This window comes from Sminthopsis crassicaudata, chromosome 5 (assembly GCF_048593235.1).
Source record: "Sminthopsis crassicaudata isolate SCR6 chromosome 5, ASM4859323v1, whole genome shotgun sequence".
Taxonomy (NCBI): Eukaryota; Metazoa; Chordata; class Mammalia; order Dasyuromorphia; family Dasyuridae; genus Sminthopsis; species Sminthopsis crassicaudata.
In genome coordinates this window covers 218,603,549-218,675,637 of record NC_133621.1, presented here as the reverse complement: position 1 = coordinate 218,675,637, position 72,089 = coordinate 218,603,549, and the positions used below count along the sequence as shown (strand labels likewise).

General features: G+C 35.6%; 1 protein-coding gene and 1 pseudogene across 17 annotated transcripts; one reads left to right on the top strand and one right to left on the bottom strand.

Annotated features, from left to right (window-relative positions):
- Positions 1 to 11,922: 11,922 nt before the first annotated feature.
- Positions 11,923 to 66,305, top strand: LOC141544140 (17-beta-hydroxysteroid dehydrogenase type 6-like). 17 transcript variants are annotated; one of them, XM_074269949.1, is made up of 8 exons: positions 18,684 to 18,819; positions 19,297 to 19,346; positions 23,822 to 23,843; positions 24,230 to 24,322; positions 24,967 to 25,298; positions 29,264 to 29,522; positions 37,240 to 37,403; positions 44,347 to 46,020. In XM_074269949.1, exons 5-8 carry the CDS (start codon positions 24,986 to 24,988, stop codon positions 44,562 to 44,564), a joined length of 954 nt encoding a protein of 317 aa, XP_074126050.1. In that variant the 5' UTR covers positions 18,684 to 18,819; positions 19,297 to 19,346; positions 23,822 to 23,843; positions 24,230 to 24,322; positions 24,967 to 24,985; the 3' UTR covers positions 44,565 to 46,020. The 17 variants fall into 17 exon arrangements, with proteins under 17 accessions (XP_074126049.1, XP_074126048.1, XP_074126058.1 ...); XM_074269948.1 differs by lacking the exons at positions 18,684 to 18,819; positions 24,230 to 24,322 and adding an exon at positions 11,923 to 12,196; XM_074269947.1 differs by lacking the exons at positions 18,684 to 18,819; positions 24,230 to 24,322 and adding an exon at positions 11,923 to 12,196 and having other exon boundaries at positions 23,822 to 23,933.
- LOC141544142 (6-pyruvoyl tetrahydrobiopterin synthase pseudogene) lies at positions 55,764 to 57,115 on the bottom strand (annotated as a pseudogene).
- Positions 66,306 to 72,089: the final 5,784 nt, after the last annotated feature.

Here is a 72,089-nt window from a genome sequence, read left to right as displayed (position 1 = left end):
TAAGGGACAAGAAACATTGGTTGTAAAAGCAATTGATAAGATTAAAAAGCAATTAGAATTTATATTTGGTGTGGAAATATGTTTAATATATGTTGGATTTCTTGCTGCCTAGAGGAGGGGGTAGGGAGAAGGAAGGGAGAAACATTTAGAACACAAGGTTTAGCAAGGGTGAATGCTAAAAAATTATGCATATATTTTGAAAATAAAAAGCTATTATTAAAATAAAAGGAAGTGTGTAATGGTACTCACAATAGTCATGTTTGTGGGGCTGTGCTGGTGAAAAACCTCAAGAAGAAAAGGCCTGCATTCTTGAGGTGGAAATGGATACTTGACCTTTTTGTTAATTAAGTTATTTGGGGTTATCATCATAATATGGAAACTTAAAATTAATACACAATAACTCTAAGAGTAGAAAAGGCTTTGCAGTCCCTTCCTTTCATTTATAAACTTGCCAAATTTGGAGAATTAGTTCTAAATAAATTTCTGAAAGTTCTTGATTAGGATTTTTGGTATTTAAGGATTGAAAGCTTTTATTTTAGATCTGTTGTCTAGGGAAGGTGAGCATGGTCCAACTTTCCTCCACTAAGTGCAATTGCTCATGTTTACATGGGGTTATTAGTTGAATATTTGTTTTTACTTCTCCAGTCTGTGATTGTTTTAAGGCAATGTCTTTGGTGGTGCAGTATCAAAGGTTCTATTGCTTAGCAATGCAAGAAGTTTGTTAGAACTGCAAGTTCTTTGAAAATGATTATTTCTACCAAGGTCTCCATCTGTCTTCAGCAAAATTATTTCATATTTATTTAAGGGCATCATGGTCTTCTTTGTTTAATTAATATGATAGCAAATATGATAAAATATGATAAAAGCTTTCTTGAAGTACTTGGAGCAGAATTTTAACCTGATATTCCTGCACTTAGTTTTGACTGTGCCCTACAGGCATGTGTTTTACATAGATCCGAAGCCTCTGATTAGTGAAATTTGCTATTGAATTTGGGAACGAGTGCCTGATGAATTATTAAGTCAGTAACTCATCATTTGAGAAAAATCAATAAGCTACTCAGAGGAATGTGATTCTGAATTATTACAGGTGGAAATCTGTATCTGCTCAAGAGTTGGGAGGACAGCTTTGGCCTCCTTTAAGGTGAGATCCTTCTGACTTAGTTTCCCAGTTGTATTTCTTTGAATAAGAACCCATCATAAAAATATTTATGAGTTCTGCTATAAGGTGGAATTATTACTGCATAATTGGTTTTCAAGGTGAATTAAGGATGCTTTATCCTGTCATGTGTGTGTTCCCCGGCTGAAGCTTGAAGGACTAGTTTTGATAGTATTATAATCATGTTCCCACTTTTTCCTCTTACAGCAAATTTCTATAAACAGAGAAAATGGTCAATAAACATAAGCACAATTCAAGTTGTAAAGGGCAGAAACTCTAGTTTAGTATGATTGATTTAATCCTACACCAAGGTATTAACTCAGTGGAATTGATGAAACAATGGTTATCTAGTTTACATATATTTAGTACTTAGCCTAGTGATGTAATAGTTCTACAGTTGATGTAATTGTAATAGGATATATAAACTGAGGACAAAGTCAGCCACAGACATTTCATCTCCTACCATTCTGGTGGCTCTCCTGCCTCCTGCATTCCTCCACTGAAACCAAGGCCCATCTGAAGATCCCCCAGAAAGATAGCCTGGCCCCAGGCGAAGAAGACATACTCTGAAGGAGACAATAAAGACTTTGGACTTTATTCCTGACTATTCACCTGGTGATTATTCTGCTGAAACCAAGGCCCATTTGGAGGATTTCCAGAAAGCTAGCCAGAACATTACACAAGTAAATACTATTTTGCTATTTTCAATTTGAAAGTATATTGCCATTATATCTTAAGTGATTAGGTAAATGAATATTTGACCTAGTTATCTATCTGTTGCTAGAGGTATGTGTCTGTATGAAATAAGATCCTTAAAAGGTTTCAAAACAATGTAAGAACAATAGATACAACTACTTGTGGGACCTAATTGTTATTGTATTGAAACTAAAGCTGAAACATTCTTCATTGTAAAGGGCTGAAACTGAGTTGATGTCCTGAGGTTGGATAACCGAGCACTTAAGGGTAATTACCAATTGGGCAATACTAGCATATGCTGGAGAATGGCGCTGCCCACTATTCCGTGCTAGCTAAATCTGTTGGTGTATACAGAGAATTGTAAGAGGCATTTAGAGGGTGGAGTAAGACATGGGAAAGTTATTTTTTGGAGGTGGAGAGAGAAAAAGAAGGTGTGGAGATTCCTATGTCCATTCGCCTGACTGCTACTCCAAAAGACCAAGAATAAAGATCAAGGACTTTTGCTTATCCTGACTACAGCTGATTCTAAGGTATCCAGGGTGCTAATGCGGTTATCACACTTCATATGGTTTAGAGAAGAGGATTTTAGTGTATTCAAGTTTTCTTAGAAAGATGTAACATGGAATATTTTTTTACATCAATAGGAAAGTCAATTTTATGTTAGTTTGTTAAAACGTGGGAATAGCATGTTTGTCTGGTGTGTGTCCTGTGGCACAAACATATTTTCTTTTGAATAACTTATTTGATATGAAAAGCTGCTGGTCAATCTAGAAATCTGATTGATGAATAAACCCCAAACTCCCTAATGTTTGAGTGGGTTCCCTGTAAGGAGTTCATCAATCCTTTGAGGGGAGGAAGTTATATAGTATTAATGCTACTCCCCTGCTGCAATAGTATTTGGGATTTAGAATAGGAACATTGAGTTAAGATTTGCATTAATATTACTGAGAAATATATCCCACAAACAGTTTGATTTAATGCTTATCAAATTATAGAATTATAGAGGCTTAAATAAATATTTGTGCCCTGATAGAGAAAGGATTTTATGTAACTGCTTGTCCAATTCAGAATAATGTTTGGTTTGCTACAATGACTAGACATTTTAAAATTTTTTTAATAGTTTTTATTTACCAGATATATGCATGGGTAATTTTACAACATTGACAATTGCCAAACCTTTTGTTCTAATTTTTCCCCTCCTTCCTCCCCTCCCCCCAGATGGCAGGTTGACCAATACATGTTCAATATGTTAAATATAAATTAAATACAATATATGTATACAGGACCAAACAGTTGTTTTGCTGAATGATTAGACATTTTGAAAATGCAGATCAAAGTTGCAAATAGATATAATAGCTATAGATTTTTTAGGAAGATTTGGAATCAAGTCAAGTACTTAAAGCAAGGAATAGACACCAGTGCCTGAGTACAATTGGTAAAATACTCTGCAAAGAGTCTGAATGAAAAGCAATGTCTTTGTTATAGGTTACCCCATGTTCAGATGATACCATTCCCTATAGATAAGAAAAAACATAAAAGTGAATTCAAGTGTGGGATCCTTCAGTTTCCCAAAATAACACTCCTGGAGAAAAATGCAATACTTTGTTCTATCTTTCTTTTCTGTGAGAGAATAAACCAGAATATACTAATCCCTTAATTCTGTAAAACAATCAGTTTGCCTCTAAAGGCAGGATGAAAGATTCTAAAATTTAGGGATTCTAATGGTGTGGACCTGAGTTTGGCAGCTCTGGCAATTTCTCAGAGATAAGCATATGCCAACTTTGGGTGGTATTGTGGAGGTAGCACTCTCAAACCTTCTTTGCCTGGGAACTGAGTAGGCACCTGTGCATTGATCTAATTGGCTATTCTTTTTACCCTGACATTTGAAGAAGAAAGTCAAGGATAGTAACTGATGAATTCAAGGCCAGAAATCTAATGAGTTCAAAATTTGAGTCATTTCTATTCTGGTGGGTAAATATTATTGGGTAAGTTACAATAGTAAGGGAATAGCAGAGTAGTTAGATATCACTAACAGAATGACATGGGAAAATAGAATGACTCTGGACAGGTTATTGGCAGGGAAAGGAGGACACTCCTAGTACAGCCTTGTCAGAAGAATTAGCAGAGAATTCAGGGATTAATTATCCATTCTGCATTAGAAGATTTGTGTAGAAGGTAATAGACTTTTATGAAGTGTAATGTAAAAAGTATTAGCCAAATTTGAGATGTTAGAAAAGGAAATGGAAACCAAATTATTAAAAAAGAAAAGACAGAGGGATTGTGAGAAATTGATGGGCATTTGTTTGTTTGCCACAATGATGAAGGCTAAATTGGAGAAATGAGACTTGAATTGGAGGGTTGAAATCCACAGGAATATTGAAGAGTGTGGGAGTAGAGATTTTCTCCCTCAAAACAAGGTAAGAATCCTTAGGGCAGAAACTGGATTTTGGGATGGGGGGGGTGGTGGCCTGAGATTTGAAAAGAATGTTTTATTCTTTGTCCCTAGATTTGCACTGTTGAACCACTCTCAGGGCATCTTATTCTTGGACCACATGTCCTCTTGTTATTCGAGATAGGGGAAGGACAAGACTATAAGTCTCCCTCTGTGATGAGCAAACATCTTTATTTCATGCTCTTTTGTTGCTGGGCCAAGTTCTTTCATAAACTCTGAAAAGCTAGGGGGGTGGATGAGAACTCAGCTTTAAGGTCTATGTAAAATTCCTGAGAACTGCTTACTTTTGCACTTCCTTCCTGATGCCATTTTGGTTGACCCTGTATGTGTCCTTTTTCACCAGAAAAATAATAAATTTCTTTTAGCTGTCCTAAGACAAGTCTCTGATTGATAACACAATCTCAGAGTTGTCTTAATTTGCATTTCTCTGATTAATAGTGATTTGGAGCACCTTTTCATGTGATTACAAATAGTTTCAATTTCTTCATCTGAAAATTGTCTGTGCCTTTGACCATTTATCAACTGGAGAATGGCTTGAACTATTATAAATTTGAGTCAATTCTCTCTATATTTTAGAAATAAAGCCTTTTTCAGATCCTTTGGATGTAAAAATGTATTCCCAGTTTAGTGCTTCCCTTCTAATTTTGTCTGCATTACTTTTGTTTGTACAAAAACCTTTTAACTTAATATAATCAAAATTATCTATTTTCCCAAAAAGTTATCAAACTGTGCATACCCTTTGATCCAGCATTGCTGCTACTGGGCTTATATCCCAAAGAAATACTAAAGAGCGGAAAGGGACCTGTATGTGCCAAAATGTTTGTGGCAGCTCTTTTTGTAGTAGCTAGAAACTGGAAGATGAATGGATGTCCATCAATTGGAGAATGGTTGGGTAAATGATGGTATATGAAGGTTATGGAATATTATTTCTCTGTAAGAAATGACCAGCAGGAGGAATACAGAGAGGCTTGGAGAGACTTACATCAACTGATGCTGAGTGAAATGAATAGAACCAGAAGATCGCTGTACACTTCAATGTTGTATGAAGATGTATTCTGATGGAAGTGGATATCTTCAACATAAAGAAGATCCAACTCACTTCCAGTTGATCAATGATGGACAGAAATAACTACACCCAGAGAAGGAAAATAACTACACCCAGAGAAGGAACACTGGGAAGTGAATGTAAATTGTTAGCACTACTGCCTATCTACCCAGGTTACTTATACCTTCAGAATCTAATACTTAATGTGCAACAAGAAAATGTATTTACACACATATATTATATCTAGATTATATTGTAACATATGTAAAATGTATGGGATTGCTTGTCATCAAGGGAAGGAAGTAGAGGGAGGGAGGGGATAATTTGGAAAAATGAATACAAGGGATAATATTATAAAAAAAATTACTCATGCATATATATTGTGAAAAAAATTATAAATAAAAAAAGTTGAAAAAAATATCTATTTTGTGATCAATAATGAACTCGATTTCTTCTTTAGTCATAGATTCCTTCCTCCTCCACAAATCTGAGAGGTAAACTATCCTGTTCTTTTAATTTGTTTATAATATCACTCTTTATGTCTAGATCTTGAACCCATTTCGACCTTATCTTGGTATATAGTGTTAGGTTTATGCCTACTTTCTGCCATACCAGTTTTCAATTTTCCCAGTAGTTTTTGTCAAATAGTGAATTCTTATCCTAAAAGTTGGGGCCTTTAGGTTTGTCAAATATTAGATTGCTATAGTCATTGACTATTTTGTTCTGTGAACCTAACCTATTCCACTGATTAACTTCTCTATTTCTTAGCCAAACCAAATGGTTTTGATGACTGCTGCTTTATAATATAGTTTTAGATCTGGTACAGATAGGCCACCTTGATTTGCTGATTTCTTCATTAATTCCCTTGAAATTCTTGACCTTTTGTTCTTCCAGATGAATTTTGTTGTTATTTTTTCTAGTTCAGCAAAATAGTTTCTTGGGAGTTTGATTAGTCTAGCATTAAATACATAGATTAGTTTAGGGAGTATTGTCATCTTTATTATAATTGCTTGACCTATCCAATAATACTTTTTCCAATAATAATTTTTCCAATTGCTTAGATCTGATTTTACTTGTGTGGAAAGTATTTTGTAGTTTTGTTCATATAGTTCTTGACTTTCTCTTTGCAGATAGATTCTCAAATATTTTATACTATCAACAGTTATTTTAAATGTATTTCTCTTTGTATCTCTTGCTGTTGGATTTTGTTAGTGATATATAAGAATGCTAATGATTTATGTGGATTTATTTTGTATCCTGCAACCTTGCTAAAGTTGTGGATTATCTTAATAGTTTTTTAATTGATTCTCTAGGGTTCTCCAGGTATACCATCATATAATCTGCAAAGAGTGATAATTTGGTTTCTTCCTTAACTACTCTAATTCCTTTAATTTCTTTTTCTTCTCTTATTGCCAAAGCTAGCATTTCTAATACAATATTGAATAATAATGGTGATAGTGGGCAACCTTGTTTCACCCCTGATCTTACTGGGAATGGTTTCACTTAATCCCCATTACATATGATGCTTGCTGATGGTTTTAAATAGATGCTACTGACTGTTTTAAGGAAAAGTCCATTTATTCCTATACTTTCTAGTGTTTTTATTAGGAATGGAAGTTGGATTTTATCAAATACTTTTTCTGCATCTATTGAGATAATCATATGGTTTTTGTTATTGATATAGTCAATTATGCTAATAGTTTTCCTAATATTGAACCAGCTCTGCATTCCATAATCCTACTTGGTCATATTATATTATCCTGGGGATGACTTTCTGTAATCTCTTTGCTAATATTTTATTTAAGATTTTTGTATCAATATTTATTAGGGAGATTGGTCTATAATTTTCTTTCTCTGTTTTTGTCCTACCTGGTTTAGGTATTAGTACCATGTCTGGGTCATAAAAGGAATTTGGTAGGAGTCCTTCATTCCCCATTTTTTCAAATAGTTTATATAATATTGGAGTTAATTGTTCTTTAAATGTTTGGTAAAATTCACATGTAAATCCACTTGTTCCTGGGGATTTTTTTCTTAGGGAATTGATTAATAGCTTGTTCCATTTCTTTTCCTAAAATGGGACTATTTAAGTAATTTACTTCCTTCTCTGTTAATCTGGGCAATCTATATTTTTGTAGGTATTCCTCCATTTCACTTAGGTTGTCAAATTTATTGGCATAAAGTTAGACAAAGTAACTCCTAATTATTGATCTAATTTCCTCTTCATTGGTGGCTAGTTCTCCCTTTTCATTTTTGAGACTAACAATTTGATTTTCCTCTTTCCTTTTTCTAAGCAAATTAACTAAAGGTTTATCTATTTTGTTGGTTTTTTCATAAAACCAAGTCTTAGTTTTGTTTATTAATTCAATAATTTTTTATTTCAATTTTATCAAATTCTTTTATTTTTAGAATTTCAAGTTTAATATTTGATTAGGGATTTTTAATTTGTCCTTTTTATTAGCTTTTTTAGTTGTAAGCCCAATTCATTGATCTTGTCTTCCTCTATTTTATGCAAGTAAGTATCTAGAGATATAAAATTTCCCCTTATTACCGCTTTGACTGCATCCCACAAATTTTGGCATATTGTCTCATTATTGTCATTCTCTTGGATGAAGTTATTGATCGTGTCTATGATTTGCTGTTTCATCCATTCATTCTTTAGGATGAGATTATTTAATTTCCAATGACTTTTTGGTCCATTTTCCTCTGACATTTTATTGAATGTAATTTTTATTACACCATGATCTGAAAAAAATGCATTTACTATTTTGGCCTTTTTGCATTTTATTTTGAGGTCTTTATATCCTACTATATGGTCAATTTTTGTATAGATTCCATGAACTGCCAAGGAGAAAGTGTACTCCTTTCTGTCTCCATTCAATTTTCTCCAAAAATCTATCATATCTAGTTTTTCTAGTATTCTATTTATCTCTTCAATTTCTTTCTTATTTATTTTGTGGTTTGATTTATCTAATTCTGAGAGAGTAAGGTTGAGATCTGCCACTATTATAATTTTGCTATCTTATTTCTTCTTGCAATTCTCTTAACTTCTTTAGGAATTTAGATGCTGCACCATTTGGGGCATATATGTTTAATATTGTTATCGTTTCATTATCTATGGTACCCATTAGCAAGATATAGTTTCCTTCCTTATCTCTTTTAATTAGATCAATTTTTGCTTTTGCTTGATCTGAGATTAGGATGGCTAACCCTCCTTTTTTTTTTTTTTTTTTTTTACTGCACCTGAAACATAATAGATTCTTGTCCAACTTTAAATGTGTTTCTTATAACAACATATTGTAGGATTCTGGCTTTTAATCCAGCTTGCTATACGCTTACATTTTGTGGGAGAGTTCACCCCATTCACATTTAAAGTTAAAACTATTAACTCTGTATTTCCTGCCATCATATTAACCCCAAATTATACCTTTCTCTTTCCTTTTCTCCTTTCCCTCCTCCCCAGTATTTTACTTATGAGCACTATTTGCCTTAAGCAGTCCTAATCCTTTAGAGAGCCTCTCCCTTTTTTATACTTTTCTCCTATTATTTCTGTTTTCCCTTCTATTTAGCCTACTTCTTCCCTATTCCCCTTTCCCCTCCCACTTTTCTATAAGGTGAGAGAAGTTTCTCATCAATCTGATGAGAGTAAGATTCACACAATATTCGTCACCTCCCTTCTTTCCTTCAATTGTAATAGGTTTTCTTTGCTTCATCCTTCATTTTACCTCCACTGTCCTCTTTTTTCTGTTACAATCCTTTTTCCACCTCTAGTTTCTTCTGGGACTTGTTTTCTTTTTCCATTTTATCAAATCTTTCTTTTAATGAGTTATATGCCTTTTCCAAATCCTTTTGCAAAGTTTTCATTTCCTTTCCCCATTTTTATTCTAGCTCTTTTTAAAGCCATGTGTGAGGACCAGGTTATATCACCTTTTGGTGTTTCATCTGGAGACCATCTGCCTTTACTCTCCTCACAGTTTGAAGTTTGTTCTTTTTTTTACAACATTATCCCTTGTACTCCCTTCTGTTCCAAATTTTGCCCCTCCTTCCCTCCACCCCCTCCCCTAGATGGCAGGCATTCTCATACATATTAAATATTATATAGTATATCCTAGATACAATATATATGTGCAGAACCAAATTTTGTTGTTTTTGCAAAGGAAGAATTGTATTCGGAAGGTAAAAATAATCTGGGAAGAAAAACAAAAAACAATGCTCACAGTTTACACTCATTTCCCAGTGTTCCTTTTCTGGGTGTAGCTGATTCTGTCCATCATTGATCAATTGGAATTGGATTAGTTCTTCTCTATGTTGAAGATATCCGCTTCCATCAGAATACATCCTCATACAGTATCATTGTTGAAGTGTATAATGATCTCCTAGTTCTGCTCGTTTCACTCAGTATCAGTTGTCTGTCTCTCCAAGCCTCTCTGTATTCCTCCTGTTGGTCATTTCTTACAGAACAATAATATTCCATAACATTCATATACCATAATTTACCTAACCATTCTCCAATTGATGGACATCCATTCATTTTCCAGTTTCTAGCCACTACAAAAAGGGCTGCCACAAACATTTTGGCACATACAGTTCCCTTTCCCTTCTTTAGTATTTCCTTGGAATATAAGCCCAGTAGTAGCACTGCTGGATCAAAGGGTATGCACAGTTTGATATGTGTTGTATGTTTTCTAACTTCTCTGCTGATCTACTGGTTTGCAACCAGGGCAGAGTGGCCACCACTGCTGTAGATTCCTCTCTGTAGATTCTCTGCCACATGGAGTCTGCACTGCTCCATGGAATCCACACCATCCTGGAACTCTGTGCTGTCTGAGCTGGCATTTGTGCTCAGCTGTTTACACTTAGCTGCCTTCTTTCCATTTCCAATTGAAACAGACTTTTCTGGTGATCTTTGAAATTATCTTCTGCTGGTAATTTGTTGCACTCCCAATATTTCTGGGTCCCAGATATAATTCAGAGGTTGAATTTCTTAATTAGCATGAGGTTAGTAGGAGAGGGTCAGAGAGAAATGTGTGTCATCTCCACCATCTTGGTTCCACCCCAAAAGTCCAGGCCTGGCTGCTCTCCCTCTCCCTCTCCCTCTCCCTCTCCCTCTCCCTCTCCCTCTCCCTCTCCCTCTCTCTCTCTTTCTCTTTATCTATTTATTTATTTATTCATTATTTAGTTTTTGATCATCTCTCTTTTTAAAAATTGTATTTTATTTTTCCAATTACACATAAAGATAGCTTTCAACATACATTTTAGTAAAATTTTGTGTTCTAAATGTTTTTCTCCCTCCCTTATCTATCCTAACCCCAAAATTGCAAGCAATCTTACATAGCTTAAATATGTGCACTCATTTTAAACATTTCTATACATTTTTTTTCTTGTCAAATTCTATGGAATTTTATTTTTTAAAATTAATTTTATAATTAGAACTTTTTTTGACAGTATATATGCATGGGTAATTTTTTACAACATTATTCCTTGCACTCACTTCTGTTCTGACTTTTCCCTTCCCTCCTTCCACCCTCTCCCCTAGATGGCAAGCAGTTTTATACATGTTAAATATGTTATAATATATCCTAGATACAATATATGTGTGCAGAACCGACTTTTCTTGTTGCACAGGAAGAATTGGATTCAGAAGGTAAAAATAACCTGGGAAGAAAAACAAAAAAATGCAAACAGTTTACACTCATTTCCCAGTGTTTCTTCTCTGGGTGTAGCTGATTATGTTCATCATTGATCAATTGGATCTGAATTAGATCTTCTCTTTGTTGAAGATATCCACTTCCATCAGAATACATCCTCATACAGTATTGTTGTTGAAATGTATAATGATCTCCTGGTTATATTTCTGTATTTTTTAATGTGCGAGAAAAATCAGGCTAAAAGAAAAAAAAAACACAAGAAAGAAACAAACAAAAAAGTAAAAATATTATGTTTCAATCCATATTCAATCTCCATAGTTCATTCTTTGATGTGACTGTCATTTTCCAGCCCAAGAATATTGAAATTGCCTTGAATCACTGCATTGTTAAGAAGAGCCAAGTTCATCACAGTTGATCATCACATTATCTTGTTGTAACTATGTATTGTGTTCTCCTGGTTCTGCTCACTTTACTCAGCATCAGTTCATGTAGGTCTTTCTCATAATTTCTTATAGAACAATAAGATTAAATTACATTCATTTACAGCTTATTCAGTCATTCTCCAACTGATTGACATTCACTCAATTTTCAGTTCCTTGCTGCTACAAAATAAGCTGTTACAAACATTTTTGCACATATAGGTTCTTTTCCATTTTTTATGATTTCTTTGGGATACAGACACATGTTAGGTTCTTACTAAGTGCTAATGAGATAATGAGATATTAGGTTCTTACTGTGCTAAATCCGTACTTGGCAATTCTCTAGTTCCAGCCTTTATTGGGAGCTTTACTTGTGAATTCCTGGGGGAGAGCTTGCATGCTTAGGAGGAGCAAGTTCATTGGTTGAAGTAATTTTTCCCAGAAGCCCTTGCATTATCCCACCCCCATTCTCTGGGAGGATAAAAGAGGGCAGCTCTGGAGGAAAAGAGAGTTTTGTCTGGCCGAGACTTTAGGCTGCTCTCTGCAGGAAGGGAAGTCGGCTCTCTACAGGAAGAAGAATCTGTCCGAGAGATTTGAGTTGACACAGCAGATCTCCTCCCAGAGAGCCATTGGCAGCTTCTGGAGACAACTGCACGTTACAAATTGGCGTCCACAACGCGGGGCAAGGACTTTTGCTTATCCTGACAAGGACTTATTCTGAGCCTTTCAGAGGAGCTAGACCGGACCATCACAGACACAGTAGTAATATTACTGGGTCAAAGGGTATGCACAGTTTGATAGCCCTTTGGGCATAGTAAGAACTATTATCTCTTTAAGTGGTATTATTTTAAGTTTTCTTTGTAGTATATATATGGCACTATATCAAAAGCTGGGCTGCTATTCATATTTGTGCGATTTAAAAAATTTGAATATGAGTGATGAGATTGATAAAGAAAGAATATGAATCTGAAAGAGAAGCATATTTAAATTTTTAAGGTTTTATAAATCCCATTGAGATTTTCAATCTCCTGTACATTTGGCTTTTTAAAATGCTGGAATAGGCTCTTAAAAACCCATGACTACTGGAGGTTAATGCCCTACCTTATAGAAGCCATGTCCATGACTGATCCTCCACTAATAAGGGTTTTTCCTTTATTCCAAGGACTTTTCCTTATCTCATTTCTAGAATAATGTTAATTATTGCAACTACCATAGAGGACACTGTTCTATCATAGTATTCATCTGTCTCTTCACTTTTACCTCTACCAGATTTCCATCTCCTTGTTTACATTTAGGAAAAAAAAATGTCACTTACTGGTCTTTCTGTTGTCATTATTGCTATTGCCATCCTTGCCTGCTGCATTCATTCACTCTTGCGTTTTTATTGTTTGGAATGTTTGAGAAGATTTTTCTTCAGTTCTGGTTTTCTTTCTGATAATATTTCAAATGCTTCTTTATTATTAAATATCCATGTTTTATATAGTATGCTTTGGTTCAGATTTTTAAGATTGATCACTGTGGGCTGCATTCTGAACTCTAGTGATCTTCAGAACATGTTATTCCTTTCCCTCCCCCTTTTCCCAGTGGTTGTATAATAGTCATAAATGTTCTTTTCTTTGTATTTAAAGGTCTTTCTCCTGATGGCTTGCAGAACATATTGTTTCTGACTTGAACTGTGAAATTTAACTACTAGTATCTTGGTGTTTGCTGTCTTGGGGTTTTTCTTTTAGAGGTGATCTGTGAATTCTTTTAATTGGAATTTCATTTTCTATCTTAGAAGTTCTGGATAATTCCATTATATCATTTCCTTCATTATGGTGTCAAAGTTTTTTTCTCCTATCATGTTCTTCTGGGAGACCTATGCTTCTCAGGTTGCTTCTAGATATCCTGTCTTTGAAATCAGGATCTTTTTCCTGCATAGTGAGCATATTTTCTTTTCACTTAATAGTATTTTGTTTTTTCCAATTACATGTAAAAATAGTTTTCAACATTCATTTTTGTAAAATTTTGAGTTCCAAATTTCCCTTCCTCCCTTCTTGTTCCTTCCCTTCTCTAAATTAACAAGCAATCTGATATAGGTTATACAAGAACAGTCATGTTAAACATATTTCCATATTAATCATGTTGTGCAGGAAAAATCAGAACAAAGAGGAAAAATCATGAGAAAGGAAAAACAACAAAAAAGTGGAAATAATATGCTTTGATCTATATTCAACTCCTATAGTTCTTTCTCTGGATATGGGTAGCATCATGAATCTTTTGAAATTGTCTTGTAACACTATATTGCTGAGATGATCTAAATCTATCATTGATCATCACACAAAATTGTATACAATGCGTTATGGGCCAGAACTTGAAACAAGGTGCTAAGTCACTGGAATTGATAGAGTTCACACCTTTAAGAGAGTGTACATATAAGGAGGAGCTCCCACAAGCCCAGAGAGACCCACAAGCCCACTCTCTCGGAGGTGGAGTCAGATTCATTCAAACTTCCACCTTTGTGCTGGCTGGGGACTTTGGGAGATTCAGAGCCAGGATTCAGATGAGGAGATTCACAACTTGGGCTGAACTGAAAGGAAGGCTGCTCCCAGAAGCCCTCCAAGAAACTTGCTCCCAGAGAACATTTATAGTTTACAGAAGAATATTACAACAATGTTCTCTTGGTTTTGCTCACTTCATTCATCATAGATTCATATAAGTCTTTCCAGGTTTTTTTGAAATCTGCCTGCTCATTATTACTTATAGAATAATAACATATACCACAGACTATTCAGCCATTCTACAGTTGTTGGGTATCCCTAGTCAAAGAATTGGTAAATTCTTTGTCACTACAAAAAGAGTTGCTATTGTTGGAATACACGGGAACAACCTGTGGCTGCTAGAGAATCGATCCAGAATGGATCTCCTCTTGTGAGAGGATGATACAAGGGGATTGAGTGGCAGTTGTTGTTCTCTGACCTCTCTAACTGAGAGGACATTGCATTGTCTGACCTCTCTTCTCTTCCCTCTCCCTCTAATTTATCTCATTCCCAGTCCACAACACCTGTGACAGCAAGGGCTGCCCTGCAACTCCTTCATATGCTATGATTCACAGCTGTGGAGGCTCTTGGAGAATTGTCCTATCCCTTAACAGCTATGAACATTTTTGTACATATGAGTTCTTACCCCCTTTAGAATGATTTCTTTGAGATAGAGATCCAACAATAGTATTGCTGGATCAAAGGGTATACATAGTTTTATAGCCCTTTGGGCATAATCCCAAATTGCTCTTCAGAGTTGTTGAATCAGTTCACAACTATAATAATAGTGCATTAGTGTCCCAGTTTTCCCACATTCCCTCCAACATTTATCTTTTTTTCCCTATCATCTTAAATTATCTGATAGGTTTGAGGAAATATCCCAGAATTGTTTTAATTTGTATTTCTCTAATCAATAATAATTTAAAGCACTTTATATGACTATAGATAGCTTTAATTTCTTCATCTGAAAATTAACTGTTCATATTTTTTGACCAGTTATCAATTATGTGGTGACTTTTATGGTTTTTTTTTTCCCCTGTGGCTATTGGGGTTAAGTGACTTGCCTAGGATCACACAGCTTGGAAGTATTATGTGTCTGAGGGCAGATTTGAACTCAGTTCCTCCTGACTTCAAGGCTGGTGCTGCACCACCTAGCTGCCCTGTGACTTCTACTTTTATAAGTTCTTTAGAACTTAGTTATTATTTAGAAATGAGGCCTTTATCAGAAACACTGATTGTTAAAATTGTTTCCCAGCCTATTGCTTCTTTTCTAATTTTGGTTACATTGGTTTTGTTTGTTCAAAACCTTTTAAATTTAATATAATAAAAATGATTCATTTTGCATTTCATGTTCTCTATTTCTTGTTTGGTCATAAATTCCTCCCTTCTCTAAACATCTGACTGCTAAACTATCCCTTGCTCTCCTAATTTTTTTTTTTAATAGTATCACCTTTTATGTATAGATCATGAACCCATTTCCATCTTATTTTGGCATAGGGAGTAAGATATTTGCCTATGCCTAGTTTTTGCCATACTATTTTTCATTTTCTCAGCAGTTTTTGTCAAATAGTGAGATCAATTTGAGTCAAATCCCAGAAGCTGGAGTTTTAAAATTTATCAAACAGTAGATTAGTATTGTCACTGAACTGGGTCTTCGTATCTAACTCATTCCATTGATCTGCCACTCTTTCTTAGCCCAAATGATGAATACCACTTTAGGTCTGGTCTTACTAGGTCATCTTCCTTTGCATTCCTTTCCCCCATTTATTCCCTTGATATTGTTGACAATGCTACCTGATGGATTATATCTATAAAATGATGGAGTTAGACTAGATAAAAATTGAAATTTCTTCTACCTTTAAGACTATGATCCTAATTTTCTTGGGAGAGACCACACTTTTAGCTCTTGCTTCTGGGTTAGTATTTACAACTCAGAGAAAGTCCTGCTAGAAAAGAAAGAGATGATTAGAAAGGGAAAGAAAGGTCTGTCTCAAAAAGGCAAGTCTTCAACTCAGTTTAAGGCTTTATTCTAGTGTGTTGTGAAAATTGGCAGGGCTGCCAGAATAGTCAGGCTATTGTTGGTCTGGGAAACAATGTTTCCAACAGCTCCTTCTATGACTGTTGCTTTTTATAGCTTGGAGAGTGTCTGGTTACTCTGTGTAGTATTTGAAGGAGTTTTCATGCAACATTTGTACAACTTTTTACTAAGTTTTCTCTCTTTCCATTATCCAAAGTCCTTTGTACTTTGGGAAATACTAATCCTCCCATTATAAGGCCCACAAAGCACTTTCTTCAAACAACTTGATAAGGTAGAAAATAATAACTGTTACTGCTATAGTGCTTTAAAATTTGCATAGTGATTTTTATACATTTTTTTTTCATCTGAGCCCCACAATAAACAACACGATGTCAATATTATCCTCATTTGAAAGATGAAAAAGACTGTGTTCTTGCTGCTGAGGAAAGTAAAGCTGGTTTTGAGTCCAGGAGTTCTAAGCTTGCAGCACAAAGTCCAGCGTCAATATAGTAAGCATTTGGAAGTGAAACACCACTAGACTATCCAAGGAGGTATGAATCAGTTTAGTTTGGGGGGTTGGGGAGAAAACAGTTTAAAACATCTGATCAACATTGTGATCAAGTCCACGAGGGACCTTGGGCAAGACAGGGAGATTGAGGTGAAAAAAAAAAAAAGATGAGGAAACTGATATTCATAGAAAATATGATTTGCCCAGGGTCACACAGCTAGGAAGTATCAAGGCTAGATTTGAACCCAGATTTTCTTATTATCAGGTCCAGGACTATATCTTTTTAGCTTTGCTGCTATCACCGGTATACAAAGGAAACAAATTGAGAGTTGGGTGAGTGACTTGCCCATAATCACCTAATTAAGCAAGTATCAGCACTGGGATTCAAATCTAAATTTCCTGACCTCTGGGTTCTTTCCACTATACTATCCATTATACTGGATTCATTTATAAAAACAATCTCATATTCTTAGCTAGTAAATGTTAAGTGTCTGAAACCAGATTTGAACTCAGGTTTTCCTGAGTCAGTGCTAACTCCAGAATGAGTAATCTATCCAGGGCACTACTAATTGCCCCTTTCCCCTCCCCAGCATCTTCAACCAACCCACCAACTGATCAGCATCACTTATTAAAAGCATTCTATCGGCCAAATATGTGCTAGGTATTGAGGATATGAAGATACATTAGAAACAGCCTTTGGCCTCAAAGAGATTACTTTAAATACAATTACAATGCTGGATTTGGACTCAGGAAGGAATTCAAATTCTGCTTCAGACAGTGTGACCCTGGGAAAGTAATTTCACTTGTCTCAGCCTCAGTTTCCTTATCTATAAAATGGAGATAATTGCAATAGCTCCTTTACAGGATTATTGTGAAAATCAAATGAGATGACATATAATTTTGTAAACTTTAAAGTACTATATAAATGTTAGTTATATTATCATTGTGCTAAACATGCAAAATAAAATATAAGATAATTTTATCTTTCACTATAGTATGTGCTTTGTACTTCAGCAACATGGTAAAAGAGCAGCTGAGTGATGCCATAGTGCATAAAGTACAAGGTCCAAAGTTAGGAAAACTTTTCTTAGTTCAAATCCTGCCTCAGTTACTTATCAGTTATGTGAGCCTAGATTCTTCATCTGTAAAATGAGCTGGACAGGGAAATGTCAAGCTATTCCAGTATCTCTGCCTAGAAAACCCCAAATGGTTCATGAAGCATTAGACATGACCGAACAACAACATTGTGTTTTTCTAGTAAATTTATTTAGTACACATTGCTTTATGAATTATGTTGGGAGAGAAAAATCAGAGAAAAACCTTAGGAGAGAGAAAAAAAACCCAGAAAAAAAGAAGTGAACATAACATGTATTGATTTTTACATTAAGTTTCCTTGGTTCATTTTCTGGATTCATGTGGCATTTTCTGCCCAAGTCTAATGAGATTGCTTTGGATCACTGAACCACTGAGAAGAATCAAGTCTTTCATAGTTTATCATCACATATTCTTGATGTTATTGTGTACAATATATTTCTAATTCTACTTGTTTTACTTAGCATCAGTTCATGTAAATCTCTCCAGGTCTTTCTAAAATCAGCTTGTTCATCATTTTTATAGAACAATAATATTCCATTACCTTCATCTACCACAACTTGTGCAGTCATCCCCTAATCGATAGACATCTACTCATTTTCTAATTTTTTTGCTACTTCAAACAGAGCTGCTACAAATATTTTTGCATATGTGGGTCTTTTTCCCTCCTTTATAATTCTCTTGGGAAATCATTACTGGATACAGATTCAATAATGGCACTGATGGGTCAAAAGGTATGCAGTCTTCTAGCCCTTTGGACAGAGTTCCAAATTGCTCTCCAGAATGGTTGGATCAGTTCACAACTCCACTAACAATGCATTAGTGTCCCAGTTTTCCCACATTCCTTCCAACATTTATTATTATCTTTTCCTGTCATTCTGAAAGGTGTGAGATGTTACCTCAGAACAACAACATTGTGTAAACTGTTCAGAGGAAGGGTATGTGCTAAAAAAGCATCGAAAATGATCTTTTAACTTCTTTTCCATCAGTTGCACATATTCATGAACCATTGAGTTCTGGGCTATGGAGCTCAGTCAGGATAGGACAGAATGGGACAAGTCTAACTTTCACCACAAGAGGGTGATGTTTAAAAACAAAAAACAATGAAAATACTTAAAAACTAGTTTAGATGAAGTAAATGTGATTTGTACTTTGCCTATTGAGACTTCCTTTAATCTCTACCAAGTAAGACATCATTTATAGCTAGATGCCCAGATGAGTTGAGGAGAGTGGATTGGGGAAGGGGAGAGGACGAAATGAGAAAGTTGTGGTGAGTGGTTTTTTTTTTTTTTTTTTGCTTTTTAAAAATCCTTAGAGGACAAGGTTTTCCAGCTGTATAAAATGTTATTTGGAGTGAAACTAAACATGAATACCAGGAGACACCTTCTGGAAGGCCATTACATTTCCTTTCTTGAAGTTTTGATTGATTTTTTTGTTCTATTCCCATTGGACTTGAAAAATTATCAAAATGTATTCTTCCTCTTCTCTTTCAGAAGTAAGGGTGTGAGTATGTCATTAATAATTCTTAGACTTCACAAAATTTGATTATGGTATGAAGACTTTGAGAATTTATGATTTTGTAGTAGGGTCAGGGAAGAGGAATGTTGGCTTTATGCATAAACTCATGAGAGGTTATGGTTAATTCCTTGAACATTAAGATTATTATCATAAGTTAATTCCTGGAATTTTACTAACAACCATGATTCCTAGGGATTATTTAATCCAACCAATTTATTTTGTATCTCAGCAAAGGAAGTTTGGGACTGTGAAGTGACTTGCCGACAGATAACACAAGTGGTAAGTTGCAGAATTGATCTTTGAACTTGGAGTCTTTTGGGTCAAAATTCACTTTTATCCAGCTGGTCTTAAAATATATAAAATTCTTTGGGTATTTAAGACATTAAACCTTGGTTGTTATGGGGATAAACTACTATTTATTTTTATGAAGTTACTATTTAACTGAGAGCAAGATAAGTGTCTGCTGGAGATTAGAAAAATATTTGTTTAGAAAGTTTGTCATATTTTTTGACCCTGACTTGATAATGACTGTTTAGTTTGTGAAGTAATGAAAGAGAGTAAGAGTAAAGCATTGCCTAGAAAAGAACCAAGGGATGGAGTAATGGGGAATTTTAGTGTGATGAAGATGTTTAAAATCTTCCCTTTCCTTATGGATTCTGGGGTAAGTTTTGGAAAAAGAGAGAAAAGGGACCTTTAAAAATTGTTTTACAAGATTTGGGCTGTCCCTCCCCCCTCTTTTTGCACTTAATAATATATTTTAATAATATAATAATAATAATAAAAAATATGTATTAGATTTTTCCAATTACAATATATGTATTGGATTTAACATATATTTTACATATTTAACATGTATTTGATTACTTGCCATCTAGAAGAGTGGGTGGGGGGAAGGTGGGAAAAATTTGGAACAGAAGATTTTGCAAAGGTCAATGCTGAAAATTACCTATGCATATGTTTTGTAATATTTATGTAAAGAAAATTATCAACACTTTATAAGATTTTGTATTTCAAATTTTTCTTCCTCTCTCCTTTCCCTCTCTTCTCCCCAAGACAGTAAGCAATATGATGTAGCTTACATATGTACTTACATATGTACAATCATGTTAAATGTTTCCACATTAGTCATGTTGTAAATGAAAAATCAGAATAAAAGAGAAAAAACATGAGAAAGAAAAAACAACTACACAAAAGTAAAGATAGTATGCTTTGATCTACATTCAGACTCCGTAGCTCTTTTTCTGGATATGGATGACATTTTTCATCATGAGTCTTTTGGAATTATCTTAAATCATTGTATTACTGAGAAGAGCTAAATCTATCACAGTTAATCATGACACAATATTATTACTTTGTACAATGTTCTGGTTTTGTTCTTTTTACTCAGCATTAGTTCATGTAAGTTTTTGCAGGTTTTTCTGAAATCTGTCTACTTATCATTTCTTATAGAACAATAGTATTTCATTACATTTATATATCACAACTTGTTCAGACATTTTCCAATTGTTGGAGAAAGAATTGGGATTTCCAATTATTTAACATTCCCCCCCCCCCCAACTGCTATAAATATTTTGGTACATGTGAGTTCTTTTCCCTTTTTATAATCTTTTTTTGGGATACAGACCTAGTAGTGGTGTTGCTGGACCAGGAGGTATGCAAAGCTTTATAACCCTTTGAACATAGCCCCAAATTGCTCTCTAGAATGTTTTGCATCAGTTCACAATTCCACCAAAAATGCATTTGTGTTACAATTTTCCCACATCTCCAACTTTTATCATTTTCATTTTCTGTTTTATTATGGGATGTACCTTTAAATTTTATCATCAAATCTTATTTTTGAATCTTACAAATATATTTTCCTCTGGCAGGGACGGTAGTAATATTGCAGGTGGCATGGACATGCCTGATAAGCAATATTTGAACAAATTAGTTCTGCTATGTTTAAACTTCTGACACACATTTAAAGTGGAAGCAGTATAAACAAGAAGTGCTACAAAAAAAGGAAACAATTTGTTTTTAATAGCAAGAGGTGACACATTTATTTTTCTTAATAGTATTTTATTTTTCCAATTACAATTAAAGATAGTTTTCAACATTCATTTTTGTAAGATTTTGAGTTCCTATTTTTTCTTCTTCTTTTCCTTATCTCTCTCTTCCCCAAGATAGTTAAAAATCTGATATGTTATACATGTACAATAATTATAAATATATTTCCATACAAGTCATGTTATGAAAGAAAAATCAGGACAAAAGGAAAAACTCAAAGAAAAAGCAAACCAAAAAAAGGTGAAAATAGTATGATTTGATCTGCAGTCAGTCTCCATAGTTTTCTCTCTGACTATGGATGGCATTTTCTATTCCATGCCTATTGAAATTCTTTTGGATCACTGTGGATTGCTGAGACATAATCCTGCTATAAATGTACAGTGTCTTTACTCAGCATCAATTCATATAAATCTTTCCAGGCTTTTCTGAAATCAGCCTACTCATAATTTCTTATAGTACAATAATATTTCATTATATTCATATGCCATAAGTTATTTAGCCATTCCCCAACTGATGGGCATTTTACTCAATTTCCAGTTCCTTGCTACTACCAAAAAGGCTACTACAAAATTTTTGCATGTGTGGATCCTTTTTCCTCTTTTTTGATCTCTTTGGGATACAGACCCAGCAATGACACCGATGGATCAAAGATCATGCAGAGTTTTATAGCTCTTTGGATATAGTTTCTTGTCTGGGTTGGGTAAATCTCTAAGTTCCTAGTCAAGATAAATTCAGCTTGGGATGACTTCAAGAGAATGTCAGACCTCATGGAATCTATTTCCCAATAATGGTTCCATATGCAGCCGTCTAAAGCTTCTCTTTCCTTGGCTTCCCAATGAGTCTTCCTTTAGGTTTTTGGCCTACAAGAACTTTAGAATTGCTTCTTTTACTTTTGTGTCAATGTCTATAATCCCATTTAAATCTTGTCTTTACTTCCTTATCTGGTCTCTGAAGATTTTTCTTTGAGCATCAGCCCTTTCCTTCCAGTCACTTTTAAAAATATATAATAATAGGTTTTTATTTTTCAAAATACATGCAAAGATAGTTTTCAACATTCACCCTTGCAAAACATTATGTTCCAAATTTTTCTCCCTCCCTTCCACATTCCTCCTTCCCTAGATAGCAAGTAATCCAATATAGGTTAAATATGTGCAATTCTTCTAAACATATTTCCACATTTATCATGCTGCACAAGAAACATCAGATCAAAAGGGAAAAAACTGAGAAAGAAAAAAAACAAGCAAGCAAACAATAACAACTAAAAAAGTGAAAATATTATGTTGTAATCCACATTCAGTTTCCATAGTCCTCTGGATGTGGATGGTTCTCTCCATCACAAGTGTATTGGAATTGTCATGAATCATCTCCTTGTTGAAAAGAATCCTGTCCATCAGAATTGATCATCATATAATCTTGTTGCTCTGTATAATGTTCTCTTGATTCTACTCACTGCTCTTAACATCAGTTCATGTAAGTCTCTCCAGGTCCCTCTGAAATCATCCTGCTGGTAGTTTCTTACAGAACAATAATATTCCATTACATTCATATACCACAACTTATTCAGCCATTCCCCAACTGATGGACATCTATTTACTAGGTTTCCATTTTATTCCCACTACAAAACATTTTGGACATGCCATTCACCACTTTTTCAGCATCTTGATGATCTCAATGGCTCTGATGCTTGGAAGCTCTCTTTAACTCTCTGTCCTCAATGATTTACCTAATCAAATGTATTAGCTGAAACAAGAGCAGCTGTAGGGGGCAGTGGGGTAAAGCACTAAGTTTAGGGTCAGGAAGATTATTTTTTATGAGTTCAAATCTAGCTTCAGATTGTTTATTGCTCTGGGCAAGTCATTTAACTGTTTGCCTCAGTTTTCTCAATTACATCTCTGTATCTCTACCAAGAGAACCCCAAATAGAGTCATGAAAAGTGAGACACAATTTATCTTTTTCCTTTAGACATAGCCTCTTCTTTCCCAGAGGTCAAATAGCTGCAAATCATTAAGTCTAGGCTACCATTGTTCTCTTCCTTGAGTGTAGTGTCTGTTAAATCTCCCAGCTGATGTGCTTCCCAAACTCATTCTTTCTCTCCCAAAACAGGGAGCTCTGAAACAAGCAGCTTGGTTGTGCTAGATCTTGAATCTGAGTCCCAATAGTGCCTCAGATACTTCCTAGCTGTTGTGGTCATGCCAAAGTCTCTGATTTATTCTCAATTTCCTCATTTATAAAATGGGAATAAAACTAGCATCTCACCTTCCTAGAATTGTTGTGAGACTCAAATGAGGTAATAATTGGAAAGCGCTTAGCATAGTGCCTTGAACATAGTAGTACTCTATAAATATTAGCTATTATTATTAAAATGGGGAATATTATAGCATCTATGTCACAGGTTGTTGTAAGGATAAATTGAGATAATATTTACAAAATACTTAACATAATGCACATAGTAGATCTAGCTCTTAGTACTTAAAAATTAACTTAGTAATTATCATTTGACTAAGATATACTTTAAAATTTCATATTCACAAATTTTTCCCAATTCACAATTTTTTATGAATAAAATTTATCTAAACTCTCAAAGGGGATTCTGAGAATATTTGTCATATTTAAATTCACTCTGCCTAGATTTTTGACTTTTTTTAGGAAAAAAAATTAAATAATTTGTTTTTTCCTTATATGGCTTCAAAATTTCTTTCTCTTCACAGATTCCTGGTTGTCTTCCTGATTGTAAGTCTCTTAACAATTAGTCCACATCATTCTACTCCATGTAATATCAGTGAGAAGAATTCAGACCATCTATTTATCTGAAGGAAGAAGGTGGGGTTTGGTCTTCACATAGGGAAGGATATAGATTTCTCTCCCAGAAAACAGAAGAGGGAAAGGAAAGGAGAAGAGAAAAGAATATGCATATGTCTGCTTGAACTTTGAAATCATGATAGCTAGGGATGACGTGGCATGAATGCAGTGTGCAGTGCTGGTTTTGAAGGGAGTGATAACATTTTCTTTATTTTCTCTCTCTGTTTCTTTGTCTCTCTGTCTCTCTCTGGGAAGTACTTGTTGTAGAATTTTCACTTTTCATGTTGATTGAGAAGTATTCTTGGCATTCATTCCAGAGACACCAATTCCTAATGAGTCACTGCTAAGAATAATTTTATGGTTGATTAATTCTTGAAGAACACCAAAGTTACATCTCTGATATAGTCAAGGTACAGTCTGTCCAACTGTGGCTTATCAGACCAATATGAGCTCATAATGTTTTACCACTGATTAGGCACAAATAGTTCATGTGAACATTTGGGATGGATTCTCTAAATCTGTGCATCTCATATTTCTTTGAGTTACTTCAATTCTGCTTTGCTCATAGAACTCTGCACTTTCTTCGAGGGCAGGCTGTGCTAGGCACTCCTGTTCCAGAGTCTCTCATATCATGCAATCAATTCCCAAGTTCTTCAGAGCATTTTTAAAATAAGCATTGAAGAAATAACTCTATTAACCTGGGACCAGAACTGTGGAACCTTGCTGTGGGCAGGGACCTCAATCATATAATTTAATGTCTGAAAGTGGTTTCTGGGGTTCCTGGGTTCAAGTTTTCTCTCTAATTTATACTGATAATGTGTATTGATAACTCTAGGGAAATTATTTAACCTCTAAGTGACTTAGGCAAGTTTCTAAGCCTATAATTTATAGAGCAGGTACTTAGCTGTTCTGGTAGAAGTAGCTCTTTTTGCTCAGAATTCTCCACTAATGAAATCACAAGTCTAGTCTATAAGAAAACTATTTTTAGAAAATGGCTTCTGGAAAATTGAAAGACAGCAGAACTGTTGACATTTTTCTCATGCTTTATTTATAGTGAAAGACCAATTGCATCCATGTGGCTCTACCTGGCCTGCCTCATTGGCCTTTACTATCTCTTTCGCTGGTATCGAGAGAGGCAGATGGTAAGTAATCTCGGGGACAAATATGTCTTCATCACCGGCTGTGACTCTGGATTTGGGAACCAGCTGGCCAAGCAGCTGGACCTTCGAGGTCTGAGGGTACTAGCAGCCTGTCTGACAGAGAAAGGAGCTGACCAGCTGAGGCATGAGACTTCAGACCGAGTAGAGACAGTGATCCTGGATGTAACCAAGACGGAGAACATCATTGCAGCTACCCAGTGGGTGAAGGAGCATGTGGGAAATAAAGGTATGAATGAAACAGAGCCATTGTTTCATTTCCTTAAGCATGAAGAAGGGCTATGTGGGTTTTGAAAGATTCATTTTGTCATTTAGGAGGACAGTTAAGGCCTTTTGTTTTGTTGTTTTCATTTGCTTAGTAGTAGTTGGAAAAAGAATACTGGGGACTTAGGGACCAGAGGATTTAAAGACATTATTTTAAAATACCAAAACAACTTGACCAAGATTGTTTAGAAAGTAAATTTATAAAGTATATTTTTTCCTCTGCCCCTCTCCCCTAGACAGCAAGCAATCTAATATGTGCTATTCTTTTAAATATATTTCTCTATATTCATTATGCTATGCAAAAAAGTCAGATGAAAAGGGAAAAAACAAACAAGCAAGCAAACAATATCAACAACAAAAGGTGAAAATACTATGCTTTGATCCATATTCAGTTTCCATAGTTCTCTCTCTGGATGTGGATGGCATTTTTCATCACAAGTCTATCAGAATCGAATGGTTTGACTCCTTAACAACCCCTCTTCTTGTGTAAGTGATTCCATTCCATCTTGTCTCTTTCAATATTTTTCAATAGATTGCCCCTTTTGTAATTCACTTACTTTCAATTTTTCTCTATTTATTGGTTTATTCCCTATTTCCAACAAACATGCTCATCTTCCCTGTCCTAAAAAAAAAAAATTCCACTTGATCCTTCCATCCCCATTAATTATTGTCCTGTATCTGTTTGGCCTTTTGAAGCTAAACTTCTTGAAGAAGCCATGAACCATAGGTTCCTTCATTTTTTCATCTCTCACTTTTCTTGTAATCGGATACAATCTGATTTCACATACATAGAGTTACTAATGATTTCCTAACTGCCAAATTTGATGGCCCTTTCTCTGTTTTCTTTTTTTTTTTTCTTATAACATCTCCCCCATCTTCAAAATACATGCAGACAGTCTTCAACACCTACCCCTGCAAAATCTTATGTTCCAAACTTCTCTTCCTCCCTTCCCTAGACAACAAGCAATACAATACAGGTCAAATATGTTCATTTCCTCCAAACACACCTCCAAATCCATCATGCTGCACAAGAAAAACCAGACCAAAAAAATTAAAAAGGGAGGAAAAAAAAACAAAACAAATAAACAACAGTGAAAATATCATATTGTGATCCATATTCAGTCCCTATAGCCCTTTTTCTAGTAGATGGCTCTTTCCAGGTGCAGATGGCTCTTTCCATTACAAGATCATTGGAACTGCCCTGAATCACCTTCCCCCCCCCCCCCCCCCAGGCAACTGGGATTAAGTGACTTGCCCAGGGTCATACAGCTAGGAAATATTAAGTGTCTGAATTCAGATTTGAACTCCTGAATTCAGGGCTGGTGCTCTATTCACTGCACCACCTAGCTGCCCCACCTCTTTGTGGAAAAGAGTCATGTCCATCAGAATTGATCGTTGCATTATTTTGCTGTTGCTGTATACAAGTTCTCTTGGTTCTACTCACTTCACTTAGCATCAGTTCATGTAAGTCTCTCCAGGACACTGAAATCATCCTGCTGGTCATTTCTTATAGAACAATAATATTCCATTACATTCATATACCATAACTTATTCAGCCATTCTCCAACTGATGGGCATCCACTCATCTTCCAGTTACTGGAAAAAAGGGCTATCATAAACATTTTTGTACATGTGGTCCTTTCCCCCCTTTTTATAATCTCTTTGGAATACAGGCCCAGTAGAGACACTGCTGAATCAAATAGTATGCATAGTTTGATAGACCTTTGGGCATAGTTCAAGATTGCTCTCCAGAATGGTTGGATCAGTTCACAGTTCCACCAACAATGCATTAGTGTTCCCACTTCCCCTCCAACATTTATCATTATCTTTTCCTGTCATCTTAGCCAGTCTGAGAGGTATGTAGCAGTCTGTCAGGGTTGTCTTAATTTGCATTTCTCTGATCAATAGTGATTTAGAGCATTTTTTTTTCATGACTAGAAATGGTTTTAATTTCTTCATCTGAAAATTGTCTGTTCATATCCTTTGACCCTTTATCAGTTGGAGAATGTAAGCTCTAATATTTTTTAATAAAGCTTTTTATTTTCAAAACACATGCATAGATTTCAACATTCACCCTTGCAAAACTTTGTGTTCCAAATTTTTTTCTCCCTCCTTTCCCCCCACCCACTACATGTCAAGTAATTTCAATATATGTTAAACATGTGTAATTCTTTTATACATATTTCCACAATTGTCATGCTGCATAAGAAAAATCAGATCAAAAGGGAAAAAAATTAGAAAGAAAACAAAATGCAAGAAAACAATAGCAACAACAAAAAAGTGAAAAAACACTCAGCCTCCACAATTCTCTCTCTGGATGTAGATGTCTCTCTTCACTACAAGTCCATTGGAATTGTGAGCCCAATTTTGCATCTCTTTTCAGACTTCTCAAAGTGGACATCTAGTAGACATCGTAAACTCAATACATCCAAAGTAGAATTCATTATATTTCCCCTAAAATCTTTCTTCTCTTCCATCTGTCCTACTATTGAAGTGGGCAGCATCATCTTCCCAGTCTTTGGGGCTTAAAATCTGGAGTCATCCTAGACTTCTTATGTTTTCCCCCACTTCTGTCCTACCCCCCCAATCCAACCTGTTACCAAGAACTGCTGATTTGACTCCTACAACATTTCTTGAATAAGCCCCTTCTTTCCTCTGTCCCTGATATTACTTTAGAGCAGTATTTAACTCCTGAATTATTGCTATTGCAATAGCCTCCTGATGTATCTGCCTGTCTCAAGTCCCTGTCCACTCTAACCCATCCTCTATTCATAAAGTGATTTTCCTAAAATGCAGATCTGATCCCGTCACCTCACTTACTCAATAAACTCCAGTGGCTCCCTATTTCCAATAATATCAAAAGATTAGTATTCAAAGCTTTTCCTAACTTAGTCCTTTCCTACCTTTCTAATCTTTTTATACCTTATTCACTGACATGTACTCTGATGCAGTGACAAACTCTTTTACCCATAAGACACCTGAACCATAATGTTTCATACCCACCTCTGCAAGGATTATGGGAGGAGGCATCTTTTCACATCTCTTTTTTGGGGGTCAAACTTGTTTTTTGTAATTTTGTAATAATCAGTTTGAGTTTTTGCTTTTTTTCTTTCCCTTTTTGTTGTTGACTTAATATGCTCATCTCTTTAAAAATTTACTTTTTTCATTTAAAAATCCAATAAAAAAATTAAAAATATATATTTTTTTCCATTAAATTTTTTTAAATGTTTATACACCATCCACATTTCCTATCTACCTTCCTACTTGCTTACAGAGAACCATTCTTTACTAGAAAGAATAGAAAAAGGAAAGAAAACACTTTAGCAAAGCTAACCAGCATATCAAAAGTCTTATGTAATATGTAGTATTTAACATCCACATTCTGCCACCTTTGCTAAGGGAACATCTCTTCTTTGGGATCAACCTTTGTCATTATAATTTTGTATCATTCAGTTTCCATTGTTTTATTATTATTCTTTTCTTTAATATTTTAGTCATTGTGTATATTGTTTTCTTGGTTTTGTTTTATTTTGTATCAGCATTTCCTATGCTTCTCCATAGTAATCGTATTAACTATTTTTTATAGTGCTGTAATAAACTTGTGTTTCTAAAGATATTTTGATTTGGGTTCCATATGTAGAAAAGAGGGAATATTTGTATTTGATAATATGTTAGATTCCTTATTAAATTACTCAATCAGCTAATTAGGCTATTATCTGGAATTTCATCTGTGGGAAAAACAAAAGATAGTATCTGACCTCAAAGAGCTTATAATCTAGTGATTGTAATAATGATGAACTGACTTTCATTAAAATCATTAAGTTTGTAATATATTACAATCTATAATTGAGATTAGCCTAAGAAAGTTCTAGTGAACCTTTCCAATCATACATTTTAATGCACTTGTGATTTTGATTTATATCTTTGTAGGACTCTGGGGCCTTGTCAATAATGCAGGAATTTTCTTGCCACATGTTTGCTTTGAGATGATGACCAAGGAGAATCTCACAAAGACATTGAATGTCAACCTGATTGGAGTAATTGAGGTGACACTAAGCATGTTACCAATGATAAGGCAAGCCAGAGGGAGGATTGTCAATATCTCTAGCATCTTGGGGAGACTTGCAACTTCTTTAACAGACTATTGCTCTTCCAAGTTTGGAGTGGAAGCTTTTTCAGACTGTCTGAGGTAAGTATTATTATATTTATATATATATATATATATAATATATATACATATATATATATAATATATAATATATATACATATATATATATATAATATATATATATATATATATGTATATTTATATCCATCCAAACATCCAAGGAAGAAGGAATGGGGTCAGGGATATTGTTTCAATTCCTCAAGTAGATGGGGCCCAGAATTAGGCAATAGCCTTGTGAGTGAAGAAGAGAAAAGGATAAATACCTAAGCAAAGTAGGAGAATAAGGGATAGTTTATCTAACAGATCTTGGAAAAGGGAAAAATTTATGACCAAAGAAGAACTAGAGAACATTATGAAATGCAAAATGGACAACTTTGATTTTTTGAAATTAAAAAATTTTTGCACAAACAAACCCAACACAAACAAGATTTAAAAGGAAGTACAAAACTGGGGAACATTTTTTACAGCCAATGTTTTTGATAAAGGCCTCATTTCCAAAATATATAAAGAACTGTGTCAAATTTGTAAGGATATAAGTCATTCCATGTATACATATATTGTATTTAACTTATACTTTAACATATTTAACATGTATTGGTCAAACTGCCATCTGAGGGAGGGGGTGGGGGGAAGGAAGGGAAAAGTTGAAATAAAAGGTTTTGCAATTGTCAATGCTGAAAAATTACCTATGCATATATCTTATAAATAAAAAGTTATAATAATAAAAAAAGAATATGTCATTCCCCAATTGACAAATGGTGAAAGGATATGAATAGAGAATTTTCAGATGATGAAATTAAAGCCTTCTATAGTCATATTGAAAAAATGCTCTAAATCATTATTGATTAGAAAAATACAAATTAAAATAAGTCTGAGATACCACCTCACTCCTTTCAGATTGGCTAAGAAAATATTGATAAATGTTGGAGGAGATATGGGAAAACTGGGATACTAATGCATTGTTGGTATAGTTGTAAAGTGATCCAGTCATTCTGGAGAACAATCTGTAACTATGTCCAAAGGGCTATAAAACTCTGCATACCCTTTGCAGTGCCACTACTGGGTCAATATCCCATGGAAATCAAAAAGGGAAAGGACTCACATATGCAAAAAACTTTGGAGTAGCTTTTTTTGTAATGGCAAAGAAAACGGAAAATGAGTAGATGCCTATCAATTAAGGAATGGTTGAACAATTTGTGGTATATGATAAACAAAGCTAATTTAGGAATACCTGGAAAGATTTATATGAACTGATGCTGAGTGAAACAAGCAGAACCAAGAATACAATGTACACAGAAACAGCAGGATTGTGCAATGATCTACTATGAAAGACTTGGTTTTTCTCAGCAGTTCAGCAATTCAAGGCAATTCCAATAAACTTTGGATAGAAGATGCCATCTGCATCCAGAGAGAAAACTATGGAGACTGAATATAAATCAACATATGCTACGTTCACTTTTTTCCCTTTTTTCTGTTTTTTTTTTTTTTCTTCTTCCTCTCCTGGTTTTTCCCTTGTGTTCTGATTTCTCTCTCTCTCTCTCTCTCTCTCTCTCTCTCTCTCTCTCTCTCTCTCTCTGTCTCTGTCTCTGTCTCTGTCTCTGTCTCTGTCTCTGTCTCTGTCTCTGTCTCTGTCTCTGTCTCTGTCTCTGTCTTTGTCTCTGTCTCTCTGTCTGTCTCTCTCTTTTTGTTGAGGTAATTGGGGTTAAATGTCTTGCTCAAGGTCACTCAACTAGGAAGTGTTAAGTGTCTGAGACCAGCTTTGAACTCAGGTCTTCCTGACTTCAGGGCTGGTGCTCTATCCACTGTGCCATTTAGCTACCCTGTTCTGATTTTTCTCTTTCATAAAGAAACAGATATTTAAAAAAAATAATGTACATGTATAATCAGAAAAAAATACAGCAGCTAAAAAAAGAAACAACAAGGAGGCTATCTTAAAACAACAACAACAACAACATGGCAAGACCTTAATGAACTGATACAAAATTAAGTGAGAAGAAGCAGGAGATCATTGTGCACAGTAACAGCAATGTAATAATATTCAACTATGAAATTCTTGACTTCTCTGAGTAATATAATGACCTAAGCCATTTCCAAAGGACTCATGATGAAAAAAAAAAAGTTATCCATCTCCATAGAATTGATTAAATCTTACTAAAGGGTAATCTTCTCACTTTCTTAATTTATTTTGCCATATGGCTACTCTGGAAATACATTTTGCATGATTTCACATGTATAATGGATATCATATTGTTTGTCTTCTCAATGGATGTGGGAAATGTGGGAATAATGGAGAGAATTTGGAATTCAGAATCTAAAAGGAATAACAGTAAATTATCTTTTTAAAAATAAAAAGGGAGAAAGGGATATATCTGAGAGATCTTATCAAGGTAGAATTAACAAGACTTGGCAACTGCATAGATATGAAGAGAGAGTGAGAGTGAGGAGTTGAAGATTTCTTCAGGGTTGGGAACCTGGGTGACTAGAAAGATTAAGGTGACCTCAACCAAAGTAGGGAGATTAGGAAGAGGAGAGGATTTAGGAAGAATGATAATTAATTTTGTTTTGGAGGTATTGAATTTTGAGATACCTTTGGGATGTCCCATCCATCTGGAGATCTTCAGTATATCTAGCTGGTGACATGGGCCTGGAATTTAGTCAAATCACCAAGCAATTATTCATTATCTGTTATGTGACAGGAAGAGAAACTAGGAATGGATATATAGCTGTGATTGCGATCTGCAAAGAGATGATAGTTAAAGCCATTAGGGCTGACAAGATTATCAAGAGAGCAAATAGAGAGAGAAGAGAACCTATAACAGAGCCCTGGGAAATAGTGCAAAGGTAAAGAATGTGTATGGTGATGCAGTGAAGGAGACTGAGAAGTGGCCATAATGAGAACCAGAAGAGAGCATTGCTATAAAAACTTAGGAAGGAGAATGTGTCTAGAAATGGGTGCTGGTAATAATACTCAATAGTAGAGAGATATCAAGAAGAATGAAAATTGAAAAAAAGGACAATGGAATTGGCAATTAAGAAAGCATAAGTACTTTTGGAGAAAACAATTTTAGTTGAGTGATGAATCTGAAAGTCAGATTCCAAGTATCTGGGAAGTGAGTAAATGGTGAAAAAGTGGAGGCAATAAGTATAGATAGATTTTTTTAAAAAATCAGTTTCATTTTAAAGGGAAGGGAGGATATAAAACAATAACTTTAGGGAATAGTAAGATCATAAAATTAAAGCAAAATTAAAAGATGCTTGCTCCTTGGAAGGATGTTGGATCCAGTAACTACTGAGAGTGTGAATAAATATCCAAGCCCAGGCAGAAGATATGGTTAGCAAACTCCATTTATTAATCTAAGTGTCAGGGTTTATATATTCTTTAAACTAGTGCTATATTAATACTACCTACTTCCAAGTGGTGCTATATACCTTCCAGGGTTAATGCATAGACCATACTTTGACATTTCAATTCATCTTATCTAGTAATAACAAGATATCTATTATAACAGGGTTGTCAATAACAGAAATTATCAAAAGTGATGTATTTGTCAAAACAGAGTTGTAAATATCAGAAATTATGAATGGCAAGGTATTTGTCAAAACAGAGTTGTAAATGGCATAGTTGTACTGCCTTGTTCCTGACATATGCACTCTCCATCAAGATTATCCTAAATTTATGTAGAGAATGTCTTTCATCCATTGTTAAGGAAATGGTGAGTCAATCCTTAGAGCAGAGTCCCAAGCAATACCTGGACTGGACTTCTCCTGGATCCACTTAATACTGGTCCTCTACAGAAAGATGACTGTGATAAAGCATCTTGTTGACAAATATCCATACAGTCAAAGCTATGCTTTTTCCAGTATATGGTTTGAGAGTTGGACCCTAAGGAAAGCTGAATGCCATAGACTCAATTCTTTCAAAATTTGGTTTTGGAAAAGACTTCTGAGAGTCCCTTGGACAGCAAGAAGATCAAATCAGTCAATACTGAAGGAAATTAATTCAGGCTGTTCCCTGGAAGGGCAAATACTGAAGTGGAAGCTTAAATATTTTGGCTATACAATAAGAAATAGGACTCACTGGAAAAGATCCTGATTTTGGCAAAGAGTGAAAGCAAAAGGAAAAGGGAATGGAAGAGGGTGAGATGGATAGATGGTATTATAGAAACATGATCTTGGCTTGACTTCAAGAGAAAGTGGAGGATACAAGGACCTGGCATACTATGATCTGTGGGGTCATAAAAAGTTGATCACTACTGAACGACTGAACAACAAGATCAGATGCAATTATTTTTAAGAATGAAGGAGATGAAGAAGATATATTGTATTGCATATTTGTAAGCAGAAGGGAAGCAACCAAAGGATAAAAAGAAATGGAAAATTAAGGAGGAAAAGGGAATAATCAAAAAAGCATATTCCTAGAGGAGATAGGACCAAAGATACAAGTATAGGAATGATCCTTAGTAAAGACTACATTTGCCTTTAAGACTGAGGATTCCAAGCATATTTGTAATTGTCCCTAGGGATTGTGGTCAGATTGAAGCATTATGTGTCTTTAGTAGATACAGACATAGTCATATTTCAGTGTTCCGCTCTATCTCTTGGGTCTTGGTATTTTCTTTGGCTGTCCCTCATGCTTGGGATGCTGTCCCTTTTTATCTTTGTCTCTTGGCTTCACAGGAGGAAACTATCAAAACTTCTTCCTGATCAGGATGCCTTTCCATATTCCTCTTAATTCTTGTGCCTTCCCCTTCTTGATTTCTTCCTATATGTGGGTTGTACATAGTTTTTTGCATGCTGTCTTCTCCTCTAGATTGTGAAGGCAGGGACTCCTTGATCCTTATAATCTCAGTGCTTAACACAGTGCCTGGAACATTGTTTCAGTCATTTGGTGGTGTCTGTCTCTACTGAACCCATGGAAAAGTCTATGGGGCTTTCTTGGCAAAGATACTAGAATGCTTTGGCATTTCTTTCTCTGGTGTGTTCCCATTTTACAGATAAGGAATTAAGGTAAGAGATTATCTGGGGTCACACAGCTAACAAACTTCTGAGGTTGGATTTGAACTCAAATCTTCCTGGTGCCCTCTCCACTATACCACCTAGCTGCCCACTTGTGATATAGTAGGGATTTAATAAATACTCAGTTAATGCTCAGTCAGATTGACATTTAAATTTTCTAAAACATTATTCAAGAGAAGGACTGAGAATCGTTCCAAAAGTTGATGCATTTCTTTGTTTCCTTAAGGTGATATTATTTTTTTTTCAATAATTGCTTTTTATTTTCAAAATCCATGCAAAGATAGTTTTCAACATTCATCCTTGCAAAACTTTTTGTTCCAAATTTTTCTCTTTCCTTTTTCCCCATCTCACCCCTAAATAGCAAGTAATCTAATATATGTTAAAATATTCTATACATATTTTCACATTTATTGTGTTGCACAGAAAAATCAGATCAAAAGGGAAAAGAATGTTTAAGAAAAAGGCAGTAAACAACAACAACAAAGGTAAAAATACTCTATTGTGATCTACATCCAGTCCTGACAGTCCTCTTTCTGGATGCAGATGGCTCTCCATCAAAAGTCTATTAAAACTGGCCTGAATCAACTCATTATTGAAAAGCACCAAATCCATCAGAGTCGATCATCATATAATCTTGTTGTATACAATGTTCTACTCACTTAGCATCCATTCATGTATATCTCTACAAGCCTTTCTGAAATCATCCTGCTGATCATTTTTTATACAACAATAATTCATTCACATACCTTATTCAGTCATCCCCAACTGATGGGAATCCACTCAGTTTCTACTTATTGCCACTACAAAAAGGGCTGCTAAATTTTTGCACATGTGGGTAAGATGATATCTTTTTAAGACAAAGGGATGAAAATAATAATAGCACCTATAAAACTTTAAAGTTTATAAAACTCTTTCTTTTTTTCTTTCCTTCCTCCCTCCTTCCCTCCCTCCCTCCCTCCTCCCTTTCTCCCTCTCTTCCCTCCCTCTCTCCCTTCCCTCTCTCCCTTCCCTCCCTCCCTCCCTCCTTCCCTCCCTCCTTCCCTCCCTCCTTCCCTCCCTCCTTCCCTCCCTCCTTCCCTCCCTCCCTTCCTCCCTTCCTCCCTCCCTCCCTTCCTTCCTTCCTTCCTTCCTCCCTCCTTCCCTCCCTCCTTCCCTCCCTCCTTCCCTCCCTCCTTCCCTCCCTCCCTTCCTCCCTTCCTCCCTCCCTCCCTTCCTTCCTTCCTTCCTTCCTCCCTCCCTCCCTCCCTCCCTCCCTCCCTCCCTCCCTCCCTTCCTTCCTTCCTTCCTTCCTTCCTTCCTTCCTTCCTTCCTTCCTTCCTTCCTTCCTTCCTTCCTTCCTTCCTTCCTTCCTTCCTTCCTTCCTTCCTTCCTTCCTTCCTTCCTTCCTTCCTTCCCTTATTCCCTTTCTCCATCCCTCCCTCCCTGTTTTTTCCTCTCTCCTTATCTCCCTCCCTCTGTTCCTTCCTTCCTTCCCTCATCCCCTTATTCCCTTTCTCCATCCCTCCCTCCCTGTTTTTTCCTCTCTCCTTATCTCCCTCCTTCTGTTCCTTCCTTCCTTCCCTCTCAGCTGATTTCATCAATCTAGGGAGCTCCCAAAGTAGAGTTCCCACTGGCAATGCAGATTTGCCATTTCTAGTTTTAGAGAGTTATCTAAGGATAATCAGGCCCAAGGTGATTTTCCTATGATTCAGCTTGTCTAGTATATGTGAGAGGCCAAATGTGGACCCAGGTCTTCTGGACTCCAAAAACAGCTCTTGATTTATTAGTCCATGATACCTTCCATAAAGAAGATACTTAACAAATATTTCTTGAGTGAATTAATCAATACTAAGAGACTTTTAGGGGGAGCTTGTTTTTGGTTATTGGTATGTTTTCTCCCTCATTAGATTGTAAATTTCTTGAAGACAGGGATTTTTTTTTTTTTTTTTTTTGCTTCTTTTTATAATCTCAGTGTCTAGGCACAGTACCTGGAGAACAGTTGGCACTTAGTTCAATCAATAGACTTATACCAACAATTTCAAAACATTATTCAGAATAAATGAATACTTATTGGAGTATTAGTAGCCTCATTTTGCAGATGAAGTATGTCCATACTAGATGGGGTACTAGCCTGATTCCTTGGTCTTAGAAAAGGAGTGATAAGGCGGGACTGCTATAAAAATAGAGTCCATTTATTCCAAGTTCTCTCAGCCTTAAATCCTTATATAACTATATACTACATGCAGGACCAGATAAGCAATTTGCTATTGTATGTAGATGACTCTTTGCCACCTGGTATAACTCTGCTTCAATCTTAACACAGGTTGTCACTTCTCAGGAAGGCCTAGAGCCATTGGGGAGATGGGGAGCTGAACCAGACATTGTTAGCAGGTTCCCTCTGGGCTGAACGGTCTTATATACCTAGAGTTCCCCCTATCTGTGGCCCTCTACATGAAGAAACAGCATTTAAAAGAATTTAAAATACTTAATCAGGAGTCACAAAGCTAGCTGGTAAATTTTGGGGCAGGTATTTGATTTAAATTGTTTACGTTAATCTGCAGTCTGCAGGGATTGGTTTCTGCTTGAATTTGACCCAATTGGTCTAAATAGTCTCTCTCCAGCTCTAGAGCAGTGATCTTTTGAGAGATTTCACAACTTCTTGAATTAATTTGCATTTTCTTTCTAGGAACATTAAACGTGAAGTTGTTTTTAAATCATCCTGTTAACTTGGATCTTTTTCAGGCTTGAAATGAAACATTTTGGAGTGAAAGTCTGCATCATTGAGCCTGGCTATTTCAAAACAAACTTAACAGATGTGCAGAAGTTTATTGAGAATTTTCAAAAGTCGTGGAATGAATCCTCAGTGGAAGTTAAAGAAATCTATGGACAAGAATTCTTTGAGAAAAGTGAGTTTCTCTCTATGAATTGCAATGGTGTATTCTGTGAGGGGGGAAATAAAAGGATGAATTTAGGCATTTACAAGAATGTCTTTGAATAGGAAGGGTTAGCAGGAAATGCTATGCTTGTGTAGACTTAATAGTGATATTTTGAATAACAAATCTTCTGAGAATAAATCTTACTGACACTTAGGTAGTTCTTTATTTTATTTTATTTTATTTTATATTTCTCCACATTTTGTTCCTTAATTTCTCTCTTTTACCCTTATTCCAGACTATTCTTTGTAACATGCCCTCCTAGCAGTTACTATTACCAGTCTGTCCTAGGCCCAACAGAGTACCTTTGACCACTGACCTTTGCAGTGTCAACTCTACCTGGCTTGCCTCCTCTGAGGCCTTCAAAGATCTCTGGCCATGATTTCTTGAATCGTAGTTTAATAACGGATAGCGAGCTCAAGAACAGCCACGTATAAACTTAAAAGCCTTTATTATAACTATTCACATAATGCCCTGGCTTGTTAACTCCTTAGTGAACACCTGATCTGAAGATCCACGTGTTCACTACCAAACTCCTTACCTCTCTCGTCTATCCATCCGCTTGGCCCGGCTACCCCAGGTTAGAGAGCCAGGTTAAAGAGAGCGACTTGCTGCCTGCAGTGGGCTTATAAAGGGCCTGTGAGGTCACACACACACAGCCAATCAAGCGAGAGAGCCATCACCCATTACATAGTTATCTCAATATGGCCAGAATCCCACCCAAAGGGTGGTCCTATACTCACAGAGATAACTTCTGGGGCACTCAAATCTCCTGTTGCACCATGGCCACCCATTTAAAGGACCCTTACAATTCTTCCCTTTTTATTTTATCTTTTTAAAAAAAGCATGTTTTTATTTTTTCTCAATTACATGTAAAAACAATGTCAATATTTATTTATTTATTTTTACTATTTTTTTTTTTTGAGTTCCAATTTACCTCTTATAGCTCTTCTTTTGTTTCTAGTAAATTTATTTATTTTTAATACATATTAGTTTATGAATCATGTTAGGAGAAAAAGATCAGAGTAAAAGAGAAAAACCATGGGAGAGGTTAAAAAAACAAAAAAACAAAAAAAACCAAACAAACAAGTGAACATAGCATGTGTTGATTTATAGTCAATCTCCTTAGTTCTTTTTCTGGATATAGATGGCATTTTCTATCTAAAAGTAAAAAGCTGGGAAAAAATATTTACAGCCAGTATTTCTGATAAAGGTCTCATTTTTAAAACATAAAGAATTGTATCAAATTTATAAGAATATAAGACATTCCTCAATTGATAAATGATCAAAGAATACAGATAATTTCCAGATGATGAAATTAAAGCCATCTTTAGTCATATTAAAAAAATGCTCTAAATCACTATTGACTAGAGAAATACAAATTAAAACAATTCTGATGTACCACTTCACATCTCTCAGATTGGCTAAAATGACAGGAAAAGATAATGATAAATGTTGGAGGGAATGTGGGAAAACTGGGACACTAATACATTGTTGGTAGAGTTGTGAACTGATCCAAACATTCTGGACAACAATTTGTAACTATACCTGATGAGAACTAGGTAAGGAGTACCTATATGAAATGAGGTTTAATTGAGGTCTAGTGGTGGCAGCTAGGTGGCACAGTGGATAGAGCACCAGCCTTGAATTCAGGAGGACCTGAGTTCAAATCTGGTCTCAGATATTTAACACTTCCTAGCTGTGTGACCCTGGGCAAGTCACTTAACCCCAGCCTCAGAAAAAAAAAAAAAAGAGGTCTAGTGGCAGGTTCAGGGTACAGGGAGTCAAATAGAACTCCCTTGCAACCCGTTTGGATTTGGCGCAAAGATACAGAGTTAAATGAGGTCTAGTAATGGCACAAGAGTCCTCTGTAAAGGAATTTACAGACCCGAAAACCTAGATTGATAAAAGAGGTTTATTATGGGGTTTGGAAGTAAAGTTTAGTTAATAAAGTTGAGGGTAGAGATAAAAGGGCACCAAAACTACAGTGGAAAGAAATCCTTGACATGACTGGCGTAAGGATGCCATGTTTGGGATCTCTGCAAAGAGTGGACTCCAGTTTGGCCCTTTTTATAATCTGAAGGGGCTTGTGGGTGGAGTCCCAGGTTGGCTTCTGGCTTGAGTTCCAGCCAGGGTTAGAATTTGCTAGGTGGGAGTTGAGAAACCTGAGCAGATCATTAGCCCAAGTTGGCTCAGATCCAATGGGGGCTGGGAGAGCACGGATATCTCCCGTTGGAATTCAAAAGGGTGCTTTTGACCAGGATTTATAAATCAAAGGTCTTAGCTTCTTCAGCCAAGGAGGGTTGGGAATCAGAAAGGAATCTTAAAGGGACTATAACCCACATCATACCCAAAGGGTATGGCCCAGCAGTGCCATTACTGGGTTTGTATCTTAAGGAAATCTTAATGGAGGAAAAGAGACCCACATGTGCAAAAACGTAGCAATTCTTTTTGTGGTGGCAAAGAATTGGAAAATGAGTAGATGCCCAACAATTGGGAAATGGCTGAACAAGCTGTGGTATATGAAGATAATGGAATATTATTGTCCTATAAAAAATAATGAACAAGCCAATTTTAGAAAGGCTTGGAAAGATTTACATGAAGTGATGCTGAGTGAAACAAGCAGAACCAGGAATACATTGTATACACTAACAGCAAGAATGTGTGATGATCAACTATGAAAGAAATGCTTCTTCTTGGTGGGTCAGTGATTCGAAGCAATACTAATCTTTGAACACTCCCTATCTTGAGAAGGCAAGTACTTTGATATAGATTGTACATGTGCAGTCATATAAAACATATTTCCATGTTTGCTATGTAGCAAAAGAGAATATAGATTTTTTAAAAAAGACCCAAGAAAAATAAAATAATTCTCTTTTTTCCCCTTTTTGATCTGGTTTTTCTTGTGCAGCATGGAAATATGTTTAGAAGAATTGCACATCTTCAACCTATATTGAATTGCTTGCTGTCTAGGAGAGAAGGGAGGTAGAGAGAAAGGGAGAAAAATTTGGAACACAAGATTTTGCAGGAATGAATGTTGAAAATCTTTGTATATATTTTGAAAAACAAAAAGTTATCATTAAAAAAAGAAAAAATAAAGTTAAAAAGTATGCTTCAATCTGCACTCATACTCATCAGTTCTTTTTCTGGAAATTAAAAAAATATTTTGAATTCGTGGAATAAAACAAGCATTTTTAAAATATGGTATAGTAAAAAAGAAAATTGCACATGAAACTGCAAACCCATTATGTACAACTTGCTATTCCTTCTAAATATACAAGAAATTGTCATGTAAATTTCTTTTCTTTTTTTTTTTTTCCTACCCTGCCCTGGAAAAAGCCACCATTAGACAAAAATAGGTATATTCTTTCTCTGGCCACAGATAGTGTTTCTCTTCATATGTCCTTTATTTTTAATTTTTCTATTTATAATAGTCAAAATGACTTAGTTACTCAAAGTTGTCTTAAAAACAATATTGATTGTTTTTACATTATATACATATATATACATTATATACAATATACACATTATACATATATATATATGCCCTCCAACTATTCACATACTCTATATCTATCATATCTATATCATATCATACACATATCTATATCTATCCTCCAACTATATACGTACTCCAACTATACACATGGTCCAGCCAAATTAGTTTGAAAATGGAGTAGATTGGAAGAAGTTCTATTCCTTTTGGTTCTAGCTTTATAATATTGTCTGAAGAAAGGGGAAGGTCACAGTCCTTTTTAAAAATAATTTAATAGTTTTTTTTAATAATTAGATTTAAAAATAGTTTTCAATTTTGTAAGATTTTGAATTCCAAATTTTTCTCTCTTCCTCCTTTCCTTCCTCCCCCCCAAGATAGCAAGCAATCTGATATAGGTTATACAAGTAAAATCATGTTAAACATATTTTCAAATTAGTCATATTGTGAAAGAACAAAGGGAAAAACCACAAGAAAGAAAAAAAATAATAATAAATAGCATGGTTCATTCTGTATTCAGACTTCCCAGCTTTTTCTTTGGATGTGGATTGCATTTTCCCTTTACAATTATTTTGGAATTTTCTTGGATCATTGTAATGCCGAAAAGAGTCTATCGTAGTTGATCATCACACAATGTTGCTGTTAGTAAGTACAACTGTTCTCTTGGATTCAGCTCATTTCATTCAGCACCAATTAATGTTTTTCCAGGTTTTTCTGAAATCTGCCTTCTTATCATTTCTTACAGCACAACAGCCACTTGTTCAGCTATTCCCCAACTAATAAGCATCCCCTCAATCTCCAATTCTTTAAGGCTACAGTTCTTTTAAAAAAAATTTTAAATATTTTTTTCTTTTTAAAAAAATTTACTTTATTTCCCCCCCTTTCATCTCCCCTACTTCCCCCAAGCAAATTATAGTTAAGCACTTATATATGTTATATCCATATAAATAGACATACATACATATACATAGACACACATATACATACCCCTTTCCCCCCACATATACCTACACATTCACATGCATACATATACACATCCATAAAGTAACATGTATATATGTATACATATACACACACATGCATCCTCCCACATGGAAACATGTATCCAAAATAATATCAGTATGGTTGATATATAATGTAGATAGATTTATCTCTTAATTTAATTTTTAAGTTTGACTTATCTCTTCTTTTAAGGCTACATTTCTAAGGCTCACATACATGAGGAAACTGAAGCCTGGGAAAGTTCAGTTTAAGTTTTTCAGATTAAAAGTAGGAAAGTAAGAATTTAAATCCATTTCTCCAAAGGTTTTGTGCCGTTAGCGGATTTAGAGGATAATCATTATTGTCTCTGTTGTATCTATCAAGGAATGATTTATAGTTTTAACTCTTTCATAGTAGATATCTTATTGGTAGAAAGCCTTTAAGACAGCCTTATGTTTTGTGAATCAAATATTTTGTTCTAGTGAACAAACTATAAAGCCGAGGATTTTTTGAACATATTCTCTTCATTAATAATAGTGATATGGTTATATTGAGATGGGGATAGGAGAAAGAAGAATTTCTAAGTGGTGATTGTCCTAAGTAGTGTTTATTTTATTTTTTAATTAAAATTTTTTAAAAGCTTTTTATTTTCAAAACACATTGTTTTCAACATTTGCCCTTGCCAAACCTTGTGTTCCAAATTTTTTCTTCCTCCCTTCACCCCTAACCCTCTCTGCTAGAGGGCAAGCCATCCAATATATGTTATTAAACATGTACCATTCTTCTGTAAGTATTTCCATAATTATCACACTGCACAAGAAAAATCAGATCAAAAAGGGGAAAAATGAGAAAGAAAGCAAAATACAAGCAAACAACAAAAAGGGTGAAAATACTATGTTGGAGCCATACTCAGTCCCCACAGTCCTCTCTCTGGGTGCAGATTGCTTTCTCTATTACAAGAACATCGGAACTGGCCTGAATCCAGTGGTTTTTATTTTAAATAAACTTGATCACATAAATTTTTTAATGTACAAAATTAACCAAATAAGGCAGGAATTTTAATATCTTTGATCTCATGGGCAGGAGCTGACTGTTGGCCTTGACTGATCAAATATGATATTGCAGTCCAGAACAGAGAAGGAAAGGAGTAAAGTTTTGGGAGCTATAATTATGGAGGCTAGTGGTAACAAACTCAGAAACAGAGATCATTAAACTGTACATAAAAATTCCTCTGGACCACCTATTGATAGTTTTAAAATGTAGCTTTATGTTTTATTGTATTTCTATTTATTTTATTAAATATTTCCTAATAACATTTTAATTTAATTTTGTGTCACTTGGGAATTGAGGGCCTTATGCTGGGCTGGAACACTTCTGCTCTAGGTATAAGAGACTACTCTGGGTGATAAGAGTAGAACTGGTAATCAGGATAGGATTATCAGGATATCTCAGAATCAGGAACATGCCATAAAGGAAATGTGAACTGTTAAATTGGGACTTAAACTCTCAGCAAAGACTCATAGCATTTAAAATGAGATAGGATCCATTTAGATCAACTCTTCCATTTTACAGATGAGGCAATCAAGACCCTCAAGAAATTAAATGTCCAGTGCTACACAGGTAGCAGTGATAGGATTTGAACCCAGATTCCTTGACCAAAGATCTAATGTTCTTCCTATTACATCACAAAGCCTCTCTTAACTTCCTTTTGTGCCAATCTCTAGCATACCAAGTTTGGCTACCTTTTCATACTCCAAGTTTTCATTTTGTTTCATTAACATTTTTTTTTTGGGGGGGAAACATATCTTTGATTTGAAAGTCAATAAGAAAAAAGTTTATTTTGTTAGGATACTCAGGGTCTTGCTATTTATAATTCTCAGCTGGGTAATAGAAAGAATGCTGGATCTAGAGTTAGGAAGATTTGAATTGACACCCTCCCTCAGACTCTTACTAGGTGTGTAGCTACAGACAAGTCACTTAATCTTACAACTTCATTTTCCTCATCTTTAAAATGGGACTAATGATAGCATTTACCTTATATGATTGTTGTGAGAATTAAGATAGCATTCGCAAAACACATTGCAAACCCTAAAATGCATTGTATAAATGCTAGATATTTTAGTAATAAAAACCTATTATATTATCACAATAATTACTGTAACTGAAAGATATGTTATTGATTATATTTTAATTTATGAAAGGAAAGCTGCCCATATTTCAAGGTTTAAGTTGCAGTCATTTTGAAGAAGTTGAGTCAGTTTTCATCGAATGCTGAATGAATAGTGTGATTATCCATAAATTTGTCCAAAAGCATCAGATATTTGGATTTGTATGAGCCTCTCAGTGGGTTTACATTTGGATTTTTGTAAACTTGTGCTACTGGATTTTAGACTGAAAAAGTGAGGAACAAAAAGGCTAAACACTTTTTCTTTTTGCTTACAGATCTCAGACTTATCAAAAACTCACTGAAGTGTTGCACTAGAAACTTGAACCTGGTCACTGATTGTATGGAACATGCTCTGACATGCTCTTACCCCCGATATAGATATTCAGCCGGCTGGGATGCTCAATTTTTTCATATTCCTATGTCATATTTGCCTACAAGACTGTTAGATTATTTGTTGTCTAGCAAGTTTCAGAAACCTGCACATGCTATCTAAAGGTGTATTGGAAAGCTGATTTGTGAAGGAATTGGACATTATGAAATTTGATAATGATATTTCTGTAGCTTTTTAAAAGAAATTTATTCTTTGTAAGGTTTCTATTCCTTTGTGAAGGAGATGCTAAATGCCTTGTTAATCTGGAATCATCAGGGAATGAAGCATTCCACATAAGTAAAATTTCCAGGAAACTGAAATTTTCCCTTTTATGCACCAAAACAACAAGATTTAAAAATCAAAATCTTCCCAAAATGTAGGAAATATTTATCTGCTTTAATAAACAAAGCAGGTTGAGTCAGGCAGATCCACATTCAAATCTAGCCTCATATACTTACTAGCTGTGTGAATCCAGGCAAGTCACAACCTCTGTCTCTCTCAGTTTTCTCATCTCTAAAAGGGAGATAATAATAGCACCTATCTCCCAGGGCTTTTGTGAAGATCAAACTAGAGCATATTTATAAACACTTTGCAAACCTTAACATGCTCTCTGGAGGGCCTCAGGATCGGAGTCAGGATCAGTCAAAGTCCTTGGTCTTTAAGAGGAGAAGTGAAGGAGGCAGACAAGCTGACATGTAAATCATTAAAGATGGATCCTGGGCTCTGGAGTCTGGAACCTGAAGTCTTCCTTCCTGCTTGTGCCATTGCAGAGAGACTTTGACCTTCTTCCTTAACCCTCTAACCCTTGCCTAAAATTATTTCATATTCAGCAAATGACAATCATCACATCACCATATCATCTAAGTATATGTTTTTAGAACCATTATCTCACATTGATAGGTACTTAGCCTTAAGTATTCTGCTGTCTTAGATTCAAGTACACCTTTTCAGAGTTCTAGCCCTCTACACTTTATAAATACTATTATGAAAATAATCATTTTTTATAAACTTACATTTTAAACTTTATAAATCTTATTATGAAAATAATCATTAGTGTATACTTTTGTTGAACATGATCCTTTTCTTAATGACTCTGTGTCATCCTTACATATATTATTATATAAATTCCATGTGGTATATTATAGAACAATTCTGGGGCTGTTTGCCCCTACAGTAAATGGCCCTAGATTTCTATGGTTTCACTAATTATGTTTCTATCATCTTTTCAGTGTATCTAATGCTAATTAATTAACATCTGTTGATTAGAATCTAAGACAAATGAAAAATTTTAGTTACAAGTTAATAAAAGCTGTTTAGTCAGTAAATCTGATTTTAAAGATAATTCTTAGTTAATTTGTAACCTGGATTAGAATCGTAGTATATATTTTGCCTCTTTTGTGGAATAAAATGTATGGACATCTTAGAAGCCCTTGTTATTTACTTATCAATCTAAGTTTTGATAGTTGAGATGACTAGAAATCTTAGTTAATGGATAAATGGGGTATTTGGCTAGAAAATCTACCTAATGCTGAAATGTAATTATGTAATTTTGGAAAAAAATAAATATCTTGGATTGTGATAAGTTGATGAGTTGAATTGATGGATTAAAATGAGTAAAATCAAGTTAAAATTGTTATAGAAGCCAGACCTAGGGAGATAGCTAAAAAGTGATAATCAAGAAACCAGAAAAAGAGCCCATATTTAGAGAGTTGATAGAGACCAATATAAATTACTAGTTAGCAACCAGATAGATGGTCAAACATCAAATAAGATACAGAATACAAAGATTCAAGCAAGGTTTCAAGTCTGGTTTGTTTCTGCCTGCCTGAGAAGGAGAAAAATACCATTTTATTTCATTATGCTGCCATTTAGCTTCTCAATTCCCTAAGAACACTCTATCCTGAGGCTGAACCTTTAGAAATGTTGATAACTTTCCACAATTCATTAACAAACTCCCACCAGGTCAACCCCACTTTATTTAAGTTATTTTAAACCTCCAGATGTTATTCTTTAAACTCTATTCTCTATTCCTTACAGCCTGCTACCCTGTTCGTATCTTCTTCACTTCAGTCCCTTTAATGTTTCACTTTAAAGCCACCAGTAACTTCAATAGTGTTCTTTGGAATGTCTGCTCCATAGTACCAAACTTGTTTTCATCTTAAATCTTTCCTTTACTACTCCTTCCATCTTTTGACTGTCACTGTGACTTGGCTCCCTACTGATAAGAGCTTCTTTGGCCATCTTGTCTAGCACTGCTTGCACTTTCTCCCTTTCCTTCCAACTTATGGGTCAAGTTGGGACATTTGGAATACTCTTTGCTCTTTATTGCCTTTTCTAAGCTTTTCCTACTATCATCATTCAACTTCTTTGAGTCTCACTCAATTCATATTCATTACCCAATAAAAAAAAATTTTTTTTTTTTTTATCAGCCTCTAAGTCATTCTCCTTCTTTTCTCAATGAGTTCAGTGCCTGGCTTATAATTTTTTTCTCCTCCACAACTCTAGCTTTTGTGCTAGGGAACTTCAACATACTTATTATTACTTCCACAAATATTCCAACTTCAGTTTTTCAATTTACTCATTTCCCATGGCCTATTCCTTCATCCCACCTTAGCAACATTTAAAGATGAAAATTTTTGGGTCAGCTAGGTGACGCAGTGGATAGAGCACCAGCCTTGAATTCAGGAGTTCAAATCTGAACTCAGACACTTAACACTTCCTAGCTCTGTGAACCTGGGCAAGTCACTTAACCCCAGCCTCAGAAAAAAACAAAACAAAACAATAAAGATGAAAATTTTTGATTACCCACAAATTTTCTTCTTCCATGTTCATGAACTCTGAAATTCCCTTCTTCAATCACAATCTATTTTCATTCAACCTCTCCCTCTGTCTTGCAGTTCTTCATCCCCAGTGTGACTTCTAATCCTTGGATACCTCAGTTATTTCTTAGTCTACCATTCTTGCTCCAACTACATTTGGTAGGCCAGTGTAATTCTATACCACCTTTTGTCCTATGTTTTTCCTTTCTTTTGTGGCAGTTTTCTTGAGAAGGTCATATCCAATGGATATTTCCATTTCCTTTCCTCACTCTCTCTTCTTAACTTTCTACTGTTTGGCTTTCAAATAGAGTCAAATAGAGCTCCCCTGCAACTCCTTTGGATTTGGCACAAGGATACAGAGTTAGTGGCAGGTCTAGTAGCAGTGCAAGAGTCCCCTGTAAAAGAATTTACAGATCCGAAAACTTAGATTGATAAAAGAGGTTTATTATGGGGTTTGGAAGTAAAATCTAGTTAGTAAAGTAGAAGGTAGTGATAAAGGGGCACTGGAACTAGGGTTCCAATGGGCAGAGATCCTGGGCATGCCAAGAGTAAGGCTGCCATGTTTGGGACCTCTGCAAAGAGAGGACTCCAGCTTGGCTCTTTTATAGCTTTAGCTTTTATAGCTAAAGGGTTCTGTGAGTGAAGTCCCAGATTGGCTCCTGGTTGGGTTTCAAGGGCTAGAATTTGCTAGGTGGGGGTTGGGAAACCTGAGCATATCATTAGAATGGCGACTGGGACAGTCCAAGTTGGTTCAGATCCAATGGGAGCTGGGAGAGCTGGATATCTCCTATTGGAATTCAAAAGGGTGCTTTTGACCAGGATTTGTAAATCAAAAGTCCTAGCTTCTTCAGCTAGGAGGGGTTGGGAATCAGAAAGGAATAAATCAATCTAAAAGGACTAGTTTTAAAGGGATCACAACCCACATCACTCCCAATAACCTGGGTCCAAAACTTGGATACTTTCCTTGACTCTTTACTCCCTCTTACGCACATGTCTAAATCTATCATTAAGACATGTCAATTTTACCTTCATAATTTCTCTTACATATTGCCCTTTCTCTCTTCTGATATTGCTATCTATTGTAATAGCCTGCAGGTGGGTCTGCTTGCCTTAAGTTTCTCCCAACTTCAATCCATCTTCTTTTTAGTCATCAAAGTGATTTCCCCAGGTTTGACTATCACATCCATTTCCTTCATCCAAGAAACTTGATCACCTGAAAGATCAAATATAAAATTCTCTGTTTGGCTCCTAAATCCTTTTAGAAACTGACCTTTTCCCTGCCTTTCCTGTCTTCTAATAGTTTCTAATAAATACTCCATTTCCTGCTGTGCCTTTTTAATAACTGTTCTTACATGGCTAGAATGCTCTTCTTTCTTATCTCTACTTCCTGATTTTGTTGGCTTCCTTCAAGTTTCAGGCATATTCTTCTATGAGAAGTCTTTCTCTATTCCTCTTAATGTTAGTGTCTTCTAATAATTATTTTCAATTTAGCTTGTGTATCTCTTCTTTGGAAATGATTGTTCACATCCCCATTAAGCTATAAGCCCCTTGAGAGTATGGACTTTTCTTTCCCCTGCATCCCCAGCATGTTAGCATGATGTTTGGCACATAGTAGGGACTTAATAAATTCTTGTTGACTGACTAGATACCCTATAGACAGGAAGACAGATTCAGGAGCACTAGAGTCAATGTCTGAGGCCACACAGTCAAATTAACAGTTAAATGAGAATCAACATCAGAATAAAAATGCCAGAAAGAAAGTTAAGAAGATTGGTAAAAAGTTGGGCTGGTGTTGGTCTTACGCAACTCCAACTCTTCTATTTGTTTCTAAGCTTGTCTTGAGTATACATATTTGTAATAAGTTTTGTTTTTCTTGCTTTCTCAATGTTGGTGAGGGAAGGGAAGAAGGGAGTGAGAAAGAAAGAATTCAGATCTGAAAACAAAATAAATTGGATTTTTAAAAATTAAAAAAATTATGTTTAAAAGTAAATGCTTGCTGACAGTCATTAATTGATGTATAGTTCTTTAATGTCTCTATTATACTTGGGGGATAGAAAGAGTGGAAAATACTCTTAAATGAATCACATTCATAGTTTCCTTTAAATCAGAGACTAGTTTCAAGATTTAGACCAACGCAGTACATCTGTCAAGTGCTGAAGTTCATTCAACAATTATTTATTGGGTGCCTATTATATGAAAGACATTTAATTCAGTTCAGTACAAGCACTATATTAAATGCTTACTATGAGGAAGATGTTCAGGATATAAAGAAAAAAATCCATGTCCTCAAGGAACCTACATTCTACTGAACATTTGATGCCATGGGCATATTCTCCTTTTTCATTTTATTAAAAAAAGGGGTGATATCTTATAAAACAGTCATTTCCCATTCTTTTCTCCCAATTGAACTCTTTTTTTTTTTTTTTTGGTAACAAAGAAAAAAATCTGAAACAGAGATCTTGTTTAGTATGCATGTCTAGTTCTTATAATTTTTCATCTTTCTACCAAAAAAAGAGGGGGCATGCTTCATTGGAACCTTCAGTGATTTTCCCATTACTCGGAGTTCAACTTCCTTTTTAGTGATTTTAAAAATTTATATTGTTGGGGTTGTTGTTCTCTTAGTTTTTCCACTCTGCATATAAATCTTCCTACAATTCTCTGAAATCTTCATATTTCTCAATTCTTCTTGTGTAATTATATTTTGTTACATTTCTATGCCATAATTTTTTACTATTCCTTAATCAATGGGAATCCATTCTGTTTCATTTGTGTGTGTGTGTTTGTGTGCCATAAAATATAGCTTTCCTTAGTTTTCTTGCATTATTATGATTTATATCTCATGTCTCTGATTGTGCTTAATCTATCTCCTTTACTGGTTCATCTCCTCCTTTTGAGATCTAATCATGTAATTTCCTTAAGTCTATATACTTGCCCATTTTCTATTCTCTTTTAACACTCTTTCCTTTGGCAATCTTGTTCACTCCCATGATTCTGATATCACTTCTACACAAATGATACTCAAATTTGTATGTCCATTCCTAATCTCTTCCCAGAAGACCACTGCTCTATTTCCAGTGGCCTATTGGGTGTATCCATTTGGTTGTCAACAACACTCAACAAGTAACTATCAAGTGCTTTCTATGTTCCTAGAACTGAAATAAATTTTGAGAAGAAAGATTCTGAGAAAATGAAGACAAGTTAAAATTGTTCAAAGATTATTAAACATAAAATAACAATCATGGGATTACATCTAATCCCAAGGTGATATTTATCTGAGCTTTATCAAACCAAGACAAACAGAAGCCAATAATAGCACACATTTATATATAATTTTAAATTTTGTAAAAAATGCTTTGTCCAAATTTTAACTTTTTATCCTTTACTAAGAACTCATTACAGTTCCTGGAATGTAGTAAGTACTTGATAGGTACTTGCTAACTGACTGCTTAACCTGGGACTTCTCTTAACTTCATGTTTTTGTAGTTGATACTCTACTTTTCTCAACCAGCTATGAAATTTTTGCTTAATCTTTGACTTTTCTCTCCGCCACATTCACATAATATCAATTACAAACTCTGTTAATTTTACTTTTCTGTAATCTTTCTTGTGTGTCTATTTCTCAAGCCCTCAGTCTTTTCTTTCCTAATGTTGCCACTTTATTTCAGGTTTCATCAACTTTTACTTGAATGACATAATAGCCTTCTTAGTGTTCTACTTGCTTTTGGTTTCTACTTCTTTCCATTCCATACTATGAAGAACTTCCAAATGAATAATCCTAATGTTGAGATCTGATTAAGTTGGCAGGCATGACATACAAATCTCTTTCAGTTTACTCATCTGTAAAATGATAATTATAATTTCTGTAGTACTTACCTGACAGGGTTGAAGTAAGAATCAAATTAGATAATTTAGACAAAGCATTTTTTTTGTTTTTTACAGAATTTAAAGTGATATACATATAGATCTGCATGCTGTTATTATCTTCCTTGTCTTGGTTTTATAAAGCTTAGATATCAGTTATCTTGGGTTTAGATGTAATCTCATTATTATTATTTCATGTTTAATATTCTGTGAACATAAATAAATTGATAAAATTCTTTTTAATTAAATAAAAGTATGTAAACAGCTACATAAGCTCATTTCCTCGGGGTTCAGTGACATCATCATAGGGACAGCTTCAGGTTGGTTGCTTGGTCAGTTGTTATCCTTTGTTGTCAAAGAGGATCAAAATGATATCACTATGTTAGAGTCAAGTTATAGTGTGTCTGTCTGTCTGATCAGACCAATATGAGCTTGGAATGCTGTGCCACAGATTGGACACAAATAATCCCAATGAAAATTTGGGGTTGCTTCTCTAACTTTGCACATTTCCTGTTTCTTCTGAGCTAATTCAATTCTATTTTGCTCATTGAGTACAGCATCTTCTTTGATGAGGGCACACCATGCTGTGCAGTCCTGTGCTAGTGACTTCCATACCATAAAATTGATTCTAAAGTTCTTAAGAGATATCTTGAGAGTATCCTTGTACGACTTTTTCTGACCACTTTGTGAGCACTTGCCCTGTGTGAGTAGTTGATGAGATGCCTGAATGGTTAAAAGGATGGACTACTACATTGTGATCTGCACATGTGGGTTCAAATTCCATCTTTTTTGTTTTTTTTCAAGAAGAGATTTTTATTCATTCATTCATTAAGTATTTATTTATTTATTTTGGGAATTGCCTTTTTTAAAAATTAATTTTATAATTATAACATTTTTTTTGACAGTACATATGCATGGGTAATTTTTTACAACATTATCCCTTGCACTCACTTCTGTTCTGAATTTTCCCCTCCTTTCCTCCATCCCCTCCCCTAGATGGCAGGCATTCCCATACATGTTAAATATGTTATAGTATATCCTAGATACAATATATGTGTGCAGAACCGAATTTCTTTGTTGCACAGGAAGAATTAGATTCAGAAGGTAAAAATAATCTGGGAAGAAAAACAAAAATGCTAATAGTTTACACTCATTTCCCAGTGTTCCTTCTCTGGGTGTGGCTGATTCTGTCCATCACTGATCAATTGGAACTGAATTAGATCTTTTCTATGTTGAAGATATCCACTTCCATCAGAATACATCCTCATACAGTATTGTTGTTGAAGTGTATAATGTATCTCCTGGTTCTGCTCATTTCACTCAGCATCAGTTCATGCAAGTCTCTCCAAGCCTCTCTGTATTCCTCCTGTTGGTCATTTCTTACAGAACAATAATATTCCATAACATTCATGTACCATAATTTACCCAACCATTCTCCAACTGATGGGCATCCATTCATTTTCCAGTTTCTAGCCTCTACAAAAAAAGGCTGCCACAAACATTCAAATTCTATCTTTTCATATTTCTGTGAGATTTTGATCCCTTGTATTTCCTCAACCTCTATATTTTCCTACTTGATTTCATTCAACTATGCTTCTATTGCCTCACCATTCTTTTCTGTTTCTTTTCTTTTCTTTTTTTCTTTTCTGAGGCAATTGGGGTCAAGCGACTTGCTCAGGGTCACACAGCTAAGGAAGTGTTAAATGTCTGAAGTCAGATTTGAACTCAGGTCCTCCTGATTTCAGGGCTGATGGTCTATCCACTGCACTACTTGTCCCCTTCACCATTTTTAAAGAAAGTAACAGGCTGTTCCATAACTGCAGGTATAGATAAAATGATGGAGAGAATATTGCTCTAGTCAGCTCTAGTATAGTTTACTCCCTGAATGCTCAAAGACATCTTAAAATTTTCATGTGCAGAACAGGTATTTGTAACTTGCTACATTGTGAAAGATAATGAATTTTTGTTGTATTATTCTGATCATCTGGTAGCTTCTTATTAGGCATTTGTAGCTTAGTAGCATCTCGTTAGCATTTAGTACCATTCTAAATTTTTGTAATTTGTAGTGATATGTTGAACCACCTTTCCTCTTTCAAAATTTCTATCAATCAATTAGATGAGGCTCTATAAAAGTAACCTTTCTGTAACTTCTGGTGGCAATAACCTGATATTGAGTTGATATAATTAACCCTTTCATTTCTGTAAATGAATCTAAATGAATCTTCATGATTTAGCCATTTGTTCAATTTTGTTTGTTTGTTTGTTTTTATTGGCCCATTACTGAAGATATTATCCATATTTGGATTTTCATTCTATTCTTTGATCTAAGGCATTTCCTAAGTATTATATGGAGGTAAATTAGTTTAGGTTACATTTGATAAGTAACAGGGGCATATATCTATTAGTAACTGCCTTTATTGTGTGTCTGTGAAATGATGTCTATTTACATACATTTTGGGGCATAACCAGTGTACCAATTTCTTTTGTTATATCATACATGTTTATGATGAAGATTTTATTATTATCATTATTTGGGAGGAGAATTGTTATTATTCATTTTTAGTTCCATTAGGAGGAAGAGATTACAAGTACATTTAAGATAAATAACTTTATTTAAAAAATATTCTGTTCATTCTAGAAGTATTTCTCTAGGTTTTTAATGTGCTTTAAGGATATCTATCAACACTATTCTTTTTTTTTTGGAGGAAAAATGTTAATATTTCTAAAGATGCTTTAGGTTGATGGATCCAGTGTCTCATTAATATTATCTTCTTTTTTTTTTTTCCTTTTGCTGAGGCAACTGGGGTTAAATGACTTGCCCAAGGTCACACAGCTAGTTAGGGTCAAGTGTCTGAGGCCAGATTTGAACTCAGGTGCTCCTGATTTCAAGGCTGGTGCTGTATCCACTTCACCATCTAGCTGCTCCTCATTAATATTATCTTGGTAATTTCTAAATTTGCTTGGAAACTTTTAAACTCTGTCATTCTCCATTTTGTTGCTTCAAAGTAGTTGGCAAGACTAATACTGAGTAGGTGCTAATTAGTCTAAATGTAATTAGAGTACAATTTGAGTTTTGACTTCAGGATACCAGTAATCTTCTTGACATCTACAATTCTAATTTTATTCCCTTTAATTTTATGCTTCATGTAGCTTGAGTGGAGAATAAAGTAATTTATAAGTATTTTACTGAGACATTCACTGAGACTAAGTGTCACAATGGTTACCTGGTGACAGTAAGACCTGAATTAAAATCCCACCTGAGACATTTAGCTGTATGGTCCTGAGCAAATTACTTAACCTTTGCCTGTTTCAATTTCTTCAACTTCAAAATAGAGATGGTAATAGCACACATCTCCAAGGTTTCTTGAGGGAATCAAATAAGATAATATTGGTAAAGTTAGCCCAGTGCCTGGCACATAGAAGGTATTTTATACATGCTTCTTTCTTTCTTTCTTTTTCTTTTTTTAACCTTTAACTATTGCTCAATTTGATTTAAGCTCAAAGATTTTAGTCAGATTTTTCCTTGGCAAGTCTTTTCCCCTCAGCAAGAACTCCAGTGGGGGAATAATACTAAATTCTGCCTCTTTTAATGATCTCTACTAAGGCAACCCTCTTCTTCCATAGGGATTGCAGGTAGACTCCCTTTTGCCTTCATCCAGGGACTTAGAATAAAAAGCAAATAGTCTAAAAGTATCTTATTTCCACCAGTTAAACTCCAGGTCATAAAACTGTAAATGGATAACTTTCTCTCCTCCAAATCAGTAAAAAGCAAAGTCCGGCACAATAATTCTACTCTTTGGATTTTTTTTTTTTTTTTTTGGATCTTGTTCTTTCATTTCCTATATTGGAGGGGAATGGAAGGAACCCAAGATTATCTGCAAAGTTTCTCATCTTCTTCTAATACTTCAGGACAATTTCTTTAATTATTTCTTGTATTATTGTAACAAGATTAAAAAATTATTATATATTATTATAGATTTCAGGTAATCCAATTGCTCTTATATTTTCTCTTCCTTGATCTATTTTCCAGATCAGCTGATCATCTTATGAGATATTTTACATTTTCTTTTTTTCTTTTTTTCCCCTGAGGCTGGGGTTAAGTGACTTGCCCAGGGTCACACAGCTAGGAAGTGTTAAATGTCTGAGACCAGATTTGAACTCGGGTCCTCCTAAATTCAAGGCTAGTGCTCTATTCACTATGCCACCTAGTTGCCCCCTATTTTACATTTTCTTGTATTTTTTCATTCTTCCTATTTTGTTTTATTATTTCTTGACTTCTTATATCTTTGTTGACTTCCCCTTGCCCAATTCTAATTTTTCAGGGGTAATTTTCTTCCTTAAGATTCTGGGTCTCCTTTTCTAGTTGATTGACTTTCTTTCAATAATCTAGTTTTTCTTGAATTGTTCTTATTTCAATTGTTTTTCTGTTAACCTCTCTTATTTCTTTTTCTTTTTTTTTTTTTTTTGACCTGCAGATTTACATTCATTTAATTCAATATAAATTAACAGAGGAAAAATGATTAAGGACAATGAATAAGCAATTCCTATGGGAGGTTTGTCATACCAGAGTAGAGGCTCCTTTTTTTGTTGTATTATTTTAAGAGGATGTATAATAAGTAATCATTATTCATGGTCTTCAAAATCAGCTACATCACTCAAACTTGATTTATTGTAAAGTTCTACACACATTTTAATATTTCAAATAATTTACAAAAGCATCCTTTACCTCCAGAATTGTACCCTGGAGAACTTAATATGTTCTTATCTACAAGTCCTATCTTTGGGCCTTGGAGGCTAATTATGATTACCACAGTGGCCCACCAAATCTAGGTTCTGTCTCTGACTATATTTCATTTTAAACCTCAGACTTCTTCACCCTCCCTTTCTATTCCTAATATTCCTATATATTTTGCTATAGTTTCTGAAAAGATGTGTCAATCTTCATTCTCCTATGATTCCATTCTGTGCCTGTAACTTTCCAACAAATAATCTTCATTGACCACCAGTTTGATTTAAATGTTGTATGTAAACTCACTGTCTGCTTCTTTATTGTATTCTCAAAGCTTAGTGTTATGGATGGTACATAATAGGCACTTATACAATGATTTTTAATTCATTCATTTATTATTTATGCCTAGAGATTTTCTCAATTAGGAAAACTAGATGATCATGACAACATAAAAGGAAGAGTTTCTTGGTTTGTTTTTAATGATCCACTAAAGCACTCTAACAACAATTTTTCTTTCAATTTCTAAAGTACAACTCCCTAGATTTAAATAAAAATTCTACTAATTTGAAATGTTTTTACGTTCAGATATTCCAGGACACAACAGTAGCATCAATATGGCAGCTTATTAATACTTCAACAGATAAGTTCTTTTACAAAAAGATTAGCCATGAATTTAATGTTAAGATAGTAATATTAATTCCCAAGGGCTGATAACTCTCCCTTGTAGACAACGATGTTATTGTCAGTTTCGTGCACTTTGACTTTATAAAGGACTCCCACAGGAAGAATCTTCTGAAGATTTTCCCAGATATATACAGCTACATTTTCTGTTGTGCTCACGACATCTGCAAAGTAAGGTACATCTTGGTCCAGGTTCTTATGATCAAGGGGTTTCATAATTGCCTCCTCCATATATTCTTTCAGGTCTGTCAGATTCATAACCATTCCTGTCACAGGATCGATCTCACCATGTATTGTCACCACAACTTTATAGTTATGCTCGTGGCCATTGGGGTTATTACATTTCCCAAACAGCTTCAGATTCTTTTCATCACTGAGAGATTTGCTGTGGAGCCGATGGCTCGCGCTGAAGGTGACGCACCGCGAGACCCGCGCATAGGGATGCCCCGGGCGCGAGCCTGACGTGTTCATCATGTCGCGCGCCAGAGACCTCTCCAATTACCTTGGAGAGAAGATGATCAGAGGAGAAGCGAGAGGCCGCCGCCCTCTCCAGCAAAGGCAGGCCTGTTACAGTCTAGGGTCTCCTAACCTCTCTTATTTCATTAAAAATTTTTTGGGGGGTTCTTCTATGAATTCTTTTTGGACAGGTGACCAGTTAACATTACTTTTTGAGAAGAGAAGAAGGTTTTTTTTTTTTTTTTTTTTGTTTTGTTTTGTTTTGCTTTTTTACTTAAATATCCTCCTCTAAAGATAAAACCCAGTATTTTCTATCCCCATTGTAACTTTTCATGATTGGATTCTTTTTCCAAATTATCTTCAATGAATGGTTGTCCATCAATTGGAGAATGGTTGGGTAAATTATGGTATATGAATGTTATGGAATATTATTGTTCTGTAAGAAATGACCAGCAGGAGGAATACAAAGAGGCTTGGAGAGAGTTACATCCACTGATGCTGAGTGAAACGAGCAGAACTAGGGGATCATTATACACTTCAACAATGATACTGTATGAAGATGTATTCTGATGGAAGTGGATATCTTCAACATAGAGAAGAGCTAATCCAATTCCAGTTGATCAATGATGGACAGAAACAACTACACCCAGAGAAGGAACACTGGGAAGTGAATGTAAATTGTTAGCACTAATATCTATCTACCCAGGTTACTTAGACCTTTGGAATCCAATACTTAACGTGCAACAAGAAAATTGGATTTACACACATATATTGTATCTAGGTTATACTGTAACACATGTAAAATGTATGGGATTGCCTGTCATCTATGGGAGGGAATAGAGGGAGGAAGGGGAAAATTTGGAAAAGTGAATACAAGGGATAATGTTATTAAAAAAAATTATCTTCAAATATTTGATTATTTGATTTATTCAAATTTATTATTTGATTATTCAAATAATATATATTTCCAAATTATATCCAAATTCCAAAATTATAATAACTTTTTGTTTATAATCACCTCTAGTCCTGGAATGTGAGGGATGGTGCCTGTGGCCTTAGTTTCTCCTAAGTTCTCCCCTCTGATCTGGAACCCCAAACCAAGAACTCTATGGACTCTCCTATAAGTGCCTGTGGACAGCAGCTTCTCTGTTTCACTGCTTATTCATTCACCTGGCATGTGTTGGTACCTTCTCAGCAATGCTATGTCTCCACATTACAACTTGCCCTGAAATCCCTTATCAACAGATTCCCTCAGTTCTCCCAATTCACATTTCCAACTTCCTATGCTGGAGAGGAAAATTTCTGTGGCTGGGCCAAAGTTACCTCCAGCTCTTCCCAGAGATCCCCTAATGCTATTTCAGTGGAACGAGCCTGGAGGTGTTTACACTTCACTGCAATCTTGTAAGGGTCTGAGAGGAAGCTTGCACAGCGAAATCAGGAAGTACAAAGGCCTTGAAGCCTGAGATCCTGGATGTGGTTTCTGTGAGCAGTGTGGATGGACTCATGGATGGAAGCTCTGGTCGCATTGAGATTTTGTCATCAACGGATGGCGTCTCCTTCTCTAATTGGCTGTACGGGTGACTTCCTAGACCCGATATAAGCTGTGGGACCAGGAATGTTCTCTCTAACAGAGAACACCAGAGGGGCAGAGAGAGTACTCCTGAGCTCCCAGTCCATTACTCCCACACCCATTAAGTACAACTCAGCAAGAAATTTGAATTTTCTTGACTACAGAGAGGTCCCCTGGAGAGCTGAAACTGTCTTTGTTCAGCTTACAGATCTTTGCCTCCACACACAGTTAACTTGATCGTTTCACTCCCTGAGAGTGCTTATAAGGTAGTATCTATCCATGTATTGACTTGGGAAACTGAGGAATGTGTAGCTATTGTTCCAGTCACTAACATAGGTAGACAATATGTGATCTATGACCCAGGAGGAGGAGTAGCATTGGGTTTACTGATTCACACTCCTGAAATTCAATTTGGTGATATTTATTCAAACTTTGACTCCCAGCAGAATTCAGGAATATTCTGGACAGCAGCTGTTATAGCTGAACGTCCTTTGCTCATTATCTATGTGAATGGCATAACATTGAAAGGGTTTGTAGACATAGGTGCAGATCGGACAGTCATTAGAGGTGACAACTGGCCTAGTCATTGGCTAAATATTACAACAAACACATATATGTCTGACATAAAAGGATCAATAGTAGATGGAATTAGTACTACCCCTTTAAAATGGGAATTTGAAGATAAGAGAGGAGTTTTTATTTCTTTTACAGTTGAAATGATCCCCATCAATCTATGGGCAAGAGACATCTTACAAAGTGAAAAAATTGAGGCCTTATTAGATATAGTACAGGAGGAACTTGGCCAAGGACATTTACAAGCTTCTCTAAGTCCTTGGAATTCCCTTGTATTTTCTACAAAAAAGAAATTTGGAAAATAGAGAATGTTGATTGATTTAAGAAGAGTAAATGAACAAATGGAAACAATGGGAGCTCTTCAGCTTGGGCTTCCATCTCCTCAATTGCCTAGAGAATGGCCTCTTTGGGTTATAGACATTAAGGATTGTTTCTATTCTATCCCTCTGGAAAAGGAGGCTATGAAAAGATTTGTCTTTTCAGTGCCCAACATTAATTTAGCTGAGCCTTATAAAAGATTTGATTAGACAGTTTTGCCACAGTGAATAAAAAATAGCACTACTATGTGTCAAATGTATGTTGCTACTGCTCTTACTCCAGTAATAAAAGCATTTCTAAAAATCATGTTGTTACCACCATTATATGACATTTTAAGGGGAGACAGCACTTTAAATTTACCATGCCAGCTTACAAAAGAAGCACAAGAGCCTTTGAGAGAAGTTGAACTGGCTTTATCCAATGTGGTTGAAAGAGTCACTCAAAAACCCTTGGAAATATCAGTTTTTGCTACACAAGAGGCACCCACAGCAGTCCTTCATCAGGGAGACAGTGTGATAGAGTGGGTGAACCTCCCAGCACAACCAGAACAAAGCCTTCTTCCTTACCCAGTGCTTGTGGCTAGAATTTTATTAAAGGCCATTATCTGGAATAATCTGGATTATCTGACAAGATATGCATCTTTTATACCAATGCACAAATTAATGTATACTGTGAAACCATCCCAGAGTGGCAAATTTTATTAGCTATGGCTCCAAATTTTACACATGGGTCTCCATTAAAGATAACTATTACATAATTGGCAATGGATTTTTGAAGAAAATGTTTCTAAGGTTCCTCTTAAAGGACCACCTATCTTTACAGATGCATCCAAACATAACATTTGTGCTGTATACTCTTGTAACTTAATTGTAAAGAGAGTAGTCAGAACTCCTTTTCAATCCACTCAGCAGAATGAATTGTATGCAATCATTCTAGCTCTTACTTTTTATCCAGGAGACATAAATATAATATCTGATTTGGCCTATTCAGTAGGTGTGGTACAAAGAATTGCCACAGCCCAAATAAAATTTCTTTCTTGAAGTACCTAGAGTAGAGTTTTAACCTGATCTGATAGAGTAAGCACAATTGTTTGTAAGATATTTTTGTTTTATATAGATCTGAAGCTCCTGATTGGTGTTGTACCTGTTATTTATATTTCCAAAGGTTTATAGGGAATCCTCAATTGGATAAAGATGAATTAACATTTTTTTTAAGAATGGAAAAGTTATTAATGCTAATTCTGATAAGGTTCCTTTATGTGAGATTAAGGCATTCTATGAGTTTTAATTGATTGCATTGTGTCATCTTAAAGTATATCTATTGTTTACTTTTTTTTTTTTTGGAGGCTGGGGTTAAGTGACTTGCCCAAGGTCACACAGCTAGGAAGTGTTAAGTGTCTGAGACCAGATTTGAACTCAGGTCCTCCTGAATTCAGGGCTGGTGCTCTATCCACTGCACCACCTAGCTGCCCCTGTACCTATTATTTAAAAGGACCCTGAAGATAATAGTTTTTTGCCTTTGTTCCTTTGAACATGTTTCTGCTATAAACAATATGCAATTTAGAATTTTTCTATGTATTTAACAAAATGATTTATGTAATATTGAACTTAAAAACTATCTCGTTAGATATGAAAGATGAGCTATGAACTTTCTAGGATGAATCTCTTACTGTTATCAACATAGGATCATAGTCAATATCTATTTAGGATATGTGATCCTTGAGAGCTAGATTCATCTGAAACTTTGATTAATGAAATTTGTTATTGGAGATAAAAATCTCTTGTCACTATAGCTGATATTATTTGGAGTTTTAAATTCAGGTATGACTGTCTGATAGATCATTAAGCCAAAAATCCACCATCCGAAAGGAATATGCTACAAGTCACTCAGATGAATGTGATCCTGCTTTATCTTGTGTCTTCTATGTGCTCTCAGATTGAGGTCCTGAAGAATCAGTTTTGACTGATTATATTATATTATATTATATTATATTATATTATATTATATTATATTATATTATACTCATTACCCTGAATTTTTCCTCCCATCGTTGATTTCTATAATCAGAACAAATGTGAGACCTAACTGCTATTTTATTGTTTATTGGGACTGTAGCTGACACATCTTTAAATTTGTCTGTTCCGTGACACAAACATGTTTCCTTACATGGGAAGCTTCTGGTAAATCTGGTAAAATTAGCCTTTCCATATTTTGTAGCACTCCTTTTTGGACCAGTCTTTCTATCTCAGACTATTCTAACCTTATTTGTTAAATTTATTTTTTTTTTTGTCCTAGATTTTGGTCAAGTTACAGTTGTGTTGACCTGCTTCAGGGACCTGGATCAATCCATTGGATGCTTCATTCAGTTCCAGCACAAACCCCCCCAAAAATAGGATCTTGTAGGATGATTCAACTCTGTACCCATTTTAAGCAAGAAGTAGTTTCAGAAGATGAAACCATTGTCCCTGCCCCTAATGGACTTTGAGCCCCATTGACTTGGGAGGAACTGGAACTGGTTAATGAATAGGCACTAAATTCTGAGTGGGTCCCCTGTTACAATGTATTTAGGATGAAAAACATTGGGTTAAAATTTGGATAAATGTTGCTGAAAGAGGATGCACCACTAACAATTCAGTTTAGTGCTTGTCAAATAAGAGAATGTATCTGCATTATCTAACTGAACACAATGTTCCCTTCAGAGCATGTGGATTTGAGGATCTTTAGATATGTTTCAGAATAGAAAACCCTTACTGTACTAGTGTGTTATGTATAGGAACTTTAATTCACTTTCAGGACTTATATGTGAGATAGCTATTCAACAATTGGAACCCCGTTTACTCCCCCTTGGATGATTTCTTTGACAAAACAAAAGGGAGGATAAGGGAGAAGGGATTAGGAGAATTGGTGGATTTTTTCTGAAGCACTTGAAAGAATGGGAAAACACCTTTACCAGATAACTTACTTAGGAATTAGATTGAAGGGACAGCAGCTAGGGGAGAGGTGGGGTGTGAACTTGACTAAACCTTTGGCAGTAAGTTACAGGTATCTCTCTGGTCACCATAGTAGTCTTTCCCACAACTTTAGTCCCCTGTTCAACCCATATCGCCTAGTACCACCCCTAGTGCCACCAGTTCCTTTGTTCCAGGTACTACTGCCTCTTCTAGCCCACCAGTTCAAATCAGAAACTCTCCTCACAGTCCTTTTCGTCCTTACTCCTTGCTTGGTTTGTTACCAATTATACATTCATTTTAAAATCCTACAAAATCCCAGCTAGGCTATGATTGCTGGCTCTGCTTTAACTCTGGTTTTTGGGACCACTTTCCAATCTATCTGTTCTTGCAAACAACCAAAAATTAGCCTTGGAAATCTCCAAGATACAGGTATCTGTCTTGTGACTGACTCCACAAGTCTTTCTGATCCACTCCTCTAGTCCTGTAACTCCAGATTTTTAATTAATATTTCAGTATCCTCAAAGGATGTTGCAGTTTAGTATTAGGCTCCTGAAGTATGCATACTCTCACACCATTTCTGTATCTTGGTAACGGTATTCCCTAAATTATCTATTCTTCTGGGGACATGAGTGGAGCTATTTCAGGTCTCACCTCCTCCCTTGAGACTCTCTGACAGCAATATGTAGTGCAGCTCCTTCCCCTAGTAGAGGATCAGGATTGGCTGGCACAATACCCCTGAGCACCACAGCCCTCTTAACAAGTGGTTCTGGTCATTCTGAATTAAGTGCAGACCTAACTCACCTTGAAATGTCCATCTAAAACTGGATTCCCTGGCTGAGATGGTACTTCAGAACTGCAGAGGCCTGACATGCTATTCTTGCAACAGGGAAGTCTCTAAACAAAGAATGCTGTTAACAACAGGAGATAACCCTGGCTCTTATTTGTAAAAATCTTGAGTCTGGATGACTGGAGCAGGGTAAGGGGATGAATTATTAGTCCCTATTTAATTCCTCTTCATGGCTAAATACCCTTGCCTCATCTCTTATAGGACCATTGTTTTTCCTTCTTGCCCTCTCCAAAAGTCCCTGCATTTTAAAAAATATTGTTTGACTTATGTGATCCCAAGTAAAGTCCATCAAAATCATGGTGCTGAGACACCCTCCAAGATGATGCAAGGATTTGAATATTCCCTAGAGAAAGTGGGGATCTATTTAACCCTGGATAATAAGCCATAGTCCCCAACTCCCCCCAATTCTTACTGGCAATTAGAACTAGGAAAATTGAGTTTAGAAAAGAGCCCAGGAAGAATCTTGAAATGCCTGTTATGGGTCAGAACTTGAAACAAGGTGCTAATGCTTATGTACTTATTTCACACCTTTAAAGGAATTCATACATTAGAGAGAGCATATATAAGAAGAAGCCGACTAGAAGACAAGCCTACTCTTGGACTTGGGAAGATTCACAAGTCAGAAACCCACAAGCCCACTCTTTTGGAGGCAGAGTCAGATTCATTCCGACTTCCACCTTTGTGCTGGCTGGAGACATTGGGAGGATGAGAGGCTGAAGCTGGCTGGAGGCTGAAGGACAAACCTTTGGATTTGGAGACATTCAGAGGGAGCTCTTGGAACTAAGGAGAGAGATAGGTCTATATTAAAACTAACTGGGCCCCAGGAAAAGGTTCAAGATTTTGAAGAAGAAAATAAAGGATTTGGACTTTAATTCCTGGCTGCATTCGGGGTGATTACACTGAACTAAAACTAAGGCTACCTCCAGAAGCCCTCCAAGAAACCTGCTCTCAGAGAACATTACACTTTAGAGAAGAGAACATTACAAACTTCCACCCCCCTTTACATACCATTGTATCATAAACTTCCAGGTGCATTGTCTTGATCCTTGCCACGATAATTCCCCCTCTTTTTGAGTATTGCTCCATGCCTCACTGTCTCCTGTCCTCAACCTTCTTAGACTGACCCTTAACCTGTCAGGATTAAGTTATGATCCTTTCCTGGAATTATGGCTTGTCTGTCCAATGTCCTTGCCCCCCTTATCTGCTTTTGTTTCCCTTATGAGATTGCAAACCCTAATTAACTAAAACTCTATATAAGCTCCCTGCCTCTGTTTATCTCTACAGAACACTTTGGAAGCATTTTCCCATTGGTTAAGTGTAGAGGGCCACAGACAGTGGGGGGACTATGGGTAAGGTATAAGACTCTTCATCCCAGAAGGAACCTGTTAACAATATCTGATTTGGCTCCATATCTCCGCTAAGGGCTCTTGGCCTTCTTATGGCCTGAGAAGTCAGGATGTAGTGATAACCTGTGTTGTAGTTGAAACAGAGTGATACCAGGTGGCAAAGAGTCATCTACATACAATGGCAAGTTGTTTATGTGTTCCGGCATATGCAATACATAGTTAGTGCATGCACAGTGTTGCTATGGTTATATAAGGACATTAGGATATATAAAGCTGAGAAAATTTTGCATAAATGGACTCCATATTTTACCAACCACAGGAGTCTTGCCTCATCTCTCCTCCACTAAGACCAAGGACTCAGGTTGGCCCTGACATTCTCCATAGAGCTGGTCTGGACAGTATATTTTGGTACCCCAGCTTGGGGGATCTAGAAAGCACACAATAGGTAAGCTATCTTAAACTCTCCACATTAAAATTAAAAACCAATCTCTACTTGCCTCAGTTTCTCTTGTATTACATAAGTACCTTCATGAACTAAGTAACTAGTGCATAATAAGCACAAAAACACTTAATAAATGCTTGCTTCCTTCTTATCTGAACTCAGCAGCAATTCATTGTGCACTAATGTCACTACAGCCATGTTCCAATGTTCTTTGGAAATCCTATAGAAAATGGAAAAATGATGGGAAGGATGATACTGGATTCTTCTCTATTAAAGTCATAATCTATTCATTATTCCAATAATATAGTGCCTTCTCTGCCACCTGAAAGTGAGGGCTAAATACACATTTGGAAATTTGTTAAAACAATATTCCTGAATTTTAACAAACTGAAAAAGTTCAATCATATCCAAAATTTCTTCCAGCCCCCAAAAGATCATGATCTCTTTTTGACTACACACTTTAGGCCAGAATTTCATCAGCCCTTTAATAACTGTGAGTGAAGGATTTTTGTCCAAAAACTTTGCTATGAAATATAGCAACTGTGCATGGAAAAAAAGATATGAACTCATGACTGAATGTAAGGGAATCAACACCTTCACTAAAAACTATTTATGTTCTATCTTAAGAAGTAAAGCAGACTTTCGGCCAAGATGGCGGAGAGGACACACACATATACTTAATCTCCGTCTTTGCTCTCAGAATACTTTATTTCATGACAAGCCTCGGAATTAGTGTTTGACTGAAAAAACCCCACAAATAATTACCAACAGAAGATATCCTTGAAATTCTCCAGAAAAGGTCTGTTTTTGCTCGAGGGTGGGGGTGGTTAGATTGGGCACAGACTGAAGGCAGACAGTGAGAGTACTGAAGGCAGCTCATACTGAGCAAACCAAAAGGGGATGGGATGTGATCTCAGCTATTTCTGAGGGGAGAGCTTTACCACAGTGTGGCTACTTTGCCCTGGCAGCAAGCCAGTAGACCAGCAGAGAAGCTCTAAACACATGGGGTAAAGACTATAACCCCGAAAAGCTAGGTCTCTCAGGACCTTGCCATACCTACCCAGAGTGTCTTAGCACACTCTCAGAGTCTCAGAGCACAAATGCAACACAGCCATTGCTGTCCTGCTAGTGCCTCACTGCTGTCCCCTGCAGTCTGTAGAGGAAGTTCAGTAATACCATCCAGCCCCCCTTCCCCCCATGTTACATGGGGTCACAAAGAGTTGTACATGATTAAATGACTGAACAACAATAAAAATTAAATATAATGATTATTTATATTGCTTGTTATTATGTACACTGCATGTTAAATACTTAGTTTAGTATTATTAGTATTCTAAATACAATTTTTGAAAAATTGAGACTGTTTAACTCTTGTAAGTCGATTATTATTGACTAATATGAAGAGTTCATGATATCAAAAGTAAATCCTGAGTGTAAGACTTATTTCTGGTTACTTATTGGGGAATCATTCCTCAACTTTGCCTTGGTTGGTCCAATTAAGACTTCTTAACCTTTTTGATGCTATTTATAATTTTTGCAGTCTGATAAAGCTTATAAATCTCTTCTCAGAATGTTTTAAAATAATTTATGGAAATGTTAAATTTCAGTTAGAGGCTGGTGAAAATGAAGATTTAATTTTTTCCAACCAAGTTGATGAACATTTTCCCACAGGTTCCTGGTTATAAAGCCCTAGTCCAGATGATCTATCATTTTCTTCTAGTTCATGAGCCATGATCCTGTAAACCCACTTGTTTACAAGGAGGAGGTAAGTTGAGGCTTCTAGCACTGAGATGATTTGTCCAAGGCAACATAGGCAGTCAGTGGGAGAGCTAGGACCCAAAACTGAGCCTTTTAACTCCTAGTTCAGTATAAAGATATGTAACAAGTTACTTAGCTTTTCTCAGTTCCAGTTTTCTTATCTATAAAATGGAAATAATAATATTGGTAGTTTTTACTTCACTTGTTTGGGGGATCAAAATAAACAATAATACATTTTGCAAATCTCAAGGCACCAAATAAATGTCAATAGTAATTACTTCCATGGGGTAGTCTTTAGGTGCTAAATGTAATGTCCATTATCAAGGTCTCTGAGCCTGCTTTCAAGCAGAGTAATATAGCATAAAAAGGGAGGTGATGGTGTGGTAGAAGCTAGGACTCAAAAGGCTTGAGCTACAGTCTTGGCTCCTTCACTTGCCAGCTTTTTTCTTTCCCAACATGATTCATAAAGTAACATGTGTTTAAAAATAAACAAATTGTTAATTTAAAAAAATTTAAAAAAATGTTTCTTCTTCCTTCTGGCTCCTACCCTACCCATAGAGAAAGCAAAAAAAAAAATGATATCAATTATACATTTGAAAGCTGAGTGCTGCAGAATAGATATTTTGAATTGTTTCACTGGAGAAGAATTTTGAGAGGCCTTAGAGAGTGCACAATATATTTCCATATTGCAAAAAAAGGCAAGAAAAAATAAGGTGAAAAATTATATTTCAGTTTGTACTCAGAGTTCATCAGTTTTATTTCTGGAGGAAGATGGCACTTTTCATCATGACTTTTGAATTGTTTTGTATTGTTGTATTGATCAGAATAGCTAAATCTTTCATAACTGATTATCATTACAATATTGCTGTTACTGTGTAAAATAATCTGGTTCTGCTCCCTTCACTCTACATAATCTAGCAGCTTTTTCCTAGAAATTTTTTCAATTGGTCCTACTGCTCATCTGATTCTATACTCTCCTTCTCTCTTTAACTTCTGCTTCCTTCTCCTCCTTTTCCACCTTCTTTTCTTCCCTCTTTCCTCCCCCCTATCATTGCTTATCTTTTTTTTCTCTCTCTTTTTAATTCTTTTCTCCCCTTTCTCTCTTTCCCCTTCTTTCTGTCGCTGAATCTCCTTCCTATCTCTCTCTGTCTCTTTTTGCCTCTATCTTTGTCCCTTTCTCCCCTCTTCTAATTATGTATAGACTAGACATTCCAATTTCAGAGTTCTTAGTCAAACAACAATAGTAGTATGAATGGAAATAAATCACTTATGTTAAGAATTGGCTGACTTAGGCTGCTCTGCTTTTGAATCATTTACATACAATTGTACTTTGTAAAGAATTGGAAGGAATTGGTATTTTCTTGTCTCCTTCTACTTTTATGGCTGGTCTCACTTTGTTTCTGATGACATACCTGTCTCTGATGTTTTCCAAAGCCAGATATTTGTATCCTGACTTTCTAAAGAACTGAACAATGTGACTTTTTGTTCCTTGTAAGTTTTGCTCAATTGAAGATTCAATTGGTTTAAACTTAAGATCACTGTGTAACAAATACATTCAGAGATGGAGGGATTAACATATTTAAGAGAGGTTTTTCAGTGTGTTTCATTTTTATTTGCTCAAAATGTTCTATTCTGATGATGAATCAGGGAACATTTTGCCTCATCTGACAGAGAAAAGATAAAATGAGTTTTAGGAGTTGGCAAAACTTTAATCAAGACTTAGTAGTGAGAAATATATACAAGTACTTGGAAAATAAAACTAATTTTTAGTTTAGTTTTTTTTTTTACACTATCTTAACATAAGAGTGTAAATGATGGTGGTGATGAGGTACCTACTCAATTTGAAAATTTTCCTAAACAATATGATGAGATTACAGGGAAGGAAAGGAAATTTTGGAAATCTATATGAGAGAAAAACAGAGAAAACATCATGGTGATGTGGTTAGTGGCAGTGCAGAGTTGTGAGAATTGAGGTAGGGAATTCCCCCCTGGTCAGAGCAGATCCAACGTGAAAGAATTCACTAACCAAAAAGTCCGAATGGCAGAAAAGGAAAGTTTACTGTTCACTAAAAAGGGGTACTCTTAGCAGGCAAATTCCTAGTGAAGAATTTTGCAAAGTGTGTTAACAGATCCCTGTCTTATGGGTAAGTTTTGGCCTGGGGGTTGGGGGGCAGTTTGAGCTGATTATCAGACCAAAATCCCCAATTGAATGAAATCATTTTGAAGGCTTTTTCCCCCCCCAGAGGCTGGAGTTTTCTGAAGGGGATTTGAGCCACCCCCAAAATATCAATGGGAGGATATTTGACCAAGATCTCCAGATGAGTGAAGCCACTTAACTTGTCTGGGAAGATATGCTTTCCCAGAGGAGGGCTGGAGACCAAATTTCCCTTCTTTTACAGATTAAAGCGGACACAGTTTCAGAGTTCACTCCCATCAATGGGAAGAAGCATACAGCCTTGTTTCATCCACTGGGACTGGGAAAGAGTGAAAGCATTGTCCATTGTCCAGAAACTGGGCAAGCATGCCAATGTAAAATTGATGTACGGGACTCTCTTCATCAATGAGATGAACCAGATCAATTCTATCATTTGCTTGTTGTCTATTAATGTCCTCATTGAGGATACTCTCAATTTCTGCACAGATGACTTTTGAGAAGACTTTGTATAGTTATATTTCTTTTTTGGGTATGCTTTTTTCAGTAGACATAAAGGTCATTTATTATTGATATTCTCTCAGTCTTTTTTTATATTAATACTGTATAATTTTTTCCCCTATGTCTTTCTTATTTTCTTTTCCATCAGATTTTCTGAGTATTGATTCAAAATCCTCACAGTTGTTCTGCCACCAATAGGACTTTTTGCTTTATGCATTTTGTCCAGATTAGGGTGCTTATCTTATCTTGGTTCTTTTTATATTTTATTCCTACCTTCTCTATAGACACATTTGAGCTTATGATTGCCAGAAATCCCAAGATTCTTCCCCTCCCAAATTTATTTATTTATGGAGTTAGAATTTTTTTTGTTGAGGCAATTGGGATTAAATGACTTGCCCAAGGTCACACAGCTAGTCTGAGGTCAAATTTGAACTCAGGTCCTCCTGACGTCAGGGCTGGTGCTTAGATTTTTTTTTTTTTTTTTTAATAGAAGAAGGAGGCCATTCTTTGCCTCAATTGCTACCTAGCTTTAGTCTGAATGGGTGTGGCCTCAGTCAAACAGATCTGTTGAAGAGTTGTGGAGGGCACTGGGGTAAGACAATCGAGCACTTGAGGCTAATTATTGATTGGATAATAAGAATATGCTTGGAAAATGGCTCTTCCCACTATCCTGTGCTGGCCCAATTGTTTGATATATACAGAGAATTGTGGGAGGGATTAGGAGGTGCTGTGAGACTAGCCAGGGTCATTTCTGTGGGAGAGATGAGGGAGTGAGGTTGCAGAGATCCTGTGCGTCCATTCCCCCTTGGCTTCTGTCTCTAGAGACCAAGAATAAAGACTTTTGCTTATCCTGACTCCGCTTGATTCTAAGGTGCCCAGGCTGCTAACTCATCACCACAAAAAGCTTAACTTAAAAAGGCCAAGATATGCTCCATTCAGGGCTATTTCCAGTCATCCTGATCTATATCTGTCTATGGACCCAGAAAGCTCTGAAGGGGAAAGTGGAGCAGGTGACCTTGCACAGCCCTCCTTCACTTAAATCCAGTTTACTGGCATATCATGGTGTTACCTCCCTGATATCATGGTCCACTTTGAGAACAAGGGACAAACAAAAACAGAGTCCACTGCATTGTTCTTAATGTTGGAAAGAGTTTGTCATAATAGTCTTTGTAAATCTTGTCCACTTTTTTCAATTTGCTGTTCCCCTTCTATTTTCTTCCATAAATATTCTTAACTGGATCTGTTGCCAAGTTTTCTTTAAACTAATGTTACCCCTCCACTGTTTCTCTCTGCTTTATAAGATAATTCTGCACATGATCATCCATCATCCTTCTTTATAAAACTTTGTAAATGACATTGTGTTCTAAACCAAGCCTGTCTTTGGCTGATCCCCTCCCCCCTCTATTTAAGAAGTCAGGTTTTTGCAGACTAAGGTTTTCTCTGGGCTTTTTTGGTCTTCTTATTGTAGCAATTTAGATAAGCTAAACTTTAAAATTTTACTTTCAACTAAGTCTAGCCTTTATTCTGGCAATTTGATGATGATGAGAGAGAATAGACATCAGGAATGACAAATGTGAAATAGATTCAATTAATTGTAAAAAGAATATTAATAATAATAATAATTACTATATTATAAACATACATAAATATATTATATATTATAAAAATGACATACTAGAGATTTGATTCACAATGTAGAACAACCATGACAATAAGTCTATCACAGGTAAAAAGAAGTGCTCCTTATTTTGTGAATAAACATATAGGAGTTAGCAAGATAAGGGATTTTTTAAAAACAATTAACTATTAACAAGGGGAAAGACAAATTCCCTGGTGGAAATCACAGATAACCAGAGGGAAGATATAGGAATATATATTCCTATATAAAGGAAATATGCCATGAGGAAGAAGTACAATATTGACTAGCAGGCTAAATCCATAGAGGAGTTTGGCAGATTAACACCAAAAGGGGGTTAGATAGAAAGTTAAAGAATTTTATATAAAAGGAGAAAGATGTCATAAGACTATGGGGGAGAAGAGATGAGAATCTATGGTCTGACTATAATAGACTGCTTATTCAGGGATATTTGTTATTGCTATTGTTGTATTCTTTTAAGTTATGTCTGACTCGTCATGACCTCATTTGGGGGTTTCTTGGCAAAGATATTGGAATGGTTTTCCCTTTCCTTCTCCAAACCATTTTACAGATGAGGAATTGAGGCAAATAGGGTTAAATGACTACCCAGCCTCACACAGATAGTAAGTGTCTGAGGCCAGATTTAAGTTCAAGGAAATGAATGTTTGGCACTTTAGGTTTGGCACTCTGTCTACTCCATTCAAGGTTAACATCAATAACTCTATTTGATATGGTGTAGCTTCTAGGGAAATATAATGGTGGTTTTAGGGTCCCCTGACTTTGGGGGGCTTCTGTTCTAACAGTAAGTCAGTAGTCCTAAATCTTCTAGTTTTTGGAATCTGCCTCAGGAACCTCCCATATTCAATCTGTCTGATTCTGACCATCCTTAATCAGATAGCTTCTGGTTTCAGGAAACTCCCACAGATCAAACTCCTGAAACAAAAGTGTAGAACACTCCCTAATTCATTGCTGACTGGTAATCTCTTTCCTATCTATGAGTCATAGAAT

Coding starts and splice junctions, on each gene's coding strand:
- LOC141544140 (XM_074269944.1), top strand. Junction 25,299..29,263: donor GGAGCATGTGGGAAATAAAG/GTATGAATGAAA, acceptor ATATCTTTGTAG/GACTCTGGGGCCTTGTCAAT. Junction 29,523..37,239: donor GCTTTTTCAGACTGTCTGAG/GTAAGTATTATT, acceptor GATCTTTTTCAG/GCTTGAAATGAAACATTTTG.